The sequence below is a fragment of the Macaca nemestrina genome, chromosome 20, assembly GCF_043159975.1.
Source record: "Macaca nemestrina isolate mMacNem1 chromosome 20, mMacNem.hap1, whole genome shotgun sequence".
NCBI classification, from domain to species: Eukaryota; Metazoa; Chordata; class Mammalia; order Primates; family Cercopithecidae; genus Macaca; species Macaca nemestrina.
Window position 1 is genome coordinate 62887600 of NC_092144.1, and position 71269 is coordinate 62958868.

General features: G+C 44.5%; 3 protein-coding genes, 1 long non-coding RNA gene and 1 pseudogene across 7 annotated transcripts in view; 1 reads left to right on the forward strand and 4 right to left on the reverse strand.

The window, feature by feature from the left end:
- Positions 1–3663: 3663 nt before the first annotated feature.
- Positions 3664–11853, forward strand: LOC139360185 (uncharacterized). The gene is made up of 2 exons (XR_011617394.1): positions 3664–4002; positions 9851–11853. It is a non-coding gene; the product is annotated as an uncharacterized lncRNA (long non-coding RNA).
- A 2148-nt stretch (positions 11854–14001) lies between these two features.
- Positions 14002–31409, reverse strand: LOC105497049 (zinc finger protein 816). 4 transcript variants are annotated; one of them, XM_071086082.1, is made up of 5 exons: positions 31205–31253; positions 23222–23295; positions 23056–23133; positions 19236–19362; positions 14002–18059 (listed from the first exon to the last, which is right to left on the reverse strand). In XM_071086082.1, the coding sequence occupies exons 2-5, from the start codon at positions 23264–23266 to the stop codon at positions 16156–16158; spliced, it is 2154 nt and encodes a 717-aa protein (XP_070942183.1). In that variant the 5' UTR covers positions 23267–23295; positions 31205–31253; the 3' UTR covers positions 14002–16155. The 4 variants fall into 4 exon arrangements, with proteins under 4 accessions (XP_070942183.1, XP_070942182.1, XP_070942185.1 ...); XM_071086081.1 differs by lacking the exon at positions 23222–23295 and having other exon boundaries at positions 31195–31409; XM_071086084.1 differs by lacking the exons at positions 23222–23295; positions 31205–31253 and adding an exon at positions 31316–31401.
- Positions 31410–46541: 15132 nt separating this feature from the next.
- LOC105497052 (zinc finger protein 813) lies at positions 46542–51110 on the reverse strand. Its single transcript, XM_071086148.1, is given in 8 exon segments — positions 46542–47046; positions 47049–47259; positions 47262–47558; positions 47560–48878; positions 49195–49233; positions 49538–50038; positions 50569–50695; positions 51012–51110. Coding segments are annotated over 8 exon segments (2616 nt in total). The 5' UTR covers positions 51027–51110; the 3' UTR covers positions 46542–46939.
- Positions 51111–56954: 5844 nt separating this feature from the next.
- LOC139355382 (zinc finger protein 888-like) overlaps positions 56955–71269 on the reverse strand; it is a 14317-nt gene continuing 2 nt past the window's right edge. Inside the window, exons 1-6 of the mRNA XM_071086124.1 lie at positions 71161–71269; positions 68055–68176; positions 65819–65916; positions 63121–65037; positions 58788–58909; positions 56955–57365 (exon numbers count right to left, since the gene is read on the reverse strand). The exon at positions 71161–71269 is cut by the window's right edge and continues 2 nt beyond it. Coding sequence (XP_070942225.1) covers positions 63524–65037; positions 65819–65916; positions 68055–68176 — 1734 coding nt within the window. The 5' untranslated portion in view covers positions 71161–71269 and the 3' untranslated portion in view covers positions 56955–57365; positions 58788–58909; positions 63121–63523. The remainder of the gene's footprint in view (positions 57366–58787; positions 58910–63120; positions 65038–65818; positions 65917–68054; positions 68177–71160) is intronic.
- Positions 68183–71269, reverse strand: part of LOC139355396 (zinc finger protein 525-like) — an 11245-nt pseudogene continuing 8158 nt past the window's right edge.

The window sequence follows — 71269 nt, forward strand, 5'->3', positions numbered from 1 at the left end:
ACACAGCGAGACTCCGTCTCAAAAAAAAAAAAAAAAAAAAAATTTCCTTTTTTCTTTTGGCAGAGGTGGGGTTCTCACCATGTTGGCCAGGCTGGCCTTGAACTCCTGGACTCAAGCAATCTCCTTGCCTCGGTCTCCTAAACTGCTGGGATTACAGGCATGAGACACTGCGCTCAGCCCCTGTCTTCATTACTGTGCTTCCCTCCCTAATTCTGTACATATCTCTCATTCTCCCCTTCTCGCTCTAGCTCTTGTTTTCTTTTTCCCTGGAATTCTGTTCCTCATTTTGTACCCCTCTCCTCTTCTGCTGTTTATCCCCTTCTTCCCTCTATTTCTTCTCTTCTACCTCTTCTGCTCCATCCTCGCAACTTATTTAACCTGTTGTTGCTCCTTCTCCCCAGTCTTTCGATCATCCTCAATCTCCATGTATTTCTGCCTCTTCTCCCATCTCTGCACCTCTTCTGCTCTCCCTGTTAAATTTTATCTTCCCTGTTAAACCCCCCTGTCCCCACTCTCTAGCACCCCAGATCCCCAGGTGTCCTCCCTGCTGTGGTTCTCCCCTCTGTTCTCCTCACTAACAGCACCACTCTGCTCTGTCTGCCCTGGCTCCAAATCTCTCCTCCTCTCCCTCACTCTGATGAGCCTCCCTCTTTGCTGCCCTTCTCCCTACCTTGCTGTCCTTCATCTCTTTGTACATCTAGCTTTTCTCTACATTTCTCCAGTTGCTTTTCCCCTCCTGTTTTTTTCTTTTTTTTTTCATTTTTGCTGTCTCTCAGCAAATCCCTCACCCATCCTCTACGTTGCCATCTGTTACGGTCTTTCTCATTCTTCTTTTCTCTGTCTCAGGTTTTCTACTGCTCTCTCCCAGTCTCCTGATCCCTTTGGCCCACACAATCACAGGGGGCTTTGGAGTAAGACCCCCGCATCCCGAAGAAGCGCATTTTCCAGGGGCTGGAGCTGGGCAGGCAAGAATACCCGGTGTCATAGTACAGGCCCCCGGGTACCACCCCAACGCGGGCTCAGGAGAAACGGTGATTACGGAGGGAAGACCTGGGGAGCATTAGGGCCCAGCACAAGGAGGGAGGTGGGGGGCGACGGTGCCTTAAGACAAAACTTGGAGGCGCCCAGGGTGGGAATCCGCCTCGCGGTAAGGAGTTTAAAAAGTGCGGGTCGGGAGGAGTCAGAAAAAGGTTTTGAGCAGGAAAACTAGGCGATGGGAAGTGTATACATTGCCCTATAGCAGAAAGATTCGGGACGGGGCGAGCCTAAGGTGACTTTAAACCCAAAAGGAAGCAACCCCCGGACTCTCACGGGGACGTCTGGATGAAGAAAGACGGCCGAGAATTCCCAGGTCTATGAGGACGCCACGTGCCAGGTACAGAAGCGCCGGGGACCTGGGAAGCGCAGACTTAACACAACACAGAGCGAAACTCACCACCGCGGTGGGACCGCCACTCCACGCGATCCGCTTCCGGGTTTGCGAGAATCTGCGCGCGCAGGACGGAAGAGAGGCCTGGGCGGGACCCTCGAGGAGGTGGGCGGGGCCTGGGTGAGGTAGGGGCGGGGCGTGAGACCGAAAAACTTTGCCCTTCAAAACCGACAGAGGGCGGGGCCGCGGCGGGACCTGTGAGTCTCTCAGCCTCGTTCCCATCGCCTCTGTTTTCGGGTTTTGGAGGCAAGGGCAGCCAGGAAGACTGAGGCATGATTCAAAAGTCCTGGAATTGTCTGCAAGGGGGATGCGAACTAGAATGTGAAATGCAAAGCCCTGCCTGGAAGGAACCTACGATTTCATGCTGAGGGCCCAAAGAATAGAATAGAAATCCTCTCCTTTCTATTCTCCATTCACTCGGGAAAGAGTCCACCCTGTGCTCAGAGACTCCCCTAGGGCCACCGCCTGGGATGCGGGACTGAGTGCTCAGGCCAGGGAGGAGTGAGGTCACCACCTGCAGCTTAAACACAGCAGGGATGTGGGCGTGGGGGCGAAAGCCTGAATTCCCAGTTACTCAGGAAGCAGTGGCGGGAGGATCGCTGAGTCTGGGGGTCCATGCCAGCCTGGGCGACAAAGTAACACCTCCTCCCGCAGCGCTCCCTTCCTTGTCTCTTTTTTTTTTTTTTTTTTTAACTTTTTGTTAAATTTTTGATTGTGTGAGATAGGGATCCAACATTATTCTTTTTCATGTGGATATCCAGTTAGTTGTCCCAGCACATTTGTGTAAGAGATCTATTACTTTTATTTTTGTATTTACATTTTTTCTTTTTTCTTTTCTTTTTTGAGACAGACTGTTTATCTGTTGAACAGGCTAGAGTGCAGTGGCGAGATCTCGGCTCACTGCAAACTTCACCTCCCGGGTTAAAGTAGTTCTCTTGGCCGGGCGCGGTGGCTCAAGCCTGTAATCCCAGCACTTTGGGAGGCCGAGACGGGCGGATCACGAGGTCAGGAGATCGAGACCATCCTGGCTAACACAGTGAAACTCCGTCTGTACTAAAAAATACAAAAAACTAGCCGGGCGAGGTGGCGGACGCCTGTAGTCCCAGCTACTCGGGAGGCTGAGGCAGGAGAATGGCGTAAACCCGGGAGGCGGAGCTTGCAGTGAGCTGAGATCCGGCCACTGCACTCCAGCCTGGGCGACAGTGGGAGACTCCGTCTCAAAAAAAATAAAAATAAATAAATAAAGTAGTTCTCTTGCCTCAGCCTCCCAACCAGCTGGGATTACAGACGCGCGTCACCAAGCCTGGCTAATTATTTTGTATTTTTAGTAGAGACTGGGGTTTTACCACGTTGGCCAGGCTGGATTCAAACTCCTGACCTCAAGTGATCCAGCCTCCTTGGCCTCCCAAAGTGTTGGGATTACAGGCGTTAACCATCGCGTCTGGCCAGGAAAACTGTTAGAAGTTGCGTCTGCAGCCAGGCGCCAGTGGCTCAGGGCTGTAATTCCAGCACTTTGGGAGGCTGAGGCGGGCGGATCACGAGGTCAGGAGTTTGATGCCAGCCTGGCCAATATGGTGAAACCCTGACTCTACTAAAAAATACAAATATTAGGCAGGCATGGTGGTGCCTGACTGTCCTCCCAACTATTCAGGAGGCTGAGGCAGGAGAATCGCTTGAACCCAAGAGGCGGAGCTTGCAGTGAGCTGAGATCCGGCCACTGCACTCCAGCCCGGGCGACAGAGCGAGACTCCGTCTCAAAAAAAAAAAAAAAAAAAAGAAAACGTGTGAGCAAAGACTCTGTGTCATAAATAAGTTTAAGGAAAGGTGCTGTGCCTCAGTATATATGTAGGCCAGATTTATGTTTGACTTTACACAATCATCTCAGTGCAGTAAAGAGCAGTATTGCCGCCAGCATGTCTCACCTCCAGCCATAAGGAGGTTTTCTCCTATCTCAGTAAATAGAACGTATGATCGGGTTTTACATGGAGACATTCCATTCCCAGGTACAAGCAGGAGACAGATGCTTTCCTCCTATGTCAACTACAAAGAGGCCTTTATCTTACACTAATTCTCCTCAGTACAGACTGTTTACGGGTGTCGGGCTGGGGGACTGTAAGGTCTTTCCCTTCCCACAAGGCCATATCTCAGGCTGTCTCAGTCGGGGGGAAACCTGGACAATACCCAGGCTTTCTTGGGCAGAGGTCCCTGTGGCCTTCCGCAGTGCATTGTGCAGGGGCCTTTGAAAACACTATGCTGAGAATAGATAGGGCTCAAGGACAGTATCTCCAATTGAACTTTTAATGAACTCCCGTAGGCGCCAAGAAGGCGGGCAGATAAAGAAGAGTATAGAAACAAAGAACTGAGTAGAAGGTTACATCTGGGAAAAGGAAGTTTGTTGTGCATTGCATTCTTTCTGCTGACGTGGGGTTTATGGAGTATAAATAAAGTGAGGCGGAGGCTCTGAGCGCGGCCGCCATGTTCTCTGTGTGTCTTTGTCTTTTGTGTGTTCTTTCATTCTCCACCACCCCCTGCACGGACCCCAACAAGTGGCGCAGCGAGCAGGGTCAGCACAGGTGAGTAGGGGAGAACAAGAAGGGGAACCCCCTAGGGGCGGATAAGGCCCAGATATTGTTAAGGGGAACCTTCTTAAGCTTTCATTATGGGAATTCCATCTCTCTGGCCTCAGAATATTTACGGCTGTTTCAAGGACTGTTGCTGTCTATGGGAGTAGAAGTGAAAGGAAAAGACTTTGAAGCGATTGTTTGCCCATGTTGAACAACATTGTTACTGGTTTCAGTATCAGACTAAAGTGCAGCTGAATCGGAAAAAATGGTTACAGGTAGTAAAAGCTCTGCGTAGAGCTCTCTAGTTAGGGGATATTATGCCTCTAAAATTGTGGACCTTGTGTAACTCTATCACTCAGACATTAGAGTTACTTGAGACTGATTCAGAGTGTGGTGATGTAGCCACAGGAGGAAAGGTATCTGAGGATTTGGGAAAAAAATAAATCTGAAATGGAGCCCATTTGTGCCAGGATAACAGAGGATGGGGCGGGTAGCAAAAGGGGGAGAAGAGAAAAAGCCAGCTCTTCCTTCTTCTAAGGGAAATTCTGACATGCAGTGTATTATGGAAATGCTTCAACAAATATTACAGATATATTCTTCTAATTCACCTTTGCGAGCTTTCCCTGTTTCTTTTCCTTCTGCCCTATTAAAAGAGGATTTTCCAGAGCCTCCAACCCCCGGCTTCCTTATCTTTACCTTTGTTTGGCAAAGTTGAAGCCCTGTTCACATCAGACATACTTTAAATTTATACTAAACACCTGTTTAATATGTCAAAACCAGTGTATATGTATATCTTATTGTTTGTTAAAATATTATGAGTATTTCAATAGTCAATAAGCACATTAATATTAACTATTAATATTAACATAGTATTAATAACCCCAACAATGTGCACACAATTTTTCTAGGAAATTGTTATGTTATAGGGGTGCATAGGTTCCACCAATTTACACTCCAAACAGAAGTTGAGTATTCGAGTTGCTTAACACATTAACTACCTCTTGATATTTTCTGTGTTTTTAAATTTTAACCATTGTATTGTGTATGTAATGATTCTCAATTTGGTATTAACATACATATTTCCTAGTGAGTAATGATGTTAGACATATAGGTTTATTGTCATTTCTTTGTTCTGCTACTTTTGGTTGGGTTATTTGCCTTTTCCTATTAATATGTTGGGATTCTTTATATTTGGGGATATGAGTATTATTATATATTATATATACTTTTAATTAAAAAAAATTATTTAAGGAGCTGGATCTGTTTCCAATTATTTGTGCTTCTTTTGCTCCTAATGCTCAGTTTTCAAATGGTGGCAATAATGTCCAATTTAATGCCTTACAAAATTTTTTTTTTTTTTTTTTTTTTTTGTGAGACGGAGTCTCGCTCTGTCGCCCAGGCTGGAGTGCAGTGGCGTGATCTCGGCTCACTGCAAGCTCCACCTCCCGGGTTCATGCCATTCTCCTGCCTCAGCCTCCCGAGTAGCTGGGACTACAGGCGCCCACAACCGCAGCCGGCTAATTTTTTGTATTTTTAGTAGAGACGGGGTTTCACCGTGGTCTCGATCTCCTGACCTTGTGATCCGCCCGCCTCGGCCTCCCAAAGTGCTGGGATTACAGGCGTGAGCCACCGCGCCCGGCCACAAATTAAATTTTTAAAAGAAATGAAAGCTGCCATTTCTAACTATGAACCCCTATCCTTGGTCTTCTTGATATTTTTTCATCAGAAAATTTGATAATTCCTATAGACTGGAAGACTTTGGGGAAGGCTTTTCTTGATTGTTCTCAGTGGTTACAATTGCACAGCTGGTAAATGAACAAGGCACATGTACAGGCTAGAAAAAATGTTATGTGTGATCCCCCAGGAGCCACTGAGGAACAACTCACAGGCACGGGCCAATATGCTACTCTTAATGCTCAGGCTGGTTTAGATGATGTTGCCTTTACTCAAATCAAGACTTTGTTTTTAAGGGCCTGAAATAAGGTAGAGATAACAGGAAAATCTTCCCTTTCCTCTGTGAAGATTTTACAGGGCACAAATGAACCATATCTATATTTCGTAGCCCGTCTTCAGGATGCTGTCTTCAAAATTGTGGGTGCTGGCCTTGCTTCAAAAATTTTGTTACAAACATTGTCTTTTAAAAATGCTTATGCTGACTGTTAAAAATTGTTAAAATCGTTAAAGGCCAATGGGGCCAATTTAGATAAATATATTAAAACTTGTGTTAGTGTTGGAGGGGCTATTTATAATGCTCAATTATTTGCTGGAGCTTTGTTTAAAGCCTTAAAAGGAAATAACAAACAAGGTGTTTGCTTTCAGTGTGGTAAACCTAGACATTTCAAAAAAGAATGTCATAAAAATTGAACACTTTTATCCCTCAAGGCAGAAAGCTGCCTTCAGAGGTGTACAAATGTTGTGGTAAAGGTCGACATTGGACAAATAAATATCGTTCCAAAACTGATAAAAGTGGAAATTTACTGTCTCCTCTCCTGGGAAACGGGAGCCGGGGCCCACAGGCTTGGGGCCCCAACAATTACAATACAAGTCTACTACAATACCCAGTGAGCAATGACCTACAACATCAAGGAATAAATTCAAGTCCTCCTTAAGGATCCCACACCTTACCCCAGTTTCTCAGCCTTATGCGGCAACTAAGCAGAGCGCCGCTGCTGACTTAGCTATTACTCAGCCTTATACTTTGTCTCCTAATAGAGGAGTATATAAATTAGCTATTAGAGCGTGTGGCCCTTTGCCAAAAGGACATGATGTTACTAATAAAATTCTTATTATGGTTCAAGTCTCACAATTTATATGCCTAGAGGCAGGGGAACGTATTCTCAATAGGGAGCGTTTGGTAGCACAGAAAAAACTGTTTTTTGGGAAACTTTAGTTTCTAATCAAAAGCCCTTATGTTCATTGCACATTAATGAAATAGTTTTTAAAGGGTTAATTGATACGAGGGTGAATATGTCTATTATTTGTTTAAATTAGTGGCCTATACAATGGGAAAAAAGACAAGTTTCAGTTATACTCACTAGCTTGGGTGCTGCTTCTGTGGTTTATCAAGACGTAGAACCTTTAACCTGTGTCGGTCCTAAAGGTCAACAAGGTCAAGTGTTTTTTTTATTTTTATATTGTTCCTATCAATATTAATTTTTGGGAACAAGATCTTTCACAACAATTTGCTGCTTTTTAAAACATTCCTCATATTTCCTCAGCTGCCAAAAATATGATGTTCAAAATGGGCTACAATCCTTTAAACTCATAGCCACCACTCCTATTTAGGTGAAACAGTGACCATTATTTAAAGAAATACTTAGGACTCTAAAAGAGTAAGTCAAAAAACAAATGGCCGAGAGGAATATAAAGCCACGTATTTCTGCATGGAATTCCCGTCTTTGTCTTGTCTTAAAACTATAAATGTTTACATTAAACCTAGGGAAAGTTTACAGCCTGGTCTTCCTAATCCTGCCCTTATCCCACAAAGTTAAAAATTAATGGTCATAGATCTCAAAAATTGTTTTTTCTCTATTCCATTACAACCTCAAGATTGTAAAAAGTTTGCCTTTATTATTCCTAAAAATAATAATGGACAACCTATTCAAAAATATCAGTAGAAGCTTCTTCCTCAGGGTATACTTAATAGCCCTACTGTATGTCAAAAATTCTTACATAGGACTTTAAATCCTGTAAAAAATTAGTTTCCAACTATGTTAATTTATCATTATATGGATCTTCTCTGTCCCTGTTTTTAATAATTCTCAGTCACTTTCTCGATATCAATGGAAAGTTTTACCTCAAGGTATGTTAAACAGCCCTACCTTATGTCAAGAATTTGTCCATAGGGCCTTGGATCCTGTTCGAAAGCGTCATCCTTCTGTTCTTTTATATCATTATATGGATGACATTCTTCTTGCTGCACCCACCAGAGAAAAGCAGCAAGATGCTTTTGTATCATTACAAACTCAGCTTTCTTTCTACTCACTTAATATTGCCACAGAAAAAATTTAACTGGATTTTCCTATTCAATATTTAGGTTATACCTTGGGGGCACAAAATATTCGACCCCAAAAAATTCAAAGTCGACGTGATCATTTAAAAACATTAAATGATTTTCAAAAGCTTCTAGGAGACATTAATTGGATGTGTCCTGTTTTAGGAATACCAACATATCAGTTATAACATCTTTTTTCTATTCTAGAAGGAGACAGTCACTTGGACAACTCACGCCATTTAACTCCTTTGGCTTTACAGGAACTCCAGCTTGTAGAAGAGCAACTTTAACAGGCCCCTTCCTAATGTTCCCTTTTCTTTTTTTTTTTTTTTTATTTTTTTGAGACGGAGTCTCGCTCTGTCACCCAGGCTGGAGTGCAGTGGCCAGATCTCAGCTCACTGCAAGCTCCGCCTCCCGGGTTCACGCCATTCTCCTGCCTCAGCCTCCCAAGTAGCTGGGACTACAGGTGCCCGCCACCTCGCCCAGCTAGTTTTTTGTACTTTTTAGTAGAGACGGGGTTTCACCGGGTTAGCCAGGATGGTCTCGATCTCCTGACCTCGTGATCCGCCCGTCTCGGCCTCCCAAAGTGCTGGGATTACAGGCTTGAGCCACCGCACCCGGCCCTCCCTTTTCTTTTTATTTCATACTTTACATTCTCCTACAGGAATGATTCATCAAACCAATCGGCCGCTAGAATGGATCTTTTTGTCCAATAAAACATCTAAACGCTTGGCTACTTATATCAATCGTTTAGCTGAACTGATCATCAAAGGACGGCATCACTGTCGACAACTTTGGGGAGGAGATCCTTCCTTAATTGTCTCTCAATTCACTCATAGTCAGATCACTTATCTTCTTGCAACTTCTGATTCTTGGCAAGAAGCTTCATCAATCTTGAGTTACAGTTTATCCTTATCCCTCGGTGCAACAGGGAGAATTGTTTGCTATTCTCATGGTCTTACTTGATTTCCCTACTACTGGTTGTAACATTGTTAGTGATTCTCAATACGCCGTTTATGTTACTTCTTATATTTCTCAGGCCACTTTACCTCTTTGTGCTACTTCTTCTCTTCAGAAATTCTTTTCTTTGTTTTCCTTTACTTTGAGCCAATGTTGAGCTCCTTTATTCATCACTCATCTTCGTTCTCATTCTCAACTTTCTGGACCATTAGTTCATGGTAATACTCAGATTGATTTGCTTTTAATCGGCCACCTACATGCTGCAGAACAACAATATACTCTACATCACACTAATAGTTCTGGCCTTCAACGACGGTTTCATTTAACTCATAAACAAGCTCGTTCTCTTATTCGAGCTTGTCCTTCCTGTGCTCCTTTGAGCATTCCATTCTTCCATCCTGGGGTTAATCCATGAGGTGTCCCTTCTTTTGGACGATTAAAGTATGTTCATCATACCATTGATACCTTTTCTCATTTCTGTTATTACTCATCTCTTAGCTTGTTTCGCCATCATGGGCATTCCTCTTATACTTAATGTCTCGTAAATTACAAGTTTTCTTACAGCAATACACTATTCAACATATCATCGGTATCCCGGGCAACAGTCAAGGTCAAGCCATCACTGAGCGCGCAAATTTAACTTTAAAAACTCAACTATTAAAACAAAACAAAAAGGGGGAAATGGGCCCCCCAGAAACCAGATTTTGAAGGTTCTTTTTACCTTAATTTTTTTGAATCAATGGAGACAATTGCAAGACTCCGCTGTCGTAACCCATCTTTCCTCACCTCCCTTGGTGATAGTCTCCGCTGACAGTTTAAAGGTTTGGTATCCTAATGAAGAAGGTAAGTATGTTCAAGGGCAAGTTCTAAAACAGGGACGGGGCTATGCTCTTGTCCTTACAGGGAGCGGACCTGAGTGGTTTCCTACAAGATGATTGAAACCCTGTTGAAAAGAAAACTGGATTCAGCATGCATTTCTTCCTTTGTTGGATGTGCCTCGGCGGGGGACTTATTTCTCTTAGTGAGGCTTTGTATGAATATTGGACTTATATTCCCTTTCCGCCCTTGTATCAGGGAGTCGCCTGGGGGAGGCGGAAATTAAGGTTTTCACCAATGACACTACTTGGATGCCGTCCCCTTATATAGACAAGGACAATATAGAACGGGAAACGGGAATTATAAACAACACATACCAATTTGGAGTGGAAGAACTTCCAATATGCATGGGAAATAGTTCTCATTGTCTCCGAAAATCGCATGAAGCCTGGGTTGTTCGCTATAATCATAGTCATGTGGCTGCTAAAACTGTTATTATAATCATACTGTATATAGTAATGAAACTATTCCTAGTTGTTTACCTTTTTGTCCTATTCCAGAGGTTTCTCCTAATATTGAGGTGCTGGAGTGGCAACAATGTCGGGGAAATAAACCCCGGATTTTATTAGAATACAATGGAATGTAAATAACTGATTGGAGTGTGCACAGTGATTTTCAAACAAAATTTAGTCACATACCTTTGAAATGGCACCGGGTAAATAAAAGTATTGCTGCTAACAATAATGAAACCTTGGTATGGCGTGAAGGAGGCCTAAGTACAGAGTCATCTTTGGAAGTTGTTAGCTGCAGGTGATGCCATTAGCATTTTTGTGGGGAATATGCCCCTTAATCTTTCTAACCCAAATAACTCCTTTCATATTCAGTTATATCGAAATACCTCCTGATATATTATTGCTTGTGTCTGTAAGCCCTACCTATAATTAGCAGGGAATTTGACATGGGATAATGATATGGGGATTGTTAATTGTACAGATACGTGTACATTTTTGTCTTGCCTCAATCATTCCTGGTGGCACAACTTTACTGAGGATATTTATATCCTCAGGGCTCGTAAGGAAATTTGGCTACCTGTTAACCTTACGTGACCGTGGGGGGCATCACCTCTTGAGACTTATATTTGGACTTCTCTCCAGCGAACCCTCCGTGCCCTTGGACTTATAATTGCCTCAGTAATGAGCCTTGTCGCCATCGTCTCCACTGCGGCCATAGCAGGACTCGCTCTTCGTCAAATCATACAAAATGCTGAATTTGTGCAGCAATGGCACGAACAATCTCACTGGTTATGGCTTCAACAACGAAACATTGATTCTCAACTTGCTGAAAGATTGGACAACATGGAACAAGCCTTGACATGGCTTGGAGATCAGCTCACTGTCCTCAGTACTCGGATAACATTACAATGTGATTGGAACTCCACTCAATTTTGTGTAACGCCTGTGCTTTTTAACATCTCTCAAAATTGGACCGTAATCCGAAAATTATTAATAGGCCATAAAAATATTAGTTTGGACATCCAAGAGCTCACTCAGAACATTTCTGATGCATTTCGACAACAATTACATGTGTTGTCCGGAACTGTAACCCTTCAGGAGCTGGGTCAGCGCCTTGCTGCCTTTAACCCATGCACCCAGATGAAGACATGGATTTCTACATCTCTGGAAGTATATTGCTTTGGGAACTTGGATTGGGTCTACTTCTTTTGGTGATTCGATGCTCCCTCCGTCGCCTCCAAAAACAAAAGAAAACACAAGAACAAATATGGGCTACCTTTTTAGGATTGAGGCAAAACAAAAAAAAAAGGGGGGGGAAATGCAGGGGCCTTTGAAAACACTATGCTGAGAATAGATAGGGCTCAAGGACAGTATCTCCAATTGAACTTTTAATGAACTCCCGCAGGCGCCAAGAAGGCGGGCAGATAAAGAAGAGCATAGAAACAAAGAACTGAGTAGAAGGTTACATCTGGGAAAAGAAAGTTTGTTTTGCACTGCATTCTTTCTGCTGACGTGGGGTTTATGGAGTATAAATAAAGTGAAGCGGAGGCTCTGAGCGTGGCCGCCATGTTCTCTGTGTGTCTTTGTCTTTTGTGTGTTCTTTCATTCTCCACCACCCCCGGCAAGGACCCCAACACATTGTGTCCCTGGTTAACCGAGAATGGAGAATGGCAATGACTTTTACCAAGCATACTGCCTGCAAACACATATTTAACAAAACACATCCTGCACAGCCTTAAATCCATTAAACCTTGAGTCAATATAGCACATGTTTCTGTGAGCACAGGGTTGGGGCTAAGGTTACAGGTTAATAGTATCTCAAAGCAGAAGAATTTTTCTTAGTACAGATCAAAGTGCAGTTTCTTATGTCTTCCTTTTTCTTTTCTTTTTTTTTTTTTTTTTTTTTTTGAGACGGAGTCTCGCTCTGTCACTCAGGCTGGAGTGCAGTGGCCGGATCTCAGCTCACTGCAAGCTCCGCCTCCCGGGTTCACGCCATTCTCCTGCCTCAGCCTCCGGAGTAGCTGGGACTACAGGCGCCCGCCACCTCACCCAGCTAGTTTTTTTTTTTTGTATTTTTTTAGTAGAGACGGGATTTCACCGTGTTAGCCAGGATGGTCTCAATCTCCTGACCTCGTGATCCACCCGTCTCGGCCTCCCAAAGTGCTGGGATTACAGGCGTGAGCCACCGCGCCCGGCCTTTTTTGTTTGTTTGTTTTTGTTTTTTTGAGATGGAGTCTCGCTCTGTCGCCCAGGCTGGAGTGCAGTGGTGCGATCTGCTCACTGCAAGCTCCACCGCCTCCCAGGTTCACGCCATTCTCCTGCCTCAGCTTCCCAAGAAGCTGGGACTACAGCGCCCACCACCACACCCGGCTAATTTTTTTTTTTTTTTTTTTTTTGTATTTTTAGTAGAGACAGGGTTTCATCGTGTTTGCCAGGATGGTCTCAATCTCCTGACCTCGTGCTCCACCCGCCTTGGCCTCCCAAAGTGCTGGGATTACAGGTGTGAGCCACTGTGCCTGGCCATGTCTTCGTTTTTCTACATAGACATAGTAACAGTCTGATCTCTCTTTCTTTTCCCTACACAGAAGACAGAGAAAATGTATTTACAAATTTTCTAAATAAAAGTCCTAAGGAAAGAGACAAAAAAAAAGTTTTTTTAATTTTCAAAGCAAATTATACCTCTCATTTATTTCCTTCTTTGTTTTAGACAGGGTCTAGCTCTGTCACCCAGGCTGGAGTGTGGTGGAGAGATTAGAGCTCACTGCAGCTGTGAAATCCCTGGCTCACGTGATCCTCCCACCTCAGCACCCCAAGCAGCTGGGACAACAGGCGTGCACCACCACACCTGACGCATTTTTTGATTTTTAATATAGACGACGTCTCACTATGTTGCCCAGGCTGATCTCGAACTCCTGGGTTCAAGTGATCCTCCCGTCTCGGCCTCTCAAATTGCTGGGACTACAGGTGTGAGCCACAGCTCCGGGCCCTGATTTTATTTCCACGAAATATGAAATTATCCTCCACCTTCTGGGTGTAATAGGCAGTTTTGCACGTCACCTTTCAGTTTCCATTATCCACTTAAACAACCCAGGACCTTGCTTAGTTTAATAAGCCATTCTGTCAGTCCTCGCTGCAACCAGCGCCCCACTCCACCCCTTTACCGAGGTCCCTGCCCCTCTCCCCCGCCCTGCCCCAGACTGAGGGGAGCTCGCCCCACCTGCAGGATGCGCGACTCTACCTGCTCAAAAAAGGCGCTTTGCATTAAAACCATTTTCAATTTAAGAGGAAAAAGCATTCAGCGTTCAGTACACGTGGTCTACAACAGAAGCAGTTTTACCTTCCATTGTTTGAAATGTTAAAAGGGGGAGGAAGCATCCATGTGATATTAGGGTAGCATCACGGCACAAGAGAATGAATCCACCAATCAGAACCCGGAGGATCTGGTCCTAGTGGGAGAGGATGACAGCTGGCGAAGTCCATGGCCCAGCTGAGGAGAAAGCTCCAACTCGCCTCCTCCAGACCTGGCCCTTTATAACCACCCACCTTCCAGAGCCCTCCCCCTTGACGGCGATAACCCTCTAGCCTAGCCTGCTGTCCGGCCCCGACCAGCCCAGCACCCTGGCAACCTCCTCCTTCTTGCCTGGTCCCCAGCCTCTAACCAGGCCCCGCACCCACAGTGGTCTCCACTCTCTCACCCCGCCCCAGCATCTGTTCAGGCCCCGCCCCCTCAGCAACATTTTCCCCTCCTGCCCTGTCCCAGCTTGGTGTCCAGAACCCTCCCAGACAGGATCCACTACCAGCCCAAGGTTGTTCTGCACGGAGAGCCCAGGACTGACTCAGGTGAGCGTTTGTTTCTGTTTCAAACTTGCCTTTCGTAGCGCCCTAGCCCCCCAGTCCAGCCACACCAGGAATTTGGGTGCGTTGGGATGTTTATTTCCTTCTTTGTTTGAGATGGAGTCTCGCTCTGTCGCCCAGGCTGGAGTGCAGTGGCGCGATCTCGGCTCACTGCATGCTCCGCCTCCCGGGCTCACGCCATTCTTCTGCCTCAGCCTCTTGAATAGCTGGGACTACAGGGGACCACCGCCACGACCGGCTAATTTTTTGCATTTTTAGTAGAGAGGGGGTTTCACCGTGTTCGCCAGGATGGTCTCAATCTCCTGACCTTGGGATCCACCTGCCCCAGCCTCCCAAAGTGCTAGGATTACAGGCGTGAGTCACCGCGCCTGACTTTTTTTTTTAATAAAATGTTTCACATATTACCAAACCCAGCCAACCAATGCACTCATAACAGATTCAGAGATTAAAAAATATATTCTCGATAAAACATGTCCAACTCTTCAGATAGGGATGACATTTTCAGCTTGATATGGTAACGTGACTGTGACCTTATTAGCAGTTTTTATGCGAATCCACTGGGGAATAGAACAATTTTGCTTTTGTTTCTTGGCCAAGACTCACCTAATTCTGAAAGTCTTGTGAGAAGAGATGGCAAGAAGCGAAATCAAGCACACACTATGATGACGGAGACAGGAGAAGGGGCTTGACTTTTTCTTTTTTTCAGACTAAGTTTCTTTCTTTGCTCCCAGGCGGGAATGCAATGATGCGATCTTGGCTCACTGCAACTTCCGCCTCCTGGGTTCAAGTGATTCTCTTGCCTCAGCCTCGCGAGTAGCTGGGTTTGGTCAAAATATAAACTAGAAAGGCAGGAACGTGGCCAAAGGTGGGGAACATGAGTGTTATTACCATATTCCTGCTTGACCTTTACTGCCAACGCCAACACAAATGGTCAGAGGTCCCTTATGTGAAAATCTTCATGATCTTGTGGGAAAACCCTGATTTTTGTAAAGGCTGCAAAATAGGCTCAAAAATAAATAAATAAATAAAATTTTAAAAGGGCCAGTTGCAGTGGCTCATGCCTGTAATTCCACCACTTTGGGAGGATGAGGCAGGTGGATCAGCTGAGGTTAGGAGTTCAAGACCAGCCTGACCAACATGGAGAAACCCCCTCTCTACTAAAAATACAAAAATTAGCCAGGCATGGTGGCAGTCACCTGTAATTCTAGCTACTCAGGAGGCTGAGGTAGGAGAATTGCTTGAACCCAAGAGGCAAAAATTGCAATGAGCTGAGATCACACCACTGCACTCCAGCCTGGGTAACGAGAGCAAGACTCCATCTCCAAACAAAAAAATAAAATAAAATAAAAAATAAATACATAAAAATACAAAAATTAGCGTGGTGTGGTGGCATGCATCACTATTCACAGATACCCAGGAGGCTGAGGCAGGAGAATTGCTTGAATGCAGGAGGAGGAGGTTCCAGTGAGCCGAGATCATGTCATTTGCATTACAGCCTGGGGGATAAGAGCAAGACTCCATCTCAAAAAATAAAGATAAAAATAAAAAACAGGCTGGGTAAAGTGGCTCAAGTCTATTGGCCAGGCTGGTCTCAAACTGCTGACCTCAAGTGATCTACCTGCCTTGGTCTCCCAAAGTGCTGGGATAACAGGCATGAGCCACTACGCCTGGCCCATTCTTCTTAACATTAACACTTTTTATGTCAATTAATGCTTGAACTCAATGTTAAGTCAACTCAAACTCAAGTCAAAGTTGAATTGACTCTAATGTCAATTAAAGCTTTATGATTGTTTATATTCATTTTATTTGGAGTAATTGTCTCAAAAATGAATTTTCTGATGTTCTGCATGGAATGACCACAGACTGAAGACCTTGCCACTCTTATGACGTTGGTAAGATTTCTGTCCAGTGTGGATTCTCTGATGTCTACATCATGGATTCGCTGATGAACTACAAGTTATGAACGATGTCTGAAAAATTTGCCACATTTATTACATTTGTAGATCTCACTTCACTATGGATTCTCTAATGATTTTCAATGACTGTAGCATTATTGAGGACTTTGTGAGAATCATTATATTTGTAAAGTTTCCCTACACCATGGATTGCTTGGTGGTGAATAAGTGTTGACTGCCTAGTAAAGGCTTTGCCACATTCATTACACTTGTAAGGTTTCTCGCCAGTATGAACTATCTGATGTTTTGCAAGGTTTGTTTTTTGATTAAAAACCTTGCCACACTCATTACACTTGTAAGGTTTCTCTCCAGTATGAACTCTCTGATGTTGTGTAAGGCTTGTTTTTTGATTAAAAACCTTGCCACACTCATTACACTTGTAAGGTTTCTCTCCAGTATGAACTCTCTGATGTTGTGCAAGGTGTGCTTTTTGATTAAAAACCTTCCCACATTTATTACACTTGTAAGGTTTCTCTCCAGTATGAACTCTCATATGGTTTGCAAGGTATGAATCACTCCGGAAAGCCTTGTCACAAACCTTACATTTGTATGGTTTTTCTCCAGTGTGAATTCTCCTATGTCTTTCAAGGTGTGATTTGCGACTGAAAACTCTGTCACATTCTTTACATTTGTAAGGTTTCTCTCCAGTATGAACTCTATGATGACGTGCAAGGTTTTCTCTTCTACTAAAAACCTTGCCACATTCATTACATGAGTAAGGTTTCTCTCCAGTATGAAGTGTATGATGGTATTGAAGGGATGACTTCCGACTGAAACTCCTGCCACATTTATTACACTTGTACGGTTTCTCTCCAGTATGAACTCTCTGATGTACTGCAAGGTATGAATCACTCCGGAAAACCTTGTCACAAATCTTACATTTGTATGGTTTCTCTCCAGTATGAATTCTCCTATGTCTTTCAAGGTGTGATCTGCGAATGTAAACCTTGCCACATTCTTCACATTTGTAAGCTTTCTCTCCAGTGTGAAGTCTACGATGGCACTGAAGGGATGACTTCTGACAGAAGGTCTTGCCACACTCATTACACTTGTAAGGTTTCTCTCCGGTATGATTTGCCTTATGAATTACAAGGGCTGAATGTCGACCAAAGGTCTTGCCACACTCATTACACTTGTAAGGTTTCTCTCCAGTATGAAGTCTACAATGGCATCTAAAGAATGACTTCTGACTGAACGTCTGGCCACACTCATTACACTTGTAAGGTTTCTCTCCAGTATGAAGTCTATGATGGCATACAAAGGATAACATCTGAGTGAAGGTCTTCTCACACTCATTACACTTGTAAATTTTCTCACCAGTGTGACATTTACGATGACAGGCAAGGTATTGCTTCTGATTAAAAACCTTGCCACAGACATCACATTTATATTGTTTCTCTCTTGAATGGGTTATGTGATGTCTCCTTAAGAGTGAGCTATAATTAAAAGCTTTGCCACACCCATCATTTTGGCAAGGTTTTTCTCTCACACATGTTTCCTGTATTTGTGTGGATAATGAGGAATGGAGGAAATTCTTCCCATACTTATTAGAAATATGAGTTTTGAGCCTACCAGAAATTCTCTGGGATGTCGAAGCTGAGGAAGCACCACTGACAGACTTGTCCACTTGGTTACTAATTTTCCCTTCGGTCAGAAATATGCGCAGTTCAGGCAGATGCGAATGAAAGCTTGATCCAAGCTGATCTTTAATAGGCTTGTTTCCAGCATGCCTTTGAGTATGTCGGTCTGTACTACCTGTCAACTCTTTATTTTCTGTCACAGGTGCTTCATGGCCATTTCTTTCAACTTCTTGCCACTGAAACTCAAAGTGATGAATATCTTTCTTGATTTCTGGGAGGCAAAAATCTCCAATGTGATAACTTTTATGTCTTTCCAATGTCCCTGTGTGGAACCCTTCTCCTGTATTACTGTGCTCATGTGATGAGAACTCCATCATGGATTTTAAAGAGCTATCTAAAAAATATAAAGACCAATAGTTTTCCAAATAAGTACAGATGGTAAATAATAGTTAATATTGAAATGTGTAAAAATTACACAAAAAGCAATACTTATTTTAAACTTCCCAAATGTGATCTTCAAAGTTTAAGAACACCTTGTCTCAACTGAACATAAAAAAATTAGCCAGGTGTGGTGGTGGGTGCCTGTAATCCCAGCTACTCAGGAGGCTGAGGCAGCAGAATTGCTTGAACCCAGGAGGCAGAGGTTGCAGCGTGTGGAGACCACGACATTGCACTCCAGCCTGGGCAACAAGAGCAAGATTCTGTATAGAATAAAAAAAAAAAAAAGAGTTCAGTCAAGAGCCTCATATATATGAGGCAGTAAGCCTGAATTATTTCCTCGCTAGGAGGAATTTCTACAGCAGTGACTGCTACTTACAGAAGATGACCATTAGTTTATGTAATGAACACTGTCACAGTGCCAGCGAGAGACGCTTCTGTGATGGTTCTCAAAAACCAGAATGAAAGGCCAAGTGTGGTGGCTCACGCCTGTAATCCCAACACTTCGAAGCTGAGGTGAGCGAATTGCTTGAGGCCAGCAATTCAAGACCAGCCTGATCAACATGGTGATACCCTATGTCTAATAAAAATACAAAAATCATCCAGGTATGAAGGCATATGCCTGTAATTCCAGTTAGGTTGAGAGGCTGAGGTACAAGAATTGCTTGAACTCAGGAGGCAGACGTTGCAATAAGCTGAGATCAGACTCTGCACTCCAGCCTGTCCAACAGAGGAAGACTGTCTGAAAACAAACAAAGAAAAAGAAAACAAAACCAGAACTACAGCTGGAAACACTTGTCAATCAGTGTCAGTGTCATGCTTTGTATCTCATATCCTGGGTCATGCTGACAATTCTGCTCAGGGCTTCCAGGAACATCTCTTCCTAGAGCAGGATGATGTTCAACTATATTAGTCAAAGTGCTCACGAATTTTCTGTTTTTATGTAAAACCACTCCACAGGACAGTCTCTAAGAAGCTACCCATGACAGATAGGAGGGTCATCACTGCAGAAAAGAATGACATGTACATCAAAAGCATGTATGGGGCAAAATCACAAAAGAGCATATAAAACCAGAAAGAGCCAAGATCGACAACAGCAGACTCCTCAGGCCTACAGGGACATTTTCCTCACCCACGAACTCCAGGTTCCTGTAGTTCTCCAACATCACTTCCCTGTATAAAGCCCTCTGCACAGGGTCCAGGCATTTCCACTCTGCCAATGAGAATTCTATAGCCACATCCCTGAAAGTCACGCGTCCCTAAAATGAAACACACATTTCAACAAAACATTGTGAAGGAGTATGTTATCGCCCTCAAGTGAAATGAGAAAAGAGAAAATAAGTATTGATTTGATCCAAGGCTGTGTTCTGACAAATTCACATTAAGGTATTTTTGAGCAATTTTTCTGTATAGTTGCATTTTATTGTACTTTTTCAGGATAGCTTTTAAAATCCCTTAAGTCACTATGGAAGTCTCAGTTTTACGGACAATATAAAAAAATATATGGCCTGACACGATGGCCCATGCCTAAAATCCCAGCACTTTGGGAGACTGAGGCAGGTGGATTGCCTGAGCTGAGAAGTTCAAGACCACCCAGGACAACATGGCGAAACACTGTCTCTACTAAAAATACAAAAAAAAAGAAAAAAAAAAAAAAACAGGTGTGGTGGTGCAGGCCTCTAGTCCCAGCTACTTGGGAGGCTGATGCAGGAGAATAACTTGAGAACAAGAGGCGAAGTTTGCAGTGAGCCAAGATTGTGCCATCGCACTCCCAGCTTGGGCTGCAGAGTAAGACTCCATCTCAAACAATATATATATCTATATATAATATAGATATTTTATATATATAGATATTTTATATATATAGATATTATAATTATAGATATTATATATATGTATTTCTATACAAATATATAATATTAAATATATTATTAAATAAATATATATTATACATATTATATATATACACATATATAAAATAAGTCTAGGCATGGTGGCTCACACCTGCAATCCCATCACTTTGGGAGACCGAGGTGACTGGACCACTTAAGGTCAGGAGTTTGAGACTAACCTGTCCAACATGGCGAAACTCCGTATCTACTAAAAATAAAAAAATTGGCTGGGCATCGTAGGGAGGTGCCAGTAATCCCAGCTATCTAGGAAGCTGAAGCAGGAGAATCGCTTGAACTCTGGAGACAGAGATTGCAGTAAGCCAAGATCACACCACTGCAATTCTGCCTGGGCAACAGACTGAGACTCTTTCCCAAAAAAAAAAAGAGTGTGAGTGTGTGTGTGTGTGTGTGTGTGTGTGTGTATATATATATATATATATAAATTATGTATTATCTACATAAACTGTGGGATTGGCTGCACACGGTAGGTCACACCTGTAATCCCAGCACTTTGGGAGGCTGAGGCGGGTGGATAACCTAAGGTCAGGAGTTTGATACCAGCCTGAAGAATATGGACAAATTCTGTCTCTAGTAAAAATACAAAGTTAGCTGGGAATGGTGGCGCATGCCTATAATCCCAGCTACTTGGGAGTCTGTGGCAGGAAAATCACTTGAACCTGGGAGGCGGAAGTTGCAGTGAGCCGATACTGTGCCACTGCATACCAGCCTGGGCCACAAGAATGAAACTCCATCTCAAAAAAACACAAACAACAATAACAAAAAAGAAATGAAACAAAACTGTCAAGGACTCACATGTCTTCATTCAGAGAAAGCTCCAAGGATGATTTAAAAGAGCAAGCTATCTTGTTTTCTACCTTGGAAACATGAACATTTTCAGAACTTGCAGGATAAAATACCATGACAAAACACTCATCAGGCCGGGAGCAGGGCTCATACCTGAAATCCCAGAACTTTGGGAGGCTGAGGCAGAAGGATCACTTGAGGCCAAGAGTTCGAGACCAGCCTGGTCAACATGGTGAAACCTCATCCGTACTAGTAACACAACAATTAGCCAGGAGTGTAGCACGCATCTGTAACTGCAGCTACTCAGTTGGTTGAAGCATAAGACTCATGTGAACCTGAGAGTCAGAGGTTGCAATGTGTCTCTACACTATATGCGGGTGACAGAGTGAGGCCCTGTCTCAAAAAACATGCAAAAAAAAAAAAAAAAACACCCCATTCATCAAATAATTTTTTCTAAAATCTCATAACGGTGTATGAATACATTTCTAAAGGTTTGTGCTGACTTGCCACAGAACCCTCAACAGTGATTCTCCACTGAGACATGGGAATGGGTGGAAGGCTGGACTGGAAAGGGGATGCATAAGTGTATTTTTCTTTGGACTTTTACTACACAATACATATATACATCATGTGGTGTTTAAAATAAAAGAATCAGCCAGGCGCGGTGGCTCAAGCCTGTAATCCCAGCACTTTGGGAGGCCGAGACGGGTGGATCACGAGGTCAGGAGATCGAGACCATCCTGGCTAACACAGTGAAACCCCGTCTCTACTAAAAAAATACAAAAAAACTAGCCAGGCAAGGTGGCGGGCGCCTGTAATCCCAGCTACTTGGGAGGCTGAGACAGGAGACTGGCGTAAATCTGGGAGGTGGAGCTTGCGGTGAGCTGAGATTCGGCCACTGCACTCCAGCCTGGGCGACAGAGCCAGACTCCATCTCAAAAAATAAAAAATAAAATAAAATAAAATAAAATAAAATAAAATAATCATTTAATAATAATGGGTAGAAAAAGAATGACTCCATCCTCTCTAACGAAATAAGTTGTGCTGTTATGTCACAGCAAACTTATAATCATTTTGACCCAAAATGCTTGCTTCATAAGAGTCCCTGTTAAAAAAAAAAAAAAAAAAAAAAAAAAGGCTCTGTGGGGTCAAAGTGCTGACAATGATTTAAAGAATTCCCTGCAGTTAGATATTTATATTGATTAAATAATTTGAAGTCAATGATGGAATAAAGCTAACTCTATCACTGATATCTATATCAGCTTTCCATTCTATTCCAAGACACTGAAAGTGCAGAGTCTTGCTGGGCTGTCTCACACCTGCAATCCCAGCAATTTGGGAGGCTCAGGTGGGAGGACCACTTGAGCCCAGGAGTTCGAGGCTGCTGTAAACTAGAATTGTGCCATTGCACTCCAGACTGGGCCCCAGAGTGACACCCTCTCTCTTAAAACAAAAGTTTGGTGTCAGAGACATATTGACTCACTAGTGTAGCTTCAAATGCATTACAAAATCAGACACAAAATATCTCCCCTAGTTTGCCTCCTTTTCCAGAATTTACCAGATACCAATGAACATTAACGTATGACTTTTTTTTTTTTTTTTTTTTTTGAGAGGAAGTTTCGCTCTGTCGCCCAGGCTGGAGTGCAGTGGCATGATCTCAGCTCACTGCAAGATCTGCCTCACAAGGTCATGCCATTCTCCTGCCTCAGCCTCCTGAGTAGCTGGGATGACAGGCACCCGCCACCACGTCTGGCTAATTTTTTTGTATTTTTAGTAGAGAGGGGGTTTCACCGTGTTAGCCAGGATGGCCTCAATCTGCTGACCTCGTGATCTGCCCTCCTAGGCCTCCCAAAGTGCTGGGATTACAGGCGTGAGCCACTGCACCTGTCGATGTATGACTTTCATATACAGTTTCTCTAATATGGTCCAGAAAGAGCTAAATGTGCATCCAGATGTGGGCTCTGAACAATCCTTGCTGCCCAACATCACTGACAGCACGGGGTCAACAGCCCATCTCCATCCATGTCTGGTGTGAGCCCTTCCCAGGTCCACGCCTAGTGGAGCCTCTTCCCAAGCTCATGTCACTAGTTTATAGGAGATAGAATTTAAGTGAAGATAAGAGGAATAGAGAAAAGGCATGGGTGAGTGCGAGCAAACCTGTGAGTTAGAACGCTTCACACTCAGAGAAGATTGGCTACTACAATACCTGGCACTTCAGAAAGCAGATAGAAGAATCCACCAAGGAATATCACTCACCTGAGGAAGAGCCATCCCTGGATACTTTTCTTTGCTCTTCTTGGTGGCTTCCTCATGTAACATGAGGCTTTGGAAATCCTGTATGTGAAAAAAAATAAGAGATTTAATATTTAGAAACCATTCACTCCTTTCTTGTGACAAAACACACACATGGGGGAGACCTCACCCGAGAGAAAGATGGTCTTCTGCTACCCACTGCACCAGAGATCATGCAGAGATAAGAAAGTTCCACAGGAAGACCTACAAGGCTAATTTTGACCTTTCAGATATTGCTCCCCTCCTGGAAAAGTTCACACACACACACACACACACTGCAGCAGGATACAGATCTTCAGGCCACAGATCTGCCCTAACCAAATCCCATGCAGAGCACAGCCCCCTCACCTCCCTGTGGATCACAGGCTGATCTCAGCTGTCAACATGGAGGAAACTGCCGTGATATTTAATGCTGGACACAGACGAGGACCACCAGCGCCACTGTAAGTATTATTGAGTGTGGGTCCCATCCTATGGTAATAGCAATCTTTGATAGAACAAAATGCCAGTAATCCCAGCACTTTGAGAGGCCGATGTGGCTGGTTCCCTTGAGCCCTGGGGTTGGAGACCAGCCTGAGCAACATGGCGAAAGCCCATCTCTACCAAGAACACAAAAATCAGCGTGGTGTGGTGGCGCACGGCTGTGGTCCCAGCTACTCTGGAGGCTGAGGTAGGAAGACCACCACTTCTCCTGCTGCCCCCCTCCCTCCCCCTTGCCTGGTTTACAAGACAGGAGGAAATGAAGAAAGCAAAAAGTCAGAAAGAAACAGAAGATAAATAGCCAGACGACCTTGGCGCCACCACCCAGCCCCAGTGGTTAAAAACAATAATAATAATAATAATAATATCAACCCCTGACCTAAACTACTTATGTTACTTGTAATCTCTAGACATTGTATGAAGAAGCATTGCAAAACTTTCTGTTCTGTTAGCTGATGTATGTAGCCCCCAGTCACGTTCCCCACACTTGCTAGATCTATCACGACCCTTTCATGTGGACCCCTTAGAATTGTAAGCCCTTAAAAGGGCCAGGAATTTCTTTTTTGGGGAGGTCGGTTCTTGAGACGCAAGTCCACCAATGCTATGGGCCAAATAAAGCCACTTTCTTCGTCAACCCGTTGTCTGAGAGGTATTGTCTGTGGTTCATCATGCCACATTTCTTGGTTCCCTGACTGGGAAGCGAGGTGATTAACAGAAGGTCAAGGCAGCCCCTTAGGCGGCTTAGGGCTGCCCTGTGGAGCATCCCTGTGGGGTACTCCAGCCAGCTTGAGCAACATGGACTCTGAGGGCACTCCCGGGTAGGCATGTGCCCCAGAAAGATACCTAGCCTGGCCGTCCGAACTTGCAGCGCAACCAGTGTGCTTATTGTAAAGAAATAGGATATAAGAAGGATATTAGAAGGACAAGTGCCCTCAGCTAAAAGGAAAACAAGGTGGCTCAGAGCAGGAGGCCCCAGAAGGAGGCCTGTGCAATATAGCAGAAGAGTTACTGAACTGAGGAGGACCGGGTTCAAGTGCCCCCAAAGAGCCTATGGTCAAGATGACAGTTAGGGGCAAAGACATTGATTTTCTTATCAATACTAGTGCTGAACATTCAGTAGTAACCACCTCAGTTGCCCCCTTATCCAAAAAGACTATTGATATAATCAGAGCCATGGGAGTTTCAGCAAAGCAAGCTTTCTGCTTGCCCCATAATTATACTGTAGGAGGACAAAAAGTGATTCACCAGTTCTTGTACATGCCTGACTACTCCTTGCCCTTGCTAGGAAAGGACTTGCTTAGCAAGCTGAGAGCCACCATCTCTTCTACAGAGCACGGCTCTTTACAGCTGAGGTTACCCAGAATGGGAGTCATTATGGCCCTGGGAGGAGGAATGGAGACTTTTCTTAACTGACCCAGGCCAAGAGATAAGACCAACTCTGGCTAAGCAGTGGCCAAGCGTGTAGACAGAAGACAACCCTCCAGGGCTGGCAGTTAACCAATCCCCTGTACTTATAAAAGTTCAGTGTAGGGCCAAGCCTTTCAGGCAAAAACAGTACCCGGTCCCCAGAGAAGCTCTTGAAAGTATCCAGGTCCATCTCAAGAGCCTGAGAGCCTTTAGAATTATAGTCCCTTGTCAGTCTCCATGGAACCCTCCCCTCCTGCCTGTTCCCAAGCCAGGGACCAAGTACTACAGGCCGGTACAGGACTTGCACTTAGTCAATCAAGCTACAGTGACTTTACATCCAACAGTACCTAACCCATACACGTTGTTAAGGTTGCTGCCAGCTGAGGACAGCTGGTTCTCCCGCTTAGGCCTGAAAGATGCTTTCTTTAGCATTAGACTAGCCCCTGAGAGCCAGAAGCTCTTTGCCTTTCAGTAGGAAGATCTAGGGTCAGGTGTCACCACTCGGACCCAGCTTCTGCAAGGGTTCAAGAACTCCCCCACCATCTTTGGGGAAGCACTGGCTCAGGACCTCCAGAAGTTTCCCACCAGAGGCCTAAGCTGCGTGCTGCTCCAGTACATTGACGACATTCTGCTCGGACACCCCATGGCAGTCAGGTGCACTGAGGGGACGGATGCCCTACTCCAGCCCCTGGAGGACTGTAGGCATAAGGTGTCCAAGAAGCAAGTCTAGATCTGCTAACAGCAGGTATGTTACCTAGGATTTACTATCCAACAGCGGGAGCAGAGCATGGGATCAGAAAGTGGGTCTTTTGCAACCTACTGAACCCTAAAACCAGAAAACAGGTGAAAGAATTCTTAGGAGCTCTGAGTTTCTGCAGACCGTGGATCACAAACTTTGCAGTACTTGCCAAGCCTCTATACGGAGTCACAAATGGGTAGGACCAGGAGCCTTCTGAATGGGGATCCCAACAACAGCAGGCCTTTCATGAGTTAAAAGAAAATCTTACGTCGGCCCCAGCCCTGGGGTTAGCTGATCTGACAAAGCCTTTTACACCATATGTTTCTGAGAGAGAAAAGATGGCAGGTAAAGTTTTGACCCAAACTGTGGGGCCCTGGCTGAGGCCAGTGGCCTAACTCTCTAAATAACTAGATGGGGTTTCTAAAGGTTAGTGTTGGGGTCCGCATGTTTCCTAAACAAAGGAATGAACATACAAGACAACACAGGACAAGACATACATGGCGGCCACCCTGAACGGCACACTCTGCTTTATTTTATACAGCCGTTTGTGGAATGTAGCCAAGTCACGGGGCATGTGTTGCTTCTCTGACCTTTCCTTGACTCGCAAGATCAGTAAACATTGACCAGTTCCCAGAGCCCGCTGTTTACAGCTGGCTCCTTTGTCCTTCCTTTTTGCAGAGAAGGAATATCCTGCTTTGTTTGCAAGAGCAGGGCTTATCGGGAACATCTCATTTGTGAGCACGCAGTCCTCTACAGTTAGTCCCCCTGTTTGAGGGCCTTGGCAGCAACTGCCCTGCTAGTACAAGAAGCACAAAAACTAACTCTTAGGCAAAACCTGAACATAAAGGCCCCCCATGCTGTGGTGACTTTAATGACTACCAAAGGACATCATTGGCTAACGAATGCTAGACTAACCAAGTACCAAAGCTTGCTCTGTGAAAATCTCTGCATAACCACTGAAGTTTGTAACACCCTGAACAAGTCACCTTGCTCCCGGTATCAGAGAGCCCTGTCGAGCATAACTGTGTAGAGGTGTTGGACTCAGTTTACTCGAGCAGGCCTGACCTCCGGGACCAGCCTTGGGCATCCGTAGACTGGGAGCCATACATGGACAGGACCAGCTTTGCCAACCCACAAGGAGACAGATGTGCAGGATATGCGGCGGTAACCCTGGACACTGCGGTTGACGCCAGAGCGTTGCCCCAGGGCACCTCAGAAAGCTGAGCTCTTTGCTTTAATTCAGGCCTTAGAATTCAGTGGAGGTAAGACTGGAAACATTTACACTGACTCTCAGTATGCCTTTTTAACACTCCAAGTGCATGGAGCATTATACAAAGAAAAGGGCCTGTTGAAATCTGGAGAAAAAGACATAAAATCTTGCAATTATTAGAAGCAGTACAGAAACCCCACAAGGTGGCAGTCTCCACCTCGGTTACCTTAGAGAACCCCAGAACTGACTCAGAAGCTCGAAAAGCTGGGCATCAGTCACAGCCCCCCTGCTCCCTCAAGCACCTGACCTTGTATCTACTTATTCTAAATAAGAAAAAGGCTTTCTCCAGGCAGAGGGAGGACAGGTGATGGAAGAAGGAAGGATCCGGTTACCAAATAGGAGAGTAGGTGTGCCACAGCTGCTAGGAGCCACAGTTGTACTGGGGGTGCATGAAACCACCCATCTAGGTCAGGAGTCACTTGAAAAGTTGTTAGGCTGATACTTCTACATGTGGCATTTGTCAGCCCTTGCCAAAACCATGGCGCAGCGGTGTGTCACCTGCCGACAGCACAATGCGAGGCAGGGTTCAGCCGTTCCGCCGGCATGGAATGGAAAGCAGCCCCCTTTCAAGATCTCCAGGTGGAATTCCCTGAAATGCCAGTGTAGAAGTAACAAGTATTTACTCGTTCCTGTGTGGACCTACTCTAGGTAGGTGGAGGCTTTTCCCATATGAACTGAGAAAGCTCATGAAGTAACCCATGTGCTTCTTCGAGATCTTATTCCTGGATTTGGACTGCCCTTACGGATCAGCTCAGATAACAGGCCGGCGTTTGTGGCTGACTCAGTACAGAAGACGGCAAAGGTATTAAAGATCACATGGAAACTACGTGCTGCCTACCAACCTCAGAGTTCCAGAAAGGTGAAGCGGATGAATGGGACTATCAAAATAGCTTAAGGAAAGTGTGTCAAGAAACAGGATTAAAATAGATACAGGTTCTCCCTATGTTATTGTTAAAGACTAGATGTACTCCCTCCCTCTGAGAGAAGAGGATATTCCCCTTATGAAGTATTATATCATAGACCCCCTCCCATACTACGGGGACTCCCGGGCACTCCCCCAGAGTTAGGTGAAATTGAGTTACAGAGACAGTTACAGGCCTTAGGAAAAATTACACAAACGATTTCAGCCTAGGTAAATGACAGATGCCCCGTTAGCTTATTCTCCCCAGTTCACTCTTTTTCCCCAGGTGATCGACTGTGGATCAAGGACTGGAATGTAGCCCCTTTGCGCCCACAGTGGAAAGGACCTCAGACCGTCATCCTGACCACACCCACTGCCGTGAAGGTAGAAGGAATCCCAGCCTGGATCCACCACTGCTGTGTAAAACCTGCATCTGAAACCTGGGAGGCAAGACCAAGCCCAGATAACCCCTGAAAGTGACCCTGAAGACGACGACAAGCCCTGCTCCAGTCACACCCGGAAGCTGACCGGTCTACACACGGCCGGAGCATGAGGAGGCTCATCACGGGACTCATTTTTCTTAAATTTTAGACTTGTATAGTAAAGGCTTCAACTGACCTTCCTCAAACTAAGGACTGTTCCCAGTGTATTCATCAAGTCACTCAGATAGGACAGCAAATTAAAACAATCTTTCTGTTCTATAGTTATTATGAATGTACAGGAATGTTAAAAGGAACTTATTTGTACAATGCCACTCAGTACAAGGTATGTACCCCAGGAAATGACCAACCTAATATATGTTATCACCCATTTAAGCTCCCTGCAACCACCGTTTTATTTTATTTTTATTTTTTATTATGATTACTTTTTGAAATGGAGTCTCACTCTGTCACCCAGGCTGGAGTGCAGTGGTGCGATCTCAGCTCACTACAACCTCCACCTCTCGGGTTCACCCATTCTCCTGCCTCAGCCTCCCGAGTAGCTGGGACTACAGGCGCCCGCCACCACGCCTGGCTAATTTTTTTGTATTTTTAGTAGAGACAGGGTTTCATCGTGTTAGCCAGGATAGTCTTGATCTCCTGACTCGTGATCCGCCCGCCTCAGCCTCCCAAAGTGCTGGGATTACAGGCGTGAGCCACCGTGCCTGGCTACCACCGTTTTTCTTTTTTTTTTTTTTTTTTTTTTTTTTTTTGAGACGGAGTCTCACGCTGTTGCCCAGGCTGGAGTGCAGTGGCGCGATCTCGGCTCACTGCAAGCTCCGCCTCCCGGGTTCCCGCCATTCTCCTGCCTCAGCCTCCTGAGTAGCTGGGACTACAGGCGCCCGCCACCACGCCCGGCTAATTTTTTGTATTTTTAGTAGAGACGGGGTTTCACTGTGGTCTCGATCTCCTGACCTTGTGATCCGCCCGCCTCGGCCTCCCAAAGTGCTGGGATTACAGGCTTGAGCCACCGCGCCCGGCCCGTTTTTCAAATAACATTAAGAACTGGTCTTTTCCTAGGTGATTCAAGTAAACTAATAACTAGAACAGAAGAAAAAGAATCCCCAAACAAGAAACTTTAAATCTGATGCTTGTGCAGCCATTAATAGTAACAAGCTAAGATTAAGATGTGGATCTCTTAACTAAGAAAGGAGCTACACAGTAGAAAATAAATATGTTTGTCATGAGGCAGAGGTGTGTGAAAATTGTGCCTATTGGCCATGTGTTATTTAGGCTACTTAGAAAAAGGACAAAAAACTAGCCGGGCGAGGTGGCGGGTGCCTGTAGTCCCAGCTACTCGGGAGGCTGAGGCCGGAGAATGGAGTGAACCCGGGAGGCGGAGCTTGCAGTGAGCTGAGATCCGGCCACTGCACTCCAGCCTGGGCGACAGAGCGAGACTCCGTCTCAAAAAAAAAAAAAAAAGAAAAAGGACAAAAAAGACCCAGTTCACCTTCAAAAAAAAAGAAGCCAACCCCTCCTGTGCTACCGGTCACTGTAACCCACTAGAACTAATAAGCACTAATCTCCTACACTCCCATTAGAAAACAAGAGAACGTGTAACCCTGAGGATCCACAGGACAAGGCTAAACCCCCAAGCTGCCATTTTAGTCCGAGGGGAGGTCCACATGCGCTTTCCCAAACCAGTGTTTCAAGCCTTTTATAATGAGCTAAATCTGCCAGCACCAGAGCTTCCAAAAAAAAAAGGGAAGGAACTTGTTTCTGTACTTAGCAGACAATGTAGCTCATTCCCTCACTGTTACTTCTTGTTATGTATGTGGAGGAACCACTGTCAGAGACCGATGGCCTTAGGAAGCCCGAGAGTTGGTGCCCACTGATCCAGTTCCTGACACAATTCCAGTTCAGAAAGCCCAAACTAGCAACTTCTAGGTCCTATAAACCTCAATTATTAGACAGTACTATGTAGCTAAGGAAAGAAAAAACTTCACCACCCCTGTAAGAAAGCTCAATTGTCTAGGACAGAAGTTGTACAACAGCACAACAAGGACAGTCACTTGGTGAGGCCTAAACCGTACTGAAAAGGGCCCATTAAGTACATTTTCTAAATTACAGACTGCCTGGGCTCATCCAGAATTTCACTGAGACTGGACGGCCCCCGCTGGACCATACTGGATACGTAGGCACAGAGACCATCTCCAATAACAAAGAAGAAAAGGAAACACCTGGGCCCTGGCTCTGGGAATCTAAGGCCAATTACCGTAAACTTTGCAAAACTAGACCAAAGGTAAAAACCCCGTCTCCCCACCCGGAGTAACAAAGGAACAAAGGCTACTCTCCTGTAGCCCTCCCATTTCCACCACGTCTCAGATGGAAAGCGAGAGAGCCCAGGAGTGGCCACGGCCAAGCACGGCCACCCCTCCATCTGCATAGGGCACCCATCTGCTCCATCTGGGCCAATTCACCTCAGCATTTCATCGGCCAAGGGCCAGATCCTTCATCCAGATAAGGGGTAGCCCATAGGGACCTCAAAAGGAATATTTTAATCCCCCAAAACGTTGTAAACGGTGCCCTGGAGACGCTCGCTCGGGCCCACTCCCACCCTGTGGAGTGTTTTCCTGACCCCCGGCACTGGGGCTGCAGCGCTGCGCTCCAGGGGCCGAGGAGAGCGAGACTGGGGGGCGCTCTGGAGCAGGGCGAGAATCCAGCTCGCGGGTGAGGACTTGAAACAGCGCGAGGCGGGAGAAGGGTCAGGAAAGATTTTTGCAAAGGAAACTTTTGCGACAGGAGGTGTCTGCACGGCCCCACTGCAGAAAGACCGGGGACGGGACCAGTCTCAGGGTGACTTTAAACTCAAAGGAAAGCGACTCACGGACTCTGACCGGGACGTTTCAATTTGCTCTGGGTTGAGAAAGACGGGCCGGAATTTGCAGGTCTGTAGGGACCCCACGTCCCTCCTATAGCAGCACCAGAGAACTGGGAAGCACACACACCGCAGTACAACTTTCAGTCCTCGCTGTCCGCTTCCGGGCCTGAGCCAATCAGCGCAGGACAGGAGCCCGACCTGGGCGAGACCCCCCGAAGAGATGGGCGGGGCCTGGGCGAGGCCGGGGCGGGGCGCGAAAGACAAGGGGCCTGGCGCCGGAGAATAGAGCATGGGCTGTGAGGGGTCAGCGGGGCGGGAAAGGGGCGGGGCCTGAGCTTCCCTCCATCTCGCTCTCCGTGCCTCTGTTTTCCGGGTTTTGCAGGTGAAACCCACCAGTAAGGCTGGAGCAGCTCAGCAGTCAGGGAAATAGTACGTCCCTGAAAAGTGGCGGTGTGGCGGTAATTGGATCCAGGAAAGTTCCTTGTTATTGAAATTAATTTTAGCAATTTAATTCCAAAGCCTCGAAGCTGTCTAGGGCAGGAATGCAAACTAGAATGCGAAATGCAAAGCCTTGCCTGAGCCAAACGTACAATTTGATGCTGACGGCCCACAGAACGGAATAGAAATCCTCTCCCTTTCTATTCTCCATTCACTGGAGTGGGAGAGTCCACCCTGTGCTCAGCTCCAGAGACTTCCCTAGGGCCACCGCCTGGGGTGCCGACCGGAGGGCTCAGGCCAGGGAAGAGGGAGGTCACTACCTGCTGCTTAAACACAGCAGAGATGTGAGTGCGGGAATGGGAGCTTGAGGTCCCAACTACTCAGGAAGCAGCAGCGGAAAGATGGCTGAGCTTGGGGGTCTCAGGTATTGCTCCTCACAGGAAGGTATTAGCTCCGGGGGCCGGGGAGGGGGGTGGTGGCGGGAAACGGGGGGGGGGGGGGGCGGTGGGAGCTGCCCGCAGACCCTGAGCCAAACGACGAATGAATAAAATCTACACTGACACACAGTCTGCTTTGCCAGTTCTGCTGGGTGTCCGACCGCCTGCACAGCGAGAGGTTTGTCATAGCTGCCAGCTGGGAGCAGCTCACACTGCAGGCATTTATTTGGTATGCAGTTAACAACAGAGGCTTTGAGTCAACACACTTGTGGATAATTAACATGGTTAAGAGAGTAGTTCTAGGAATGATCAAATCTCAAGTACTGGGGTCTGAAGTAAATGCCATTAGGGTGCAATATCCCTGGTCAACCTCCCCTAATACTCTAAGGTAAGAACGGGCTGCCTGCAGCCTGTTCAATTATTACAAGCTATGTAATCTTTCGGCCTTCCAAAAGGTTTGTGACTATTCCCTATAACTTTCCCTAATATTTCCTGTCAGTCTTCTGAGTCCAAGCTAAGCCATCATATCCCCTGTGACCTGCACATATACATCCAGATGGCCTGAAGCAACTGAAGATCCACGAAAGAAGTGAAAATAACCACTTCCTGCGTTAACTGATGACATTCCACCATTGTGATTTGTTCCTTCTCCACCCTAACTGATCAGTTGACTTTGTGACAATACACCCTCCCTTCCCTTGCGATATTGTAGTTCGTGATATTCCCCCGCCCTTGTGAATATACTTTGTACGATACACCCTCCCCACCCTTGAGAAGGTTCTTTGTAATATTCTCCCTGCCCTTGAGAATGTACTTTGTGAGATCCACCCCTGGCCCGCAAAAAATTGCTCTTAACTCCACCACCCATCCTAAACCTATAAGAATTAACGATAATCCCACCACCCTTTGCTGACTCCTTTCTCAGACTCAGCCTGGCCGCACCCAGGTGAAACAAACAGCCTTGTTGCTCACACATAGCCTGTTTGGTGGCCTCTTCACATGGACATGCGTGACATTTCCCTTTAATACTTCTGCCACCATCCTGAGTGAATCCCAACATCTCCCCCTTTTTTGTTTTTAAAACTAAGTTTTTTTATTGGACAGCACAGATATGTGCAGCCACAGGTTTGTTAGGCAAGGTGGTGACTGCTCTTATTCCGGCTTTCCATCCTAGAATTAGCAGCTACCATAAACCAGCAGTTTGTTAGGCCGAGGCGGTCGGATCGCCTGAGGTTGAGAGTTTGAGACCAGCCTGACCAACATGGAGAAACCCTGTCTTTACTGAAAATACAAAATTAGCTGGGCATGGTCTGAAATATATATAGTTCTGGAAGATATGAATAAAAGCTTAATCCAAGCTGGTCTTTAATAGGTTTGCTTCCAGAATGGCTTTGATCATATTGGTATGTACTACCAGTAAACTTTTTGATTTTTGTCATGGGTGCTTCATGGCTATTTCTTTCATTTTCTTGCCACTGAAACTCAAACTCATAAATATCTTTCTCAATTTTATGGAAACAAAAATCTCCAGTGCGATGACTTTCATGTCTTTGCAATGTCCCTGTGTGGAACACTTCTGTATGTTGACAAGACCTCCTTCATCATGCATTTGGAAGAGATATCTACAAAATATAAACACCAATAGGTTTCAAATTAAGTACAGATGATAAATATACTGAAATATGTAAATATGACACAAAAAATACTTATTTTAAACTTCCCAAACGTGATCTTCAAAGTTTAGGAACACAAAAGGAGTAAGATTCTATAATAAATAAAGGGCGATTACATGTCCTTCAAATCATTTCTATGGAAGTCTATTTTCAATATCATGAAAAAACACTTACAGGGCACAAACGTGTAAGCCTAAAGTCAGGAGTGTTTTCCACTGTGACCCTAAAGCGCATCACAGTTTGCAAAAAAAATAAAAAATAACTGTCACATCAATAAAGCAAACAATATATACTCTTCATATTTACAGCATATTTACTCTATACAAATAAATGCTAAAGTACCACAAAATATACTATTTTGGCAAATAATAAACAACAACCTCATGTAAGGATAATCAAAATCAATGGATATTCTGTATTGTCAAACAATCATAGCACTGACAAGATAAGAAAAGATTACAAAAATTAGCCAGGCATGGAAGCCCGCGACAGAGGTCCCAGCTACTCAGAAGGTGGAGGCACAAGAATCACTTCCACCTGGGAGGCAGAGGCAGCAGTTAGCTGAGGTCACACCACTGCACTTCAGTCCGGACGGCAAAAATGAGGCTCCGTCTCAAAAAAAAAAAAAATAAATAAATAAATAAATAAATAATAATAACCAAAGAAAACAAGAAAAAAGAAAAAAAAATGAGAAAAAGAAAATGTTCATACCATATTTTTCTGAATAAATGTCATAAAATTATCTATATCTACGCAGAGAACTCCTGACCTCTAGTGATCCACCCGCTTCCACCTCCCAAAGTCTGAGGATTATGGACAAGAGCCACAGCGCCCGGTGACACTTTGTGACATTAACGAGTGGAGTGTGTCAGTTATATTGCATACCACATACCGAAAAACCATATGTAAAATCATAAAAATCAATTAATGAAATTTTGTAACTCATGATAAAACCTGCAAACAAATAATAAGTACATTTATACAGCCTGCAGAATTCTAAACAATTCCCTCTTAAGAAAAAAGTCACAACTTCTACTTACCAGGAGCACACGACATAAGAACTGAAATACATGTCAAGGAACTGAAATACCTTCTGACGTATGAGGTCAAGAAAATACACAGCATTACAAAGTATAAGGATTGACTAACGGCCAGGCATGGTGGCTCACACCTGTAATCCCAGCACTTTGGGAGGCTGAGGCAGGCAGATCACGAGGTCAGGAGTTCGGGACCAGCCTGGCCAACATGGTGAAGCCCCATCTCTACTAAAAATACAAAAAAATTAGCTGGACATTGTGGCAGGCACCTGTAATTTCAGCTACTCAGGAGGGTAAGGCAGAAAAAACGTTTGAACCCAGGAGGTGGAGGATGCAGTGAGCCAAGATTACATCATTGCACTCTAGCCTGGGTAACAGGGTGACCCACCAAACCTGGCCAATTTTTTGTATTTAGTAAATTTGAAGTTTTATCATGTTGGCCTGACTGGTGTCAAACTCCTGACCTCAACAGATCTACCCATCATGGTATCTCAGATTGCTGGGATCTGAGGCCTGAGCAACCACGGCCAGCCAGCCTAAGCTATTTCTGACAGGACAGTGAAATGACTGAAACAGGAAAAGGAGAATGTCATCATCATCACCGAAGGTTGACAACTCTTACTACACAAAGGAAGTTTAGAGTCTGTACTATAAAAACTGCAAAATGTGAAGCCATCTAATAGCATTAATGTGTTTTAAAACCCTGAAGGCAGCTGGGTATGGTGGCTCATTCCTGTAATCTCAGCACTTTGGGAGGCCGAGAGAGGTGGATCACCTGAGGTCAGAAGTTGGAGACCAGGCTAACCAACATGGAGAAACACTGTCTCTACTAAAAATGCAAAATTAGCCAGGCATGTAGGTGCATGCCTGTAATCCCAACTACTTGGGAGCCTCAGGCAAGAGAATTGCTTGAACCTGGGGAGCAGAGGTTGTGGTGAGCCGAGATTGCGCCATTGCACTCCAGACTGGGCAACAAGAGCGAAACTCCGTCTCAAAAAAAAAAAAAATCTGGAGGCAAATTAACATTACTTCTCAAATAAGGACACCAGGCACACAGTGTTCATGTATATGACCTTAATTTGAACGTATGGTAGGTGAGGGACAAGACTTGATCCTAGGCCTGAATGATTCCATGACATCATCTTAAGCACAATAGTCAGCCCAGGCAGTACAGAAAATGACCAGACACAGAAAATACAAAGAGAACAGAAAGAAGCACATCAAGGGGGATACAAGGGCTGAGCTGGGACACAAGGGCTGAGCTGTGCTGATGACAGTGGTGCTAAGTCATCCCTCATGGACCATGTGCTGAGTCATCATGCCGGCACACATTGATTCAGGCAGCCTCCTATAATTTTGTCCAGTGGATGAATAAGGTCTTGACTTACTCAGAGTAGTGTTGGAAGGGAGGGGCTCATGGGGAAATTGGGGTGCTCAGCATTACAAATCAATAGGCTGGAAAGCAACAGTATTTGTATCCAGATCACAGTATCAAGTGATGCAAGGCCTGGAAAGGGAGAGCAAGTGTGGAGGGCACGAAGTAATGGGCATATAGGAGTGAACTTTGTGCATGCACGTCTGTGGCAATATAATTCCACTACGATAGACCAAATTTTGAGCTTGGAGGAAAGTAGAACTAATTTAGCAAATGGTAAAATATTGACCCAAGGTTAAATATTCAAATTACAATATGTGCAAGTGACAAGAATGAAAGAGACCCAAGAAAGCAGCAGTATGGTGGCCTGAGGTGAAAGCAGTTTTACATCTCTTAAATTAAATGCCTCTGATTTCTAGTTTCAAGAATATACTCAACAATATAACCTGTGTAGATTCCAGAATTGCATACACACAAGAAAACGTGAGTAAACCCTATGAAGAGTATAGCAGTGTAGGAGACCATGGGAATAAACAATGATTCCCTTGCTAGTAGGTAGAGATGTGTTTGTGAAAACAGAGCCAGGCCAAGTGCAGTGGCTCATGCCTGTAATTTCAGCACTTCGGAGGCCAAAGTGGGCAGATGACGAGGTCAGGAGTTCGAGACCAGCATGGTGAAACACTGTCTGTACTAAAAAAATACAATACATTGCCCGGGCATGGTGGCACGTGCCTGTAATCCCAGCTACTTGAGAGGCTAAGGCAAGAGAGTTGCTTGAACCCGGGAACTGGAGGTTACTGTGAGTCAAGATCGCACCACGGCACTCCAGTCTGGGTGACAGAGCAAGACTCCATCTCAAAAAAAAAAAAAAAGAAAAAAGAAAAAGAGGCCAGGTGTGGTGGCTCACACCTGTGATCCTAGCACTTTGGGAGGCCAAGGCGGGCAGACCACGAGGTCAGGAGTTCGAGACCAGCCTGGCTAAGATGGTGAAACCCCATCTCTACTAAACAAAATACAAAAAAATTAGCTGGGCGTGGTGGCGGGTGCGTGTAGTCCCAGTTACTTGGGAGGCTGAGACAGGAGAATGGCATGAACCCAGCAGGCAGAGCTTGCAGTGAGCCGAGATCGCACCACTGCACTCCAGCCTGGGCAACAGAGAGAGACTCTGTCTCAAAAAAAAAAAAAAAAAAAAAAAAAAAACAACAAAAAAAAACGCCGGGCGCGGTGGCTCAAGCCTGTAATCCCAGCACTTTGGGAGGCCGAGGCGGGCGGATCACAAGGTCAGGAGATCGAGACCACAGTGAAACCCCGTCTCTACTAAAAATACAAAAAATTAGCCGGGCGCGGTGGCGGGCGCCTGTAGTCCTAGCTACTCAGGAGGCTGAGGCAGGAGAATGGCGTGAACCCGGGAGGCGGAGCTTGCAGTGAGCCGAGATGGCGCCACTGCACTCCAGCCTGGGCAACAGCGTGAGACTCCGTCTCAAAAAAAAAAAAAAAAAAAAAAAAGAAAAGAAAAGAAAAGAAAAAGAAAAGGAAAAGAAACACAGCGAGATGGAGATTGTTGCCTATGTATGTCATTGGTCACATTAGTGAAGAAAAACAATAATGTGCTAACTAAAATATTTGCCATATGAAAATTTGAGGGTAAATGTTGTTTCTTATACAACAAAAATGGTGTTTCTTTTCCTGGTTCCTGTATTATTTGAAATCATATCCCTGGGCTTTTAAACACAGTGTCTGGAATAAATGAGACATGAAAAGTGAAGATGACAGACTAGCAAATGCCATGCCCTCACATTCTCATGGAAACACCAACTCAACCAAATGTTTCATTAAAAAAATCTTTGTAGGCCAGGTATGGTGGCTCATGCCTGTAATTCCAGTACTTTTGGAGGCCGAGGTGGGTGAATCACCTGAGGTCAGGAGTTCGAGACTAGCCTGGCTAATATGGTGAATCCCTGTCTCTACTAAAAATACAAAAATTAGCTGGGTGTGGTGGTGCATGCCTGTAATCCCAGCTACTTAGGAGACTGAGGAAGAAGAATTGCTTGAACCCAGGAGGCGGAGGTTGCAGTGAGCCAAGATCGCATCACTTCACTCCAGTCTGGATGACAAAACAAGACTCCATCACAAAATATATATATATAAATCTTTGGGAAAGGTCTAGAAACCAGTAAGGAAACTGCAGTATCCAACGAACACCAATACAAAATTGAACTGAATTGGAAGGCCAGGTTGTGGAAATTTGCTCATCTCTGCCCACCCTCCTCCCCAGCACAGGGCAGTACCCTCCCCTCATTATTCTCTTCTTGGGAAAAAAGAAAAGTAAAACTTGCATTCACTGTTCTGGCTTGTCTGCCATTGGCATGAAGAACTGGATTCTTTCTTTTTCGACTGGGATTATTGAAAGAAACACTGGTACAGTTTGTAAATCAGCTTGGAGGTTGCCAAAAATACTACCAGGCTCTGCAGCAGGTTAGAGAAGCACATATTCTGCCCTGCCAGCAGGGTTGGGAGGGTGGAGGGAGAGAGAAATTATGGACACTGAAGCATAGCACAAACTGAAGCTTCTGAGAAGCAAGAGTAAAACTTGAAAGAACTGTCTTAAAGACACTCAGGAAACTGAAGAGAAACAGAAATAGTAAACTAAACAAAATCAAGAAACAAATACATGAACAAAACGTGAATATCAACAGACAAACTGTAATAAAAAATGAAAATTCTGGATCAGCAATATAAGAAATAAAGTGAAAGTTTTACTAGAATAATTTAAAAGCAGAGCTAATTAGGCAGAAGAAAGAATGAGCAGACTTCAAGACAGGTTCTTGAAAATCGCTGTGTCTGAGGAGCAAAATGAACAGATAAGGAGACAGCCCAGTGGGGCCTCACAGACTTTTGCTTCACTGAGAGGCAGGAGAACGTACACATGACAGCAGCTCCACAAGGAGAACACACACATTCAGAATGCTCATTTGAAGAAATGACAGTGACAACATCCCACGTTTAAAGAAAATAATGGATTTACAATGCCTTGAAGTTCAATAAACTCCAACTAGAATGAACCCCAACACACCATTGAAGAGACACATTATGAACAAACTATTGAAAATCAAAAAAAGGCCGGGCGCGGTGGCTCAAGCCTGTAATCCCAGCACTTTGGGAGGCCGAGACGGGCGGATCACGAGGTCAGCAGATCGAGACCATCCTGGCTAACCCGGTGAAACCCCGTCTCTACTAAAAAATACAAAAAACTAGCTGGGCGAGGTGGCGGGCGCCTGTAGTCCCAGCTACTCGGACTCGGGAAGCTGAGGCAGGAGAATGGCGTAAACCCGGGAGGCCGAGCTTGCAGTGAACTGAGATCCGGCCACTGCACTCCAGCCTGGGCGACATAGCGAGACTCTGTCTCAAAAAAAAAAAAAAAAGAAAAGAAAATCAAAAAAAAACAACAACAACATTGTTTTGAAATAAAAACACTCAACACACAAAGAATACAAGAAACCTACCTCAACATAATAAAGGCCATTTAGGAGAAACCCGCAGTTACCATCACACCGGGTGGTGAAAGACAGATCTTTTCCTCTAAGATCAGGAAAGAGACTAAGAAGCCTGCTTCCGCTATTTCTATTCAGCATACTACTGGAATCCTGACCAGAGAAATTAGACAAGAAAAAGAAATAAATGCCAAGCAGCAGAAAAGGAAAAGTACAATGCTCTGTGTTCACAGAAGATGTCACCTGATATGTGGAAAACACTAAAGATTCCATGGAAAAACTGTGGAAAATACATATTTGATCAGGGATTAATATCTAGAATACATAACGAATTACTACCATTTGACAACAACAATCAAAAAACACAGTTAGAAAATGAGTCCAGGGGCTGGGCACAGTGGCTCACACCTGTAATCCCAGCACTTTAGGAGGCCGAGTTGGGCAGATCACGAGGTCAAGAGATTGACACCATCCTGGCCAACATGGTGAAACCCCGTCTCGACTAAAAATACAAAAAAATGGCCGTGCGCGGTGGCTCAAGCCTGTAATCCCAGCACTTTGGGAGGCCGAGACGGGTGGATCACGAGGTCAGGAGACCGAGACCATCCTGGTTAACACGGTGAAACCCCGTCTCTACTAAAAAATACAAAAAACTAGCCGGCGGAGGTGGCGGACGCCTGTAGTCCCAGCTACTCGGGAGGCGGAGGCAGGAGAATGGAGTGAACCCGGGAGGCGGAGCTTGCAGTGAGCTGAGATCCGGCCACTACACTCCAGCCTGGGTGACAGCGCGAGACTCCGTCTCAAAAAAAAAAAAACAAAAAACAAAAAACAAAAAACAAAAAAATTAGCCAGGCGTGGTGGCACGCACCTGTAGTCCCAGCTACTCAGGAGCCTGAGGCAGGAGAATTGTTTGAATCCAGGAGGCAGAGGTTGCAGTGAGCTGAGATCGCAAAACTGCACTCTAGCCTACCAATAGAGCAAGACTCCGTCTCAAAAAAATAAGAATAAAAAATAAAGAAAATGAGTCCAGGAACTGAATACACATTTCTGCAGAAATCATAGACCAATGACCAATAAGCATAGAACCAATAAGCACAAAAAAAGTGAAAAACAGAGCATGTAGGGAAAAACTAATCAAAACTACAATGAAATATCACTTCAAGTACATTAAAATATTTACTATCCAAAAGAATAGATAATAAAAAGTGTTGGTAAAAATGTGGAGATGGAAAAGCCTTTTGCACTGTTGCTGGGAATGTATAATGAAATAGCCTCTTTGAAAAAATGTATCACAGTTCCTCAAATAATTCATAATTGAATACCCCTATATAATTCATAATTGAATTCAAATAATTCATAAATGAGTAACTGCATGCCCCAAAAGAATTGAAAATAGGATCTTCAAGAATATCTCTAGCAGTATTTTGTTGATGTTGTTGTTGAGACGGAGTCTCGCTCTGTCACGCAGGCTAAAGGACAATAGCTCGATCTTGGCTCATTGCAACCTCTCCCTCCCAGTTCAAGCAATTCTCCTACCTAAGACTCCTGAGTAGCTAGGATTACAGGTGCCTGCCACCATGCCTGGCTAGTTTTTTTTTTTTTTTTTTTTTTTGTCTTTTGAGTAGAGATGGAGTTTCACCATGTTGGCTAGGCTGGCCTGGACCCCCTGACCTCAGGTGATCCGCCTGCCTCAGTCTTCCAAAGTTCTGGGATAACAGGTGTCAGCCACTGCGCCCGGCCTAGCAGTATTTTTTATAATAGTAAAGAGAAGGAACTAACCCAGATGTCCATCCACAGAAAAATATATGAACAAAATGTGGTATACACATACAATGGAATATTATTCAGCCTTAAAAACAAACTCGAATGCGGCCAGGGGCCATGCCCATATTCCTAGCAGTTTGGGAATCTGAGGCAAGTGGATCACGTGAGGCCAGGTGTTCAAAAACAGCCTGGCCAACATAGTAAAACCTCCGTCTGTAATAGAATTACCAAAAATTAGCCAGGCTTGGTAATCCCTGCTACTTGGGAGGCTGAGGCAACAGGATCACTTGAACCCAGAAGGCAGAGGTTGCAGTGAACTGAGATCACACCACTACACTTCACCCTGGACAATGAACTAAGACTCAGCCTCAAAAAAGAAAAAAAAAAAGAGAAAAAAAATGTAAATCAAGAGTCACTCCCTGATACAATACTCACCATGCAGTTATAAAAGAAAAATATGAAGACTATCACCAAGAATAGGGAACTGAAAATTAAATAAAATAAAAATGCATTTATAATACATAGAAATGGGCTGGGCATAGTGGCTCATGCCTGTAATTCCAGCACATTGGGAGGCGTGGCCAGGCATATCACCTGGGGTCAGGGGTTCAAGACCAGTCTGGTCAACATGGAGAAACCCCGTTTTTACTAGCAATACAAAAAGTAGGCAGGCATAATGGTACACACCTGTAATCCCAGCTACTCAGGCAGCTGAGGCAGGAGAATTGCTTAAACCAGGGAGGCAGAGTTTGCAGAGGTCCGAGATTGCACCACTGCACTCAAGCATGGGCAACAGAGCAAACTCCAATTCAAAAATTAAAAAAAAAAAAAAAAAAACATAGAAAAGAACAAGTTGAAAGCCACTGTGTCTTAAACAATTTTACAGTAGAACTAAAATACGGAGACTTCATTCAACCTCACAAGCTCCCTCAATAAGATTGATGAAAACCATATCTGTTACTGTGTTGATCCCACAACAAACTGAACGTAGGTTTTCATGTTAAAAATGAACAATGACACATATTAGCATAAAAAATGTGAAATGGGGCCGGGTGCGGTGGCTCAAGCCTGTAATCCCAGCACTTTGGGAGGCCGAGACAGGCGGATCACGAGGTCAGGAGATCAAGACCATCCTGGCTAACCCGGTGAAACCCCGTCTCTACTAAAAAATACAAAAAACTAGCCGGGCGAGGTGGTGGGCCCCTGTAGTCCCAGCTACACGGGAGGCTGAGGCAGGAGAATGGTGTGAACCCGGGAGGCGGAGCTTGCAGTGAGCTGAGATCCGGCCACTGCACTCCAGCCCGGGCGACAGAGCGAGACTCCGTCTCAAAAAAAAAAAAAAAAAAAAGTGAAATGAACAAGAGTTCAGTCAAGAGCCTCATACATAGGAGGCTGTGAGCCCAAATGACATCCTCACTAGGAAGAATTTCAACACCACTGACTGCTGCTTAGAGAAGATGATCATTGGTTTATGGGATGAACATTGTCACAGTGCCAGTGAGAGATGCTTCTGTGATGCTCCTCAAAAACCAAAATGGGCCGGGCATGGTGGCTCATGCCTGTAATCCCAGCACTTTAGGAGGCCAAGGAGGGTGGATTGCCTGAGGTCAAAAGTTCAAGACCAGCTTGGGCAACAAGGTAAAACCCTGTCTCTACTAAAAATATAATTGGCTGGGTGTGGTGGTGCATGATTGTAATCCTAGCTACAAGGGAGGCTGAGGCAGGAGATTTACTTGAACACAGGAGGCAGGGGTTGCAATGAGCCAAGATTGTACCACTGCACTCCAGCCTGGGCAACAGAGGGAGATTCTATTGGGGGTAAAAAAAAAAAAAATTCAGCATGACAGTCAGAAACACTTGTCAGTCAGTGTCATGCTTTCTATTTCATATCCTGGGCCATGTTGACAATTCTGCTCAGGGCTTCCAGGGGCATCTCCGCCTAGAGCAGGATGATGTTCAATCATAATAGTCAAAGTGTTCTTCATGAATTTTCTGTTTTTATGTAAACCCACTCTATAGAAGAGTCCCTAAGAAGATATCCATGACTGATAGCAGGGTCATCACTGCAGAAAATAATGACATGTACATCAAAAGCATGTATAAGGGCCCGGCATGGTGGCTCACACCTGTAATCCCAGCACTTTGGTAGGCTGAGGTGGGCAGATCACCTGAGGTCAGCAGTTCGAGGCCAGTCTGACCAACACGGAGAAACCCCATCTCTGCACTCTACCCTAGGCAACAAGAGAGAAACTATCTTAAAAAAAAAAAACATGTATGGAACAAAATCACTAAAGAGAATACAAAACCAGGAAGAGCCAAGATAGACAAAGGCAGACTCCTCACATTTGCAGGGACATTTTCCTCACCCACAGACTCCAGGTTCCTGTAGTTCTCCAACATCATGGCCCTGTACTAAGCCCTCTGTGCAGGGTTCAGACATTTCCACTCTGCCAAAGAGAATTCTATAGCCACATCCCTGAAAGTCAAGCATCCCTAAAATGAAAAACACATTTCAGGGCCGGGCGCAGTGGCTCACGCCTGCAATCCCAGCACTTTGGGAGGCTGAGGTGGGCAGATCATGAGGTCAAGAGATCGCGACCATCCTGGCCAACACGGTGAAACCTCATCTCTACTAAAAATACAAAAAAAAAAAAAAAATAGCCGGGCGTGGTAACAGGCACCTGTAGTCCCAGTTACTAGGGAGGCTGAGGCAGGGGAATGGTGTGAACCCGGGAGGTGGAGCCTGCCATGAGCCGAGATCACACCACTGCACTCCAGGCTGGGCGACAGAGCAAGACTCCATCTCAAAAAAGATAAAAGAAAAACACATTTCAACAAAACATTATGAAGGAGTGAGTTATCACCCTCACACAAAATGAGAAAAAAGAAATTAAGTATCGATTTGATCAAAGACTGTGTTCACAAATCCACATGAAGGTATTTTTGAACATTTTTTCTCTATTGTTGCATTTTATTGTACTTTTTCATGAAAGATTATCAGATTCTGTAAGTCACTGTGGAAGTCTTGGTTTTATGGACAATATAAAAAATATGCAAATAGAAAGAAAACATTGGGCCAGGCGTGGTGGCCCATGCCTGTTATCCCATCACTTCGGGATCATGCGATTGCACTCTAGGCTGGGCGACAGAGCAAGACTCTGTCAAAAAAAAAAAAAAAAAAAAAAAAAAAAAAAAAAAGATGTGAGCTGATAGGATACTACCAAAACTTATTTCAGAAGTAATTGTTTTTTGTTTTATTAAAAAACAGGCTCACGTGGTGGCTCTTACCTGTAATCCCATCACTTTGGGAGGCCGATGCAGCTGGGTCACTTGAGTCCAGCAGTTCAATACCAGCCTGGACTACATGGCAAAACCCGGTCTCTACAAAAAACAAAGACATCTGGCCAGGCGAGGTGGCCCATGCCTGTAATCCTACCACTCTGGGAGGCGAAGGTGGGCAGATCGCTTGAGGTCAGGAGTTTAAGACCAGCCTGTCCAACATAGAGAAACCCATCTCTGCTGAAAATACAAAAATTAACCAGGCATGGTGGTGCACGACTGTAGTCTCAGCTACTCAGGAGGCTGAGACAGGAGAATCACTTGACCCTGGGAGAATCACTTAACCCTGGGAGATGGAGGTTGCAGTCAGGCAAGATCATGCCACTTCACTCCAGACTAGGCGACAAAAAGAATCTCAAAACAAACAAACAAACAAACAAACAAACAAACAAAAAACCGAGAAAAAAAAAAGGCAAACATTAGCCAGGTCTGGTGGGGCACTCCTGTGGTCCCAGCTGCTCTCCAAAGGCAGAGGTGGGAAAATCACTTGAGCCCAGGAGGTTGCAGCTGCAATGAGCTGTGAACCTATCACTGCACTCCAGCCTGGGCAACAGTAAGAGTGTCTCAATATAATTAAAATGAAGGGCCGGGCGCAGTGGGTCAAGCCTGCAATCCCACCACTTTGGGAGGCCGAGACGGGCGGATCACGAGGTCAGATCGAGACCATCTTGGCTAACACGGTGAAACCCCCTCTCTACTAAAAAATACGAAAAACTAGCCGGGCGAGGTGGCGGGCGCCTATAGTCCCAGCTACTCGGGAGGCTGAGGCAGGAGAATGGCTTAAACCCGGGAGGCGGAGCTTGCAGTGCGCCGAGATCGCGCCACTGCACTCCAGCCTGGGTGACAGAGCTAGACTCCGTCTCAAAAATAAAAATAAAATAAAAATAAAAAGCAACTAATGAAATGAAGATGAACTAGAAAAAAAAGGAAACTCATTACAAAAAGAGAACAAAAGCATTTTTAATATTCCTTTTGTCAGGTTTCCTGTAGTAACAGAGACTCAGTCACTTTTTTTTTTTTTGTATTTTTAGTACAGACGAGGTTTCACCATTTTGGCCAGGATGGTCTGGATCTCCTGACCTCGTGATCCGCCCGCCTTGGCCTCCCAAAGTGCTGGGATTACAGTCACTTCAGTCCCCAACTCTCCACCCCATCAATGAAAAGGGAAGAGGGTGATCCACAACTAACGAGTTAAGTCACTGTCCTCTGGTCTCTGACACCATCGTTATAAAATGAACGACATTTAGAGACAGCCGTTTTGCAACTTTCCTTCTCATCTGTATAATTTAAACAAATTTTAAATTTCTTACCTTCTAAACAGAGAAAGCAACATGTCATCACTTCCTCATCACATCCAACCAACTCACCGTCCATTTGCACCCTGGGTCCCTCCTCGTCTTCATTACTGTTTCCCTCCCTCATTCTGTACATAGCTCTTTCTCACCTTCTCTATTTCTTCTCTGCATTTCCCCATGGGTTTCTGCTCATTTTGTGTCCCACTTCTCTCCTACCCCATTCTTAAAACTTGTTTCACCTCTTGTTCCTCTTTCTCACTAATCTTTTCACTGTCCCCAATCTCCCCCTTGTCCTGAGGCAAGAGAATAGGATCTGGAGACAGGGAACATAAGGCCGATTCACACTTCATTCAAGATAGAAAATATCCTCTCCATAAGGCCCATGCTGAGTAAATGACCTCGTATCTTTCCTTCATCTACTTCATTTACATAGGGCATACAGAAAATTAAGAACACACTTCCATTTGCTCTAGAACTTAAAGAAATAATTACGAGTAAGCTTAATTAAGGAGGTGAGAAGCTTTTACATTAAAATCTACAAACATTGATCAAAAAAACTAGAGATACGACCCATATTGATGGATTAGAAGTATTAATATTGTTTAATAATTATACAAACCAGTGTGATTCAGATTCAACACAATACCCATAAAAATCCCTATCAGTTTTCGTTAAACAAAAAACAGGCTGGAAAAAATGACTCACGTCTGCTAGTTAGGCTGCTCTCAAACTCCTGACCTCAAGTGATCTATCTGCCTTGGCCTCCCAAAGTGCTGGGATTACAGGCATGAGCCACCCTGCCCAGTCCAATCTTCTTAACATAAACACTTTAATGTCAATTAATGCTTGAACTCAAAGTTAAGTCAACTCAAACTGAAGTCAACGCTGAATTGACTCTAATATCAATTAATGTGTGATGGTTTGCTATACTCATGGCATTTGCAACGATTATCTCAAGAATGAATTTTCTGATGTTCTTCAAGGAGTGACCTCAGAGTGAAGATATTTTACACTTACAGTATTTGTAAGCTTTCTTTCCAGTATAGATTCTCTGATGTGTAATGAGCTGTGAACATGAAGGAAAGGCTTTGCCACAATCATCACACTTGTGAGGTTTCTTTCCTGTATGAATTCTCCTATGTTTTGCATACGATGAAGCTTGACTGAAGACCTTGCCACAATCATGACATTTGTAAGGTTTCTCTCTAGTAGGACATTTGTAAGGTTTCTCTCAAGGTATGAACGATGTCTGAAAATTTTCCCACATTTGTCACACTTGTAACATCTCACTTCATTATGGATTCTCCAATGATTTGCAATGGTTGTAGCGTTACTGAAGACTTTGTGACAATCATTACATTAGTAAAGTTTCCTTATACCATGGATTGCTTAATGGTGAATAAGTGTTGACTGCCCATTAAAGGCTCTGTCACACTCATTACACTTTTAAGTTTTCTCTCCAGTGTGAATCCTAGTATGTTCTGCCAGGTGTGAATCACTCCTGAAAGCCTTGTCACAAACTCTTACATTTGTATGATTTCTCTCCAGTATGAATTCTGTCTTTCGAGGCTTGATTGTGACTGTAAACTTTGTCACATTCTTCACATTTGTAAGGTTTCTCTCCAGTATGAATTCAATGATGCCATGCAAGCTTTGCTTTTTGACTAAAAACTTTACCACATTCATTACACTTGTAAGGTTTCTCTCCAGTGTGAATTCTAGTATGTCATGCCAGGTGTGAATCACGCCCGAAAGCTTTGTCACAAACCTTACATTTGTATGGTTTCTCTCCAGTATGAATTCTCCTACGCTTTTCAAGGCTTGATTTGTGACTGAAAACTTTGTCACATTCTTCACATCTGTAAGGTTTCTTTCCAGTATGAAGTCTATGATGGCTTGTAATGGATGACTTCTGACTGAAGGACTTGCCACATTCCTTACACTTGTAAGATTTCTCTCCAGTATGAATTGCCTTATGAATTACAAGGACTGAATTTTGACTGAAGGTCTTGCCACACTCATTACACTTGAAAAGTTTCTCTCCAGTATGAATTCTATGATGATGTGCAAGGTGTGGTTTTCGATTAAAAACCTTGCCACATTCATTACACTTGTAAGGTTTCTCTCCAGTATGAATTATCCTGTGATTTTCAATGTTTGATTTGAAATGAAAAGTTTTATCACATTCTTCACATTTGTAAGGTTTCTCTCCAGTATGAAGTCTATAATGGTATACAAGGGATGACATCTGACTGAATGTCTTGCCACAATCATTACACTTATAAGGTTTTTCTCCAGTATGAATTCTCCTATGTCTTTCAAGGTTTGCTTTGAAACTGAAAGCTTCATCACATTCTTCACATTTGTAAGGTTTCTCTCCAGTATGAACTCTACGATGGTATATAAGGGATGACGTCTGAATGAAGATCTTGCCACACTCATTACACTTGTAAGGATTCGCTCCAGTATGAAGTCTACAATGGCGTGTAAGGGATGACTTGTGACTGAAGGTCTTGCCACATTCATTACACCTGTAAGATTTCTCTCCAGTATGAATTCTTCTGTGTGTTTCAAGGTTTTATTTGAAACTGAAAGCTTCATCACATTCTTCACATTTGTAAGGTTTCTCTCCAGTATGAAGTCTACGATGGTATACAAGGGATGACATCTGACTGAAGGTTTTGCCACACTCATTACACTTGTAAGGTTTCTCACCAGTGTGAAATCTACGATGACATCCAAGGTTTTGCTTCCAATTAAAGACCTTGCCACATACATCACATTTATATTGTTTGTCTCCTAAATGGATTATCTGATGTTTCCTTAAGAGTGATCTATAGGCCGGGCGCGGTGGCTCAAGCCTGTAACCCCAGCACTTTGGGAGGCCGGGACGGGCGGATCACGAGGTCAGGAGATCGAGGCCATCCTGGCTAACATGGTGAAACCCCGTCTCTACCAAAAAATACAAAAAACTAGCCGGGCGAGGTGACGGGCGCCTATAGTCCCAGGTACTCGGGAGGCTGAGGCAGGAGAATGGCATAAACCCGGGAGGCGGAGCTTGCAGTGAGCTGAGATCCGGCCACTGCACTCCAGCCTGGGCGACAGAGCGAGACTCCGTCTCAAAAAAAAAAAAAAAAAAAAAAGAGTGATCTATAAGTAAAGGCTTTGTCACTCTCATTACATTGGAAAGATTTTTCTCTTTTTTTTTTTTTTTTTTTTGAGACTGAGTCTGGCTCTGTCGCCCAGGCTGGAGTACAGTGGCCGGATCTCAGCTCACTGCAAGCTCCGCCTCCCGGGTTTACGCCATTCTCCTGCCTCAGCCTCCCGAGTAGCTGGGACCACAGGCGCCCGCCACTTCGCCCGGCTAGTTTTTTGTATTTTTTAGTAGAGACGGGGTTTCACCGTGTTAGCCAGGAGGTCTCGATCTCCTGACCTCGTGATCCGCCCGTCTCGGCCTCCCAAAGTGCTGGGATTACAGGCTTGAGCCACCGCGCCCGGACAAGATTTTTCTCTTATGTGTGCTTCCTGTTTTTGTGTGAGTAATGATGAATGGAGGAAATTATTTCCATAGTTGTTAGAAATATGGGTTTTGGGCCTACAAGAAATTATTTGGGATGTTGAAATTGAGGAAGCATCATTGATAGACTTCTCAACTTGATTGCTAATTTCTCCTTTGCTCTGAAATGTGTGTAGTTCAGGCAGATGTGAATGAAAGCTTAATTCAAGCTGATTTTTAATAGGCTTCTTTCCAGCATGCCTTCGATTATATCGGTCTGTACTACCAGTCAACCATTTTATTTCTGTCATGGGTGTTTCATGGCTATTTCTTTCATCTTCTTGCCACTGAAACTCAAAGTTATGAATATCTTTCTCAATTTCCTGGAAGCAAAAATTTCCAGTGGGATGAATTTTATGTCTTTGCATTGTCCCTGTGTGATTCACTTCTGTATTGTCTTTTGCTATTGATGAGAACTCCTTCATCATGCATCTGGAATGGATATCTACAAAATGTAAACACCAACAGGTTTCCAATTAAGTATAGATGGTAAATAATACTGAACTGTATAAATATGACACTAAAAACAATACTCATTTTAAACTTCCCAAACATGATCTTCAAAGTTTAGGAACCCAAAAGGGTAAGATTCTTTAATAAATAAAGGGCTATTACATGTACTTCAAATTGTTTTTAACTGAAGCCTACTCCCAATATCATGACGAAACACTGACAGGGCACAAACAAGTTTAAAAGGAGTATTTTTCCACTGTGACCCTAAAGTGTGAAACAGTTTGCAAAAAACATATCACTGTCACATCAAGAAAGAGAAAAATATATATTCTTCATATTTATAGCATATCTACTGTATACAAATGCTAAAGGGCCACACAATATACTATATTGGTAAATAATCAACAACAGGCTAATGTCACCCTGGGTGACAGAGCAAGACACTCTATCAAAAAGAAAAAATGAGAAAATACAAACATATGCAAGGGCACATCCCCACTTCTGGAGGGAAGGTATCCTCACCCAGGGAGACCAGGTTCCTATAATTCTCCAGCATCACGTCCCTGTACAGAGTCCTCTGAGCAGGGTCCAGGCATTTCCACTCCTCCTGAGAGAATTCTATGGCCACATCCCTGAATGTCAACAGACCCTGAAATGAAAACACATTTTAACCAAATGGTTATGGGAGGAGTTCTTATCTTTAGAAAAAATGAGGAGAGGTGAAAGCATGGATTTCATTGTAGTGAATGTTCTGACAAATCCGAGTGAGGGATTTTCCACCACATTTTGTCTTACCAGTGTGTTTTGTTATACTTTTCCTTTTTTTGTTTCTTGTTTTTGTTTTTTTGAGATGCAGTCTCGCTCTGTCGCCCAGGCTGGAAGAACTCAGAGAAGATTCCCAACTCCAAGGCCCAGCGTTTCAAAAAGGAATGAGACAGAACAATCCACCGAGAATATCATCTCACCTGAGGAGGAGCCATCCCTGACTCCTTTGCTTTCCTCTTCCTTTTCCAGGTATCTTCCTCAGGGTTTCTTCCTCACGTACCAAGAGTCTTTAGAAGTCAATCTTGAATGATAAAAATATGTTGTTGATTGCTCAGAATCAACACACACCCTCCCTGTAACACAATGACGAATACAAAGGAGACCTCACCCTGAGGAAATATGGTCCTCTCTGCTGCCCACTGCAGCAGGGACAACAGGAAAACTACATGAATTTTGAGCCCTTTCTTCAGAACCCAATTCCCTCCTGGAGAAGCCCACACACACGCTGCAGCAGTGGGAGCTGGGTTGGAATGAGCTCCCCTTTAGGACACAGACCCAGCCCTGACCAAACCCCACACAGAGGCTGGATGTGGTGGTTCACGCCTGTTATCACAGCACTCAGAGGCCAAGGCAGGTGGATTGCTTGAGCTCAGGAGTTCGAAACCAGCCTGGGTAATACGGTAAAACCCCATCTGTACTAAAATTACCTAAATTTTGCCAGGTGTGGTGGTGCACGTCTGTGGGTCTTTGGGCCCAGCTACTTAGGAGTCTGATATGAGAGGACCACGTGAGCCCAGGGGCAGAGGTTGCAGTGAGCCAAGATTGCATCACTGTACTCCAGCCTGGTGACAAGAGTGAGATTTATCTTAAAAACAAAAAAGCGGCCGGGCGCGGTGGCTCAAGCCTGTAATCCCAGCACTTTGGGAGGCCGAGACGGGCGGATCACGAGGTCAGGAGATCGAGACCATCCTGGCTAATATGGTGAAACCCCGTCTCTACTAAAAATACAAAAAACTAGCCGGGCGAGGTGGTGGGTGCCTGTAGTCCCAGCTACTCGGGAGGCTGAGGCAGGAGAATGGCGTAAACCCGGGAGGCGGAGCTTGCAGTGAGCTGAGATCCGGCCACTGCACTCCAGCCTGGGCGACAAAGCGAGACTCCGTCTCAAAAAAAAAAAAAAAAAAAAAAGCCCAGGTGTGGTGGCTCACGCCTGTAATTTCAACACTTTGGGAGACCCAGGCGGGCAGATCACTTGAGGTCAGGAGTTGGAAACCAGCCTGGCCAACATGGCAGAACTCCATCTGTACTAAAAATACAAAAATAAGATGGATGTGCTGGTGTGGGCCTGTAGAACCAGCTACTCGGAAGGCTGAGGTAGGAGAATCACTTGAACCATGGCAGGGGAGGCTGCAGTGAGCTGAGATCGTGCCATTGCATTCCAGTCTGGGTGACAGAGTGAGACTCCGTCTCAAAAAAATAAAAATGAAAAATAATCTGGAGAAAGCAGGAAGGATAGTCTGCTGGTTTATCATTTTGATCCCTGGCACAGACAGTTCCTCTATTTTTGCCCCCAGTCATATAGTACACGCTTAATAGCTACTGAGTGAGTGAATGAATAAGAGTGATACTAGCATGTCCTCTCTGGGGTCTCATGTGTACCAGCGTCCTGTTTGACTTTGGAATGGTCTTCATCTTGACGGGGGAGATGAGCAGGAACAGCTGAGGGGGACAGCCCAGGGTCCCTCACCCAGACCAGTCTGCTTGCCCAACAGGTGGGAAGAACAAGTGTATGTTCGCTCAGAAACACGTCTGGCTGATCTAAGGGGTCGCTGCCTGACCCTGAGCGAACCCACATTGGCAATTAAAGACCCTAAATTAAAAACCTTCCTGTGGCTGGGTGCAGTGGCTCATGCCTAAAATTTCAACACTTTAAGAGGCTGAGGCAGGCGGATCACCTGAGGTCAGGAGTTCAAGACCAGCCTGACCAACATGGAGAAACCCCATCTCTACTAAAGATACAAAATTAGCCGGGTGTGGTGGCGCATGCCTGTAATCCCAGCTACTCGGGAGGCTGAGGGAGGAGAACCGCTTGAACCCAGGAAGCAGAGGTTGTGGTGAGCAGAGTTCATGCCATTGCACTCCAGCCTGGGCAACAAGAGCAAAACTCCATGTAAAACTCAAAATAAATAAATAAATAAATACATACATACATACATAAAAGAGTTCCTTGATATATTTATCAAGTACACGTTGAAACAACCTAAAATCATGTATCAGGTACTAGGAAATGTTTTCAATATATGATACAGACTAGAAAGCATGCAGTCCCCAGTGTAAACTGAATACAATAAATTTCATAAACTATTTTAAAATGGTTAAAAAATACATCTAATGAATTGTGGGGACAAAGGAGAAAATTTTGAACACATATCATAGTTACAAAACAATGATGTGAGCTCATAAGATTCTACCAAAGCCTGAGAAGATTTATTTTATATTTTATTTTAATTATTTTATTTTATTTTGAGACGGGGTCTCGCTCTGTCACCCAGGTTGAAACGCAGTGGCGCGATCTCGGCTCACTGCAACCTGCACCTCCCGGATTCAAGAGATTCTCCTGCCTCAACCTCCTGAGTAGCTGGGAATAAGATTACAGGCGCCCGCCACCACACCGAGCTAATTTCTGTATTTTAGTCGAGACGAGGTTTCACCATGTTGGCTAGGCTGATCTCGAACTCCTGACCTCAGGTGATCCGCCCACCCATTGGGAGGCCGGTGCGGCTGGATCGCTTGAGCCCTGGAGTTGGAGACCAACCTGGGCAACAAGGCGAAAGCCCGTCTCTAATAAACAATACAAAAATTAGGCCGGGGGGCCGGGCGCGGTGGCTCAAGCCTGTAATCCCAGCACTTTGGGAGGCCGGGACGGGTGGATCACGAGGTCAGGAGATCAAGACCATCCTGGCTAACACAGTGAAACCCCGTCTCTACCAAAAAAATACAAAAAAACTAGCCGGGCAAGGTGGCGGGCGCCTGTAGTCCCAGCTACTCGGGAGGCTGAGGCAGGAGAATGGCGTGAACCCGGGAGGCAGAGCTTGCAGTAAGCTGAGATCCGGCCACTGCACTCTAGCCTGGGGGACAGAGCCAGACTCCGTCTCAAAAAAAAAAAAAAAAAAAAAAAAAAAAAAAAAAAAAAATTAGGCCGGGCGCGGTGGCTCAAGCCTGTAATCCCAGCACTTTGGGAGGCCGAGACGGGCGGATCACGAGGTCAGGAGATCGAGACCATCCTGGCTAACACGGTGAAACCCCGTCTCTACTAAAAAAAATACAAAAAAAGTAGCCGGGCGAGATGGCTGGCGCCTGTAGTCCCAGATACTTGGGAGGCTGAGGCGGGAGAATGGCCTGAACCCGGGAGGTGGAGCTTGCAGTGAGCCGAGATCCGGCCACTGCACTCCAGCCTGGGCGACAAAGCAAGACTCCATCTCAAAAAAAAAAAAAAAAAAAAAACACACAAAAATTAGCGCGGTGTGGTGGCCCGCGGCTGTGGTCCCAGCTACTTTGGAGGCTAAGGTGGGAGAATCCCTCTAGCCCAGGATATTGACGATGCAGTGAGCTGTGATCCTGTCACCACTCTCCCGCCTGGGCAACAGAGACCCATCTCCAATAAGAAAGAAGAAAAAGGAAACACATGGGTCCTGGGTCTGGGGGCAGGGAATCTAAGGCCAATTAACGTGAACTTTCCAAAACTAGGCCAAAAGGAAAAACCCCATCTTTCCATCCGGAGTAACAAAGAATCAAAGGCTGCTCTCCCTACCGCCCTGCCCCTTCAACCACGTCTCAGATGGAAAGGGAAAGAGCCCAGGAGTGGCCAAGACCAAGCACTGGCCACCCCTCCATCTGTGTTATGCCCAGACCGTTTATTCCCCGAAGAAGACCACCGGAGTCCAGAGTCAAAGCTAAGCAGCAAGGATCTTTATTACAGGTTCGAACCTGGAACTCTCCCTCGCTCGTGAAACGAGACGGGCAGGAGAGCTCCCCCACTGAGCTCCGAGCAGTGTTATATAGTCTAAGAAAAGTGGGCATAGAGTTATTATACAAATCAGATGTATGATTGGCTAGTGTTTGAACAAGGCGATTTGGCTAACTATGATTGGTTCCCGCCATTTCTGATATTTTGGTTCAAACTTTGAGGCGGGAGAGCAGGTTTATGGCAGCAAGAGTTTATCTTACTTAAACACGTCTTGTGACCTTGCCTCAGAACTTACAAAATCTCTGGTATGTGCAAAACAAAATCTCTGGTACGTGCAGAAAACCAGGTACTCACAGAACTTACGAAATCTCTGATATGTGCAAAGATTAGAGAGCAGAACAAGGGTGTAGCGGGTGGGGGGCGGGTACACATCTATCTTTGTGTCCTTTCATCTGCATAGGGCACCCATCTGCATAGGGCACAGGGCATAGGGCATAGATAAGGGGTAGCCCATAGAGACCTCAAAAGAAATACTTTAAGCCCCCAAAACTTTGTAAACGGGGCCCTGGAGACGCTCGCTCGGGCCCACTCCTCCCTGTGGAGTGCTGTCTTGATTGAATAAATTCCTGCTATCACCGCTTCCTTCTTTTGTGACTTTGGGCGGGGTTTTTTTTAATTATTATTCTATGTTCAACAGCGAAGAACCTGGAAACCTCAAACTCCAAGCCCGCCTTCCGGTAACAACAGGGACAGAACGGGATAAGAGGGTTGCCTCCAAGAAGAGCAAGTTTTCCAAGGGTTGGAATTGGGGAGCAGCAGGGCCCGGCACGAGGGGGGGGAGGTGGAGGGCGACGGCGCCTTCAGACCAAGGTGGGGTCTGCAGGACCCCAGGACCAGGCAGAGAACGCAGCTTCCCCGGGACTGGGGCTGCCGCGGTGCGCTCCAGGAGCCGACAAGAGCGAGGCTGAGAGGCGCCCAGGGCGGGAATTCAGCTCGCGGGTGAGGACTTGAAACAGCGCGAGCCGGGAGGACAGGTCAGGAAGGGTTTTGTGAAGGAAATTTTCGCGATAGGAGGTGTCTTCACGGCCCCACTGCAGAAAGACTGGGGATGGGACCAGCCTCAGGGCGACTTTAAACTCAGTAGGAAGGGACTCACGGACTCCCACTTGGACGTCTCAACTTGCTCTGGGTTGAGAAAGTCGCGCCGGAATTTCCGGGTCTGTGGGAACCCCACCTCCCTGGTATAGCAGCACCTGAGAACTGGGAAGCGCAACGCCGCGGTGCAACCCTCAGGCCACACCATCCGCTTCCGGGTCTGTGCCAATCAGCGCAGGACAGAAGCCAGACCTGGGCGGAACCTCCAGGAGGTGGACGGGGTATGTCTGAGGAGGGGGCGAGGGAGAGTGACAAGGGGCCTGGCGCGGGGGAGAAGAGTCGTGGGTTGTGAGGGGTCCGCGGGGGCGGGGCCTGCGCTTTTTTCCATCTCGCTCCCCGCGCATCAGTTTTCCGGGTTTTGGAGCCAAACCCGCCAGTAAGGCTGGAGCAGCTCAGCAGTCATGGAAATAGTACCTGAGAAGTCGACGTGGGGCGGTAATTGGATCCAGGAAAGTTCCTTGCTATTGAAATTAATTTTACCAATTTAATTTCAAAGCCTTTAAGTTGTCTAGGGCAGGAAGGCAAGCTAGAATGCGAAATGCAAAGGCTTCCCTGAGCGAAACGTACAATTTCATGCCGATGGCCCAGAGAACAGAATAGAAATGCTCCTCTTTTCTATTCTCCATTTACTGGGGTGGGAGACTCCACCCTGTGCTCAGCTCCAGAGACTTCCCTAGGGCCACCCCATGGGGTGCGGAGCGGACGGCCCAGACCTAGGAAGAGTGAGGTCACCACCTGCTGCTTAAACACAACAGGGATGCGGGCGAGGTGGCGGGAGTCTGGGGTCCCAGCTACTTAGGAAGCAGGAGCAAGAAGATCGCTGAGCGCAGAGGTCCAGCCTGGCCAGACCAAGACCCTCTACCCCAGAGCTCCCTCCTTCCTCTCAATAAGAAAAAAGGTGATTTAAAAGAAAAACAAAAACAAAAAAACATATAAATTGCCCAGTTTTTCCTTACATTTGTTACTTCACGCTGCACTTAAAATGAATTATTCTTGTCGTGGAAAAGTCAAACTCAGTAAAATATTTTGAGAGGTTTATTCTGAGCTAAATATGAATGACAATCAGGAGGTCCTGAGAACATGTGCCCAAGGTAATGGGGACAGCTTGTTCTTAGACATTTTAGGGAGGCATTAGACATCAATCAAATACATTTAAGAAATACACTGCTTTGGCTCAGAGAAGTGGGACAACTCAAAGCGGGTCTTCCAGGCTATAGGTAAATTGAAACATTTTCTGATTGACAATTGGTTGAGTTTGTCTAAATACCTGGGATCAATAGCAGAAATGTTCAGGTTAAGATAGAAGATTGTGGAGACAAAGGTTGTTTTGAAGTCTTCTATTGGCTGCCTTAGAGACAATAGATGACAAATGTTTTCTATTCAGACCTTTAAAAGGTGCTAGCTTCTTACTTAATCTCTTCAGGATTGGGAGGGCCTAGAAGAAAAAGATCTAGCTATGTTAGAGATTCTTTACAGATGCACATGTACCTCACAAAGGTCCTCACAAAGGACAGCTTTGCAGGACCATTTCAAAATATGGCAAAGAAACATGTTTTGGGGTAAAATATTTTGACTTTCTTCTTTTTTTTTTTTTTTTTTTTTTGAGACGGAGTCTCGCTCTGTCGCCCAGGCTGGAGTGCAGTGGCCGGATCTCGGCTCACTGCAAGCTCCGCCTCCTGGGTTTACGCCATTCTCCTGCCTCAGCCTCCCGAGTAGCTGGGACTACAGACGCCCGCCACCGCGCCCGGCTAATTTTTTGTATTTTTAGTAGAGACGGGGTTTCACCGTGGTCTCGATCTCCTGACCTTGTGATCCGCCCGCCTCGGCCTCCCAAAGTGCTGGGATTACAGGTGTGAGCCACCGCGCCCGGCCTGACTTTCTTCTTTGTCACATGTTATTCCAGAGTCAGACTGGAAAGACAGACAGGATATATAGAACTAAATAAAACCATCTGATGAGTATTTATGGTTTGTAGGGCATGACTCCCCAGACTCCTCAGATAGGAATTTAGGCAAGATAAAAAAAATCAGATCTTAGTCCTCATTCGCAAACCTTTTCTTTTTTTACATTTCTTCCTGCAATATATTTAAGCGATAAACGTTGACAACATATCAATAATTCCTAAATGTATTGTAATATTCACTTTACGTGCCTTCTGAAAATAAGTAGAAAATGTACTTTTTATCTTCAAGCTGGTTTTTTTTTTTTTTTTCCTAGAAACAAGACCTAGTTCTGTCACCCAGGATGGAATGCAGTGGTAGGAACACTGCTCACTGCAACCTCAACCTCTGGGGCTCAAGCAATCCTCCCACTACACCTCCCAACTAGCTGGGGCCACGGGCCCTCACCACCACACCTGGATAATTTTTTAACATTTTGTAGAGTCAAGTTTCCACTATGATGCTCAGGCTAGCCTTGAACTCCTGGACTCAAGCAATCCTCCTTTGCTTCCCAAAGTGCTGGGATTACAGGTGAACCACCGCACCCATTCAATTGTAATCTATTTTAGGTGTTTTCTTTATTGTTCTTGCCTGAGTGTTCTATCAGGTGTGAATAATAAAGGCTGTAAAATAGGCAGTCTTCAAACATTGGGATTTATTTTCATATAGAGAATAATTATGAGATATTACTAAGGATACATCCCAGTCAGGTTATTCTGTTTTACGTGGGCCCTGAAGAAAATATAAGTAAATTACAAAATTGGCTGGGCGCAGTGCCTCCTGCCTGTAATCCCAGCACTTTGGCAAGCCTAGGCGAATGGATCACCCTGAGGTCAGGACTTCGAGATCAGCCTGGCCAACACGGCGAAACCCCATCTGTACTAATACAAATATTAGCTGGGCATGGTGGCACGCACCTGTAATCCCAGATACTCAAGAGGTTGAAGCAGGAGAATCGCTTGAGCCCAGGCAGCGGAAGTTGCAGTGAGCTGAGATCTCACCACTGCACTCCAGCCTGGCCAACAGAGTGAGACTGCATCTCAAAAAAAAAAAAAAAAAAAAAAAAAATTATAAACTTTTAAATCACCTCATTTCTGCATGCAATAATTTTATGGCAATATCTGTAAGTTAACATGTACCATGAACTATATTTTTCACTCATATCCCTAGTTATCGAAGGTTTCATTTATCAAACACTAGTAATTAGCTAAAACATAATTACGTTTAGGAAGAAATTAGCATATCTAAAATATTAGCAAGTTTGAAAAAGCATAATGTGGTCAGGGATGGCAGCTCGTGCATGCAATTCCAGCATGATGGGAGGCTAAAGCAGAAAGATAAGTTAGTGGCCAAGAGTTGGAGGCCAGCCCAGGCAACATGGTGAAACCTCATCTTTATATTTTAAATATATATATATATATATATATTTTTTTTTTTTTTTTTTTTTGAGACGGAGTCTTGCTCTGTGCCCCAGGCTGGAGTGCAGTGGCACGATCTCGGCTCACTGCAAGCTCCACTCCCCCCGGGTTCACGCCATTCTCCTGCCTCAGCCTCCCGAGTAGCTGGGACTACAGGCGCCCACCACCTCGCCCGGCTAATTTTTCTTGTATTTTTAGTAGAGACGGGGTTTCACCGTGTTAGCCAGGATGGTCTCGATCTCCTGACCTCGTGATCCGCCCGTCTCGGCCTCCCAAAGTGCTGGGATTACAGGCTTGAGCCACCGCGCCCGGCCAATATTTATTCATTCATCTTGGAGATGGAGTTTTGTTCTTATTGCTTAGGCTAGAGTACAATGGTGTGGTCTCGGCTGACCACAACCTCTGCCTCCTGGGTTCACGTGACTCTCCTGCCTCAGCCTCCCGAGTAGCAGGTATTACAGGCATATGCCACCATGTCTGACTAAGTCTCTACTTTTACTAGAGAAGGGGCATCTCCATGTTAGGCTGGTCTCGAACTCCCGACCTCAGGTGATCCGCCCACTGAGGCCTCCCAAAGTGCTGGGATTAGAGGCCTGCGCCATCGTACCCAGCCTCTATGTAGCTTTTTAAAAAATCCTTGTAGCTATCTTGTTTAGGAATAAAATTGGAGGAAGGTTTGTCTGACACTGTTCCCAACTTGACTTTTCTCTTTGACTTAGTAATTTTTAAGTTTCTTTCACAAGCTTCTGACAAACATAATGCTTTGACACACTGATATTGCTTTATATAGATTTTCCAAAACAGTAAAGTCCAAGGGTGTGTCATGAACTGGGTTAGTGGAGGCAAGAAGATTCCCAGAAGACTCCTGGTCTCAAGCAAACCTCACACCTCAGCCTCCCAATGTGTGACGAACACAGGTGTGATCCACTGAACCCAGTGGAGTCTCCATCTCAAAAAAAAACAAAAAGCAATACAGGAATTAAGGTACTCTACGGAATTACATCATTTGACTTTTTTTTGGAAATGAAAAGTCTGACGTATTTATTACTGAACCCAGCCAACCAATGTATTCATAACAGATTCAGAGAGAAAAAAATGTATTCCCAATAAAACATGTCCCACTCTTCAGATAGTAGTGACATTTTCTGCTTGATATGGTAACGTGATTGTAATGCTCAGACAGCATAAATATGTGTGTCATCTCAGGTGCAATTCTTTATAGACCCAGCTTGGCTCTTCTCCAGTGTCTTCTTTTAAAGTTGTACCTGATTTTATTACCAGTTTTCATCTGAATCCACTGGGGAATGGAATGATTTTGCTTTTTTTCTTGGCCAGGAATCACTTAATCCTGAAAGTCTTATGAGAAGATATGGCTAGAAGTGGAGTCAAGTACACACCACTTGACTCCAGGCAAAGGAAGAGAAGGGGCTTGATATTTATTATTATTATTATTATTTTGAGAGAAAGTTTCACTCTTGTTGCCCAGGCTGGAGTGCAATGGCATCATCTCGGTTCACTGCAACTTCCGCCTCCTGGGTTTAAGCTATTCTCCCACCCCAGCCTCCCAAGGAGCTGGGATTACAGGTGCCTGCCACCATACCTAGCTAATTTTTATATTTTTAGTAGAGATGGCACTTCACCATGTTAACCAGCCTGTTCTCAACCTCTTGACTATTTTTTCTGCTGTTAGCTATCAGTCCTCTTCATTGCAGCACAAACAAGATTATTGTTTTTCCGTGAAACTGATGTGGATGGTCTGCCTGCTGCTCCATACATAACCTTCAACATTGTCTTCTCACAACTCAAAATGAGTTATCCATTTACAAACTGTTGACTTCTTTTGGGCATCGTCCCCATAACCTTTTCATAAAGCATCAATGATATCATTATTCGTCTACCCAAATTTTACCATAAGTATTCTTTTTTTGAGACATGATGGAGAGCAGTGGCAAGATCACAGTCCACTGCAGCCTCAACCTCCCAGGCTCATGCCATCCTTGGGCTGCAGACTCCACAGTAGCTGGCCCTGCAGGTATGTGCCACCGTGCCCAGCAAATTTTTGTATTTTTTTGTATAGAAGGGGTTTTCACCATGTTACCCAGGCTGGTCCTGAATACCCAGGCTCATGTGACACACCTGTCTCGGCCTCTGAAAGTGCTGGGATTAGAGACCTGAGACACTGCATCTGGTCTCATCGTAAATTTGATGTTTCTTATTATTTCAATTTTAGCAGAATTTATACTGCTTTGATAGAGTCTCTTTTCAAACCCATGCCTTATCCTTTTTAGTGCCTCAAACTACAGCCTGTTCAGACATGTTAGAACAGATTTGTACCAGTTTATTTTGGTGCAAAAACTGTGAAATCCATGCACAATTTTCTCATAATATGTATTTTTCCATGAGCTTCTTGAAGACCTCTTGTACTAGAAAACTGTATTCAAGAGGCTATATAAAAGGATTGTAGATATGCAAGTGCCATTTACTTCTGACATCCAAGGATGGTTCAACATATTCAAGCAAATCAATGTGATATTTCACTTGAACAGAATGACAGATGAAAACCACATCATCTCAACAGATGGAGAAAAATCATTTCACAAAATTCAACGTCTGATCATCATAGAAATCTTAAACAGCCGGGCGCGGTGGCTCACGCCTGTAATCCCAGCACTTTGGGAGGCTGAGGCAGGCGGATCATGAGGTCAGGAGATCGAGACCATCCTGGCTAACATGGTGAAACCCTGTCTCTACTAAAAATACAAAAAATTAGCCGGGCTTCGTGGTGCGCACCTGTAGTCCCAGCTACTCGGAGGCTGAGGCAGGAGAATGGTGTGAACCCAGGAGGCAGAGCTTGCAGTGAGCCGAGATCACGCCACTGCACTCCAGCCTGGGCAATAAAGCGAGACTCTGTCTCAAAAAATAAATAAATAAAAAGAAATCTTAAACAAAATAGAGAAGGAAATTTACCTGACCATTGATGAAGTGACCAACGTGGAAATAACCAAGCAGAGAAAATGGAATGATTTCCTGTAGGATCTCAAATGATGCAAGAATGCTCTCACTTTTTCTATTCAATAAATACAGGCTGTCCTAGCCAGAGCAATGAAATAGCAAAAGAAATGAAATGCCTTGAAATCAGAAAAAAGTAAAATTATATTTGTTTGTAGATGACATGATCTTCTGTGTAGAAAATCACAGAGTCAAAGTACTACTGAGACTAATAAACACATCAGTAGATTTGCACAATACAATATCAACATGAAAAATTAGTTGAATTTTCATACATTAACAATAAACAATTTTAAATGAAAATTTAAAAACACTTCCATTTGCTAGAGAACTTAAAGTAAGAAATACCTAGGAATAAACAGAAAGAAGTGAGAAATTCATACACTGACATCTACAAACATTGATCGAAATGATTAAAAATATATATAAAGATACAACCCATATTGATGTTTTGGAAAAATTAATATTGTTAAATGTTTATATAACCCAATATGATTTAGATTCAACACGATACCCATAAAAATCCCTATCCGTTTTTGTTGAAGAAACAAAAAACAGGCTGGGAAAATGGCTCACATCTGTTGGCCAGGCTGCTCTCAAACTCCTGACCTCAAGTGATCTACTCAACTCGGCCTCCCAAAGTGCTGGGATTACAGGTGTGAGCCACCGCACCTGGCCTAATCCTCTGAACATAAACACTTTAATCTCAATTAATGCTTGAACTCAATGTTAAGTCAACTCAAACTCAAGTCAATGCTGATTTGAATCTAATGTCAATTAATGGTTGATGGTTTGCTATACTCACTGCATTTGGAACTATTACCTCAAAAATGAATTTCCTGATGTCCTGCAAGGAGTCACCTCAGACTAAAGACCTTGCCACACATGACACTTGTAAGATCTCTGTCCAGTATGGATTCTCTGATGTGTAATGGGGCATGAACGTGAAATAAAGGCTTTGACACAGTCATCACACTTGTGAGGTTTCTTTCCTGTATGAATTCTCCTATGTTTTGCGTAAGATGAAACTTGACTGAAGATCTTGCCACAGTCATCACATTTGTAAGGTTTCTCTCCAGTATGAGTTCGCTGATAAACTGCAAGGTAAGAATGATGCCTGAAAAATCTGCCACATTTATAACACTTGTAAGATCTCACTTCGTTATGGTTCTCCAATGATTTGCAATGGTCGTAGCGTTACTTAAGACTTTGCGACAATCATTACATTAGTAAAGTTTCCCTACAACATGGATTGCTTGATGGTGAATAAGTGTTGACTGGCCACAGAAGGCTTTGCCACACTCATTACACTTGTACGGTTTCTCTCCAATGTGAATTCCAGTATGTTGTGCCAAATGTGAATCATACCTGAAAGCCTTGTCACAAACCTTACATTTGTATGGTTTCTCTCCAGTATGAACTGTCCTATGTATTTCAAGGAGTGACTTGAAATTGAAAACTTTGTCACATTCTTCACATTTGTAAGGTTTTTCTCCAGTATGAAGTCTATAATGACGTGCAAGGTTTGATTTTCGATTAAAAACCTTGCCACAATCATTACACTTGTAAGGTTTCTCTCCAGTATGAAGTCTATGATGATATGCAAGACTTGATTTGTGATTAAAACTTCTGCCACATTCATTACACTTGTAACGTTTCTCTCCAGTATGAATGACCTTATGCATTACAAGAGATGAATTTTGAACGAAGGTCTTGCCACAGTCATTACACTTGTAAGGTTTCTCTCCAGTGTGAATTATAATATGTTGTGCCAGGTGTGAATCACGTCCAAACGCCTTGTCACAAATCTTACATTTGTATGGTTTCTCTCCAGTATGAATTCTGCTATGTCTTTCAAGGTGTGATTTGCGACTGAAAACTTTGTCACATTCTTCACATTTGTAAGGTTTCTCTCCAGTATGAAGTCTATGATGACGTGCAAGGTGTGCTTTCTGATTAAAAACCTTGCCACATTCATTACACTTGTAAGGTTTCTCTCCAGTATGAATTGCCTTGTGAATTACAAGGGATGATGTGTAACTGAAGGTCTTGCCACACTCATTACATTTGTAAGGTTTCTCACCAGTGTGACATCTACTATGGCATGCAAGGTATCGCTTCTGATTAAAGACCTTGCCACATACATCACATTTATATTGTTTCTCTCCTAAATGGATTATCTGACGTTTTTTTAACAGTGAGCTACAATTAAAGGCTTTGTCACTCTCATTACATTGGAAAGATTTTTCTCTCATGTGTACCTCCTGTTTTTGTGTGAGTAATGAAGAATGGAGGAAATTATTCCCATACTTATTAGAAATATGGGTTTTAGGAATACAAGAAATTCTTTGGGATGTTGAAACCAAGGAAGCATCACTGATAGACTTCTCAACTTGATTATCAATTTTCCCTTTGCTCTGAAATACCTGCAGTTCAGGCAGATGCAAATGAAAGCTTTGTCCAACCTGATCTTTAATAGGCTTGTTTCCAGCATGCCTTTGATCATGTCGGTCTGTACTACCAGTCAACTTTTTGATTTCTGTCATGAGTGCTTCATGGCCATTTCTTTCATCTTCTTGCCACTGAAACTCAAAGTCCTGAAAATCTTTCTCAATTTCCTGGAGGGAAAAATCTCCAATGTGATGACTTGCTTGTCTTTGCAATGTCCCAGTGTGGATCACTTCTGTATTGCCTTGCCCTGTTGATGAGAACTTCTTCATCATGCATTTGGAAGAGATAGCTACAAAATATAAACACCAATAGGTTTCCAATTAAGTGCAGACGGTAAATAATACTGAAATGTGTAAATAGGACACAAATAACAATACTTATTTTGAAATTCCCAAACATGACCTTCAAAGTTTAGGAACACAAAAGAACTAAGATTCTTTAATAAATAAAGGGCAATTATATGTACTTCAAATCATTTCTACGGAAGCCTATTCCCAATATTATGACAAAACACTGACAGGGCACAAACATGTGTAAGCCTGAAGTAAGGAGTGTTTTTCCACGGTGACCCTAAAGTGTTATCACAATTTGCAAAAAAAAAAAAAAAAATTACTGTCACATCAAAGAAGGAAAAAATATATATTCTTTATATTTACAGCATATTCAGAGTATACAAATAAGTGCTAAAGGACCGGACAACGTACTATATTGGTAAATAATCCACAACAAGCCCTTGTAACGATAATCAAAATCAATGGAAATTCTATATTGTCAAACAATCATAGCACTGAGAAGGTAAGAAAAGATTACACAAATTAGCCAGGCATAGCGGCCCGCGCCTGTAGTCCCAGCTACGTGAGAGGCTGAGGCACAAGAATTGCCAAGAGGCAAAGGCTGCAGTGAGTCAATATCGCACCACTGCACTCTAGCCTGGATGACAAAGTGAGACTCAGTCTCAAAAAAAAAAAAGGCAGGGCATGGTGGCTCACACTTGTAATTCCACTATTTTGGGAGGCCGAGGCAGGCGGATCACCTCAATACAAAAAGTAGCCGGGCATGGTGGTGTGCACCTGTAATCCCAGATACCTCGGAGGCTGAGGCAGAAGAATTGCTTGAATCCGAGAGAGGAAGACTGTGGGGAGCTGAGATTGTGCCACTGCACTTCACCCTGGGCGAAAGAGTAAGACTCCGTCTTAAAAAACAGAAAATGTTAACACATTTTTCTGAATAACTGTGAAATATTTCCTATATCCATATAGAACAGACACTTTGTGACTTTTTAAAAAATATTTTATTACTTTTATATTTTTGAGAAGGAGTCTTGCTCTGTCACCCAGGCTGGAGTGCAACGGCACGATCTTGGCTCACTGCAACCTTCACCTCCTGGGTTCCAGTGAGTGTCTTGCCTCAGCCTCCTGAGTACCTTGGATTACAGGCAAGTGCCAGCATGCCTGGCTAATTTTTGTATTTTTAGTAGAGATGGGGTTTCACCATGTTGGCCATTTGGGATTACAGGCATAAGCCACTGCGCCCGGTGGCGCTTTGTGACATTAATGAGTGCAGTGTGTCAGTTATATTGCATGCCACATACTGAATACTCACATGTAAAGTCATAAAATTCAATTAATAAAATATTGTAACCAATGATAAAACAAGAATACATACACTCATACAGTCTGCAGAATTGTAAACAATTTCCACTTAAGAAAAAAGCCACAATTTCTACTCACCACCAGCACTCAATATAAGAACTGAATTACATGTTAAGATCACTACCTTCTGATTTTAACAGACTGACCTCTGATGAGGTCAAGGAAATACACAGCATTATAACGAATAAGAACTGGCTAACAGCCAGGTACAGTGGCACATGCCTGTAATCCCAGCACTTTGGGAGGCTGAGGCAGGCGGATCACGACGTCAGGTGTTCAAGACCAGCCTGGCCAACATGCTGAAACCCCATCTTTACTAAAAATACAAAAAAATTAGCTGGGCATGGCGGAGGGGGCCTGTAATCCCGGCTACTTGGGAGGCTGAGGCAGGAATCCTTTGAACTCAGGAGGTGGAGGTGTCAGTGAGCTGAGATCAGGCCACTGCACTCCAGCCTGGGCGACAGGATAAGACTCAAACTACACAACTACTTCTCAAATTCGCTCTGGTAGTTTTAGTATTCTCTAATAGTATGTTCCTGCAGATGCGGACTTTGAGAGAATTTAGTCATGGGTGTTGACTACTCATGAATAGGACCAGTGCATTTATGAAAAAAGATATTAAAGGGCTCACTGCTTCTTCTTTCCACTGTGTCAGGACATGGCAGGAAGATGGCTGGGCTAAACCATGAAGAAGGCTCTCACCAGGAACCAACTTGGCTGGCACCTCGCTCTTGGATTTCCCACTTTCCAAATTCATGAGAAATAAATTTCTGCATCTTAAGCCTCCCAGTTTAAGTTATTTCCTTTTTTGTTTGTTTTTCAGATTCAGTCACGCTCTATCACCCAGGCTGGAATGTAGTGGCATGATTCCCCTACCTCAAGTGATTCTCCCACCTCAGCACAGAGTCACTCTGTCACATGGGCTAGAGTGCAGTGGCATGATCTTGGCTCACTGCAACCTACACCTCCTGGGTTCAAGTGATTCTCCTGCCTCAGCCTCCTAAGTAGCTGGGATTACAGGTGCACGCCACCATGTACAACTAATTTTTTTTATTTTTAGTAGAGACGAGGTTTCAGCATGTTGACTAGGCTTGTCTCAAACTCTTGACCTCAAGTGATCGGCCTGTCTCAGCCTCCCAAATTGCTGGGATTACAGGTGTGAGCCACTGCGCCTGGCACATTTTTGGCATTTAGTACATTTGAGGTTTCACTGTGTTGGCCAGTCTGGTCTCAAACTCCTGACCTCAAGTGATCTACCCACCTTGGCCTCTGAAAGTGCTGGGATTAGAGGGGTGAGCCACTATGGCCGGCGATTCTAAGCTGTTTCTGACAGGACAGTGTAATGACTGAGGCAGGAACAGGAGAATCTCATCATCAACATCACTGACGGCTGACAAATCTTATTAAACAAAGGAAGTTAAGAGTCTGTACTGTAAAAATTGCAATCCTTGAAGCCATCTAATGGCACTAACATGTTAAAAACCTTGAGAAAGGCTGGGTGCAGTGGCTTATGCCAGTGATTCCAGCGTTTTGGGAGGCTGAGGCAGGAGGATCAGAATGTCAGGAGATCGAGACCATCCTGGCTAACAAGGTGAAACCCTGTCTTTACTAAAAAAAAAAATACAAAAAATTAGCCTGGCGTGTTGACACCCACCTGTACTCCCAGCTACTTGGGAGGCTGAGGCAGGAGAATTGCTTGAACATGGGAGGCGGAGGTTGCAGTGAGCTGAGATCACACCACTGCACTTTAGCCTGGGCATCAAAGCAAGACTCCATCTCAAAGAAAAAAAAAGAGGAAATGAAAGAAGGCTACAGAGTAACTCTAACACACAAACATAAAGTTCTCCAGTAAAGGTAAATAAAAAAAACAGATAGGCCAGGCATGGTGGTTCATGCCTGTAATCCCAGCACTTTGGGAGGCCAAGGCAGGCAGATCACCTGAGATCGGAAGTTCGAGACCAACCTGACCAACAAGGAGAACCCCTGTCTCTACTAAAAATACAAAATTAGCCGGGCGTGGTGGCCCATGCCTGTAATCCCAGCTACTTGGGAGTCTGAGGCAGAAGGATCGCTTGAACCCAAAAAGCAGAGGTTGCGGTGAGCTGAGGTTGTAGCCTTGCACTTCAGTCTGAGCGACAAAAGCAAAACTGTCTCATAAATACATATATTAATTAATTAATAAAAGGACAAATACAGAAACTGGCACACGTGTACCTTTTCTTCATAACTAAACTTTTTTTCATATTATTTAAAATAAAAAGGCATGAAAAAACACTGTACACATATGTCAACTGAAATGCAACATACACAGAAATAATGTTGACATAAATAAAAAAAAGTTCTAGTGGAGAGGGAGTAGTTTTTGCAGGTTATCAGATTCTTCTGTTTTTGTTTGTTTGTTTGTTTTTGAGATGGTGTCTTGCCCTAGATCCCAGGCTAGAGTGCAATGGTGCAATCTCGGCTCACTGCAACCTCCACCTCACGGGTTCAAGCAATTCTCCTGTGTCAGCCTTTCGAGTAGCTGGGATTACAGGCACCTGGCACCATGCCTGGCTAAGTTTTCTATTTTTAGTAGAAACGGAGTTCACCACATTTGCCAGGTTGGTCTCAAACTCCTGACTTCAGGTGACCTGCCTGCCTCCGCTGGGATTACAGTTACGCACTGCCGTGCCTCACTAATTTTTGTAATTTTAGTAGAGACAAAGTTTCGACATGTTAGCCAGGCTGGTTTTTAACTCCTGACCTCAGGTGATCCACTCACCTTGGTCTCCCAAAGTGCTGGGATTACAGGCGTGAGCCACTGCACCCGGCCAGGTTACGCAAATTTTAAGTTTCATCATTATGCTATAATTTAAGATGTTTAACATATCTGCAACAACAACCTCTGCCCAAATATCTATACAACACACTTCACTTCTGCATACTGAAAGGAATGGACACTAACGTGGTTGTTATATTCACCCTGGAATCATGCTTCAACCACTTACATGTTTACTAAGAACTAAAAGACAAAACTATCTAAAATAATAACAATGGTTGGGCCATGGTGGCTCACGTCTGTAATCCCAGTGCTTTGGGAAGCCGAAGAAGGTGGATCATTTGAGATCAGGAGTTTGAGACCACCCTGGCCAACATGGTGAAACCCAGTCTCTACTAAAAACACAAAAATTAGCTGGGCATTGTGGTGAGTGCCTGCAGTCCCAGCTACATGGAAAGCTGGGGCACAAGAATCCTTTGAGCCCGGGAGGCAGAGTCTACGGTTAGCCAAGATTGCGCCAATACACTGTAGCCTGGGCGACAGTGTGAGACAAAGAAAAGACAGAAAAGGAAAAGAAAGAGAAGAAAGAGAAGAAAAAAGAACAGAGAAATAAGCAGGGGAAAAAAGATGTCTATTCAGAGATCTCAGGATTGAACCTTTCCTTTTCCCACAGAATTCTCCCACTTGCAGAGAGTTTCCCCACACACTATTGGAAGGTGGAGCTTCCACTCTGCCCATCTGAGCTCTTACCTGCCTTTACGCCTGTAATACATTCCCACCCAGCTGGATTTATTTATTTATTTATTTATTTATTTATTTATTTATTTATTTTGAGACGGAGTTGCCCAGGCTGGAGTGCAATGGTGCGATCTTGGTTCACCGCAACCTGCGCCTCCTGGATTTAAGCGATTCTCCTGCCTCAGCCTCCTGAGTATCTGGGATTACAGGCGTGCACCACCACGCCCAGCTAAGTTTGTATTCTTAGTAGAGACAGAGTTTCTCCATGTTGGTCAGGCTGTTCTCGAACTCCCAACATCCAGTGATCCACCCACCTCGGACTGAAAAACTGCTGGGATTATAGGCATGAGCCACTGTGCCCGGCCCTGAATTTTTTTTGCTATTTTCACTTCACACTCCACAGTCCAGGACTCTTTCCCTTGCTCCAACATAGAGATAACAGGTGAGAAAGAGGCTTCTGCTTATAAAAAGAAAAAACCATAACATGCTGGAGCTTTTCTAGAGTCCCAGCCCTACGTTTCAGTAGGAAAGAAGACATTACAGATGGATCTAGGAAAATATTTCACTAATTGTTCCGCTGACTGCCTCCTTCTGAATGCTTGGGGAGCGTTGTAATATGTAATATGTGGACATGGAGCTCTCTTCCAAGAACTACTGAATCGAAAGCACAGGAGAAGCAAACAGGGAACTGGATATCTTTAAAGTCTGCCAGAAGGTTTTATTTTTGTTTTTGTTTCTTCAGACAGTCTGTCGCCTGGGCTGGAGCGCAGTGGAGTGTTTTCAGCTCGCTGGAACCTTCGCCTCCTGGATTCAAGTGATTCTCTTTCCTCAGCCTTTCTAGGAGCTGGGATTAGAGGCATGCACCACGCCAGGCAAATGCCACCATGCCGGGCTAACTTTTCTATTTTTAGTAGAAATGGGGTTTCTACATGTTGGCCAGGCTGGTCTCGAACTCCTGACCTGAAGTGATCCATATACCTAGGCCTTCCAAGGTGCTGGGATGACAGGTGTAAGTCACCACGCCCAGCCTGCCATAAGCTTTTATGCCTAATTTAGTTCTGGAACCCACACTGAGGTACCATGAAAAATGCAGAACATCTAAACAAAGGGGACAGTGAAAGTCCAGATGCTACATCATGAAGCTTTTCACTTCAAACTCAATACAGTGTCCATTTTAGTCAAGCAAGAATGGGGCTCCCAAAAGAAACAAGAGAAAATACAAAGATATGCAAGGGCACATCCCCAGCAGGGAAGTTATCCTCACCCAAGGAGACCAGGTTCCTATAATTCTCCAGCATCACGTCTCTGTATAGAGTCCTCTGAGCAGGGTCCAGGCATTTCCACTCCTCCTGAGAGAATTCTATGGCCACATC

What these genes read in the sequence shown, in the direction of transcription:
- LOC105497049 (XM_071086082.1), bottom strand. Translation starts at nt 23,266, where the DNA reads ATGATCTCTGGTGCAGTGGGTAGCAGAAGACCATCTTTCTCTCGG. An exon ending in CAGGGATGGCTCTTCCTCAG is followed by an intron (nt 19,363 to 23,055) that starts GTGAGTGATATT and finishes GTTTCATTTTAG; the next exon opens with GGACGCGTGACTTTCAGGGA. An exon ending in CAGGAACCTGGAGTTCGTGG is followed by an intron (nt 18,060 to 19,235) that starts GTGAGGAAAATG and finishes TATATTTTTTAG; the next exon opens with ATAGCTCTTTAAAATCCATG.